The sequence below is a fragment of the Neoarius graeffei genome, chromosome 18, assembly GCF_027579695.1.
Source record: "Neoarius graeffei isolate fNeoGra1 chromosome 18, fNeoGra1.pri, whole genome shotgun sequence".
Lineage (NCBI taxonomy): Eukaryota > Metazoa > Chordata > Actinopteri > Siluriformes > Ariidae > Neoarius > Neoarius graeffei.
Window position 1 is genome coordinate 24,806,552 of NC_083586.1, and position 72,089 is coordinate 24,878,640.

General features: G+C 43.4%; 1 protein-coding gene across 2 annotated transcripts; it reads right to left on the reverse strand.

Moving 5' to 3' along the window:
- Positions 1-10,966: 10,966 nt before the first annotated feature.
- LOC132866039 (zinc finger protein 883-like) lies at positions 10,967-56,186 on the reverse strand. 2 transcript variants are annotated; one of them, XM_060898597.1, is made up of 6 exons: positions 56,077-56,186; positions 44,256-44,427; positions 30,698-30,969; positions 18,893-18,960; positions 18,546-18,724; positions 10,967-13,656 (listed from the first exon to the last, which is right to left on the reverse strand). In XM_060898597.1, exons 2-6 carry the CDS (start codon positions 44,413-44,415, stop codon positions 11,717-11,719), a joined length of 2,619 nt encoding a protein of 872 aa, XP_060754580.1. In that variant the 5' UTR covers positions 44,416-44,427; positions 56,077-56,186; the 3' UTR covers positions 10,967-11,716. The 2 variants fall into 2 exon arrangements, with proteins under 2 accessions (XP_060754580.1, XP_060754581.1); XM_060898598.1 differs by lacking the exons at positions 30,698-30,969; positions 44,256-44,427; positions 56,077-56,186 and adding an exon at positions 24,804-24,933.
- Positions 56,187-72,089: the final 15,903 nt, after the last annotated feature.

A 72,089-nucleotide genomic window follows, 5' to 3' on the forward strand; every position in this document is an offset into this window, starting at 1 on the left:
ATCAAAATGACAACATGAAAGGTCACTTGCATCATTGTTCTTCGTGCTATAAATAAAGCACTATTTAGAATCCATTTGGCCCATTTTAGAAATACATGAATGATCATTATCATTGATAATTAGAATTATTTCCATTTATTGATCAAAATGACAACATGAAATGTCTGCCTTTATCATCCACTTGCATTAATGTTCTTCGTGCTATAAATAAAGCACGGTTCAGAATCAATTTGGCCCACTTTAGAAGGATATTTTGGAAGATTCCTTTATGTTGGTTACATTTGACAGCAACAAGCAGGCTGTCATTTTTCCAGTTTGTTGTCGTAAATCGGCTACGCAATTGGTTTAGCGCGGTCACGTGGTGTCTTGTGACATCAAAATCGCATTCCGCTCTGAGGAAAATAGTTCTTCAGAAAATGTCTCGATTTAAAAAACGAGCGCGATTCTGTGATGCGGAAATTTTGCTACAAGTGTAACATAACTTGGCCCTTTTTATCAGCTAAAGAGCATGTGGTTCAGAGACGTCGGCGCGACCTAAAACGAAAACGGGGTTCACCTTATGGTCTATAAATCCATTATAACAAAATGGAAAGAATATGGCACCACTACAAACCTGACATAGAAGGCCACCCACCAAAACTCAAACTGGGCAAGGAGGGCATTAGTCAGAGATACAACAAAAACACCAAAGATAACTGTGGCAGCGGGGGCGTGGTCAAGCGCTGGTCTGTGACAGGAGGGCGGAGTCAGGGAAGGTAAGTGGCAGAATCACTACACCTGAGAGCAATTAACCTGTGTTTGTGTGTCTTCCCAGTGACCGCGCCCTATTTAAGGAGGGAGAGCGAGAGCAGAGGGGATGATCCCCGAACAAGACGCCTGTCGTGTGTGTGTCTATCTGTTTAAGATAAATATAGTTCACTGAAAAGTGTGGCAATAAAAGCCCTATTCCAAAACCTGATCTCTGTCCTGCCGTCCTCTGTGCTCCACCCACACATACGAACTGCTACAGTGGTGCTGAAACCCGGGAAGTGGAGCACCAGCCGAGCAGCCCCATGGAGTCCTCCCCGTTCGCCGACCTGGTCCATGCCCTCGCCACGGCCCAGCAAAGCCAGCACCAGGCGCTCGTCACCCTCCGGAAGGAGCAAGAGCGACGCTTCGAGGCCCTGGTGCTGGCCCAACAAGAAGATCGAGAGGCGTTCCGGCACCTCCTCGCGTCGGCGGGGGCCACCAGTGCTCCTACCGTGGGCCCGTCTCCCCTCACCGTCACCAAGATGGGCCCGCAGGACGACCCCAAGGCGTTCATCATGCTCTTCGAGCAAGTCGCCGAAGCCTCGGGGTGGCCGATGGAGCAGCGCGCGGCGTGCCTCCTCCCCCTGCTAACGGGAGAGGCACAGCTGGCCGCGCTACAGCTCCCCGCCGACTGCCAGCTGGCCTATGCGGACCTCCGCCGGGCCGTCCTCCAGCGCGTGGGGCACACCCCAGAGCAGCAGCGCCAGTGCTTCCGCACGTTGCGCTTGGAGGAAGTCGGCCGGCCGTTCGCGTTTGGCCAGCAGCTCCGGGACGCCTGCTGGCAGTGGTTGAGGGCCGACAACTGCGACGCCGAGGGAATCATCGATCAGGTGGTGCTGGAACAATTCGTCGCTCGCTTACCAGCCGGAACCGCGGAGTGGGTCCAGTGCCACCGCCCGGCGTTGCTAGATCAGGCAGTGGAGCTGGCGGAGGACCATTTGGCGGCTGTCCCGGTGGCAGGACAGCAGATGGCATCTTCTCTCTCTCTCCCCCTCCTCCTGTGTCCTGTCCTCGCCCCATTCCCCCACCGCGGAGGCGGGGGCTGGCACCACCCCAGCCGGCCCGCCGCACCCGCGGTGCCCTCCCGTTTCTCCCTTCTGTGTCTGTCTCTCCCCCACCTCAGGTGAGTGAGCCCCAGATCACCGGTGCAGAGGGAAAGCCCGGGCCGGTTTGCTGGCGCTGCGGGGAGCCAGGCCACCTTCAACAGCAGTGCACGGCGATGGAAGTGGGCGCGGTGGTTCGGATCCCCGACGCGCCAGAGGCCGCCCTCGATCGGGCCAGAGCGTATCACATACCGGTGAGTATCCAAGGGGATACATATCAGGCGTTGGTGGATTCTGGTTGTAACCAGACCTCAGTTCACCAAAGCCTGGTGCAAAACGAGGCACTGGGGGGAGCACAGGGGGTGAAGGTGTTGTGTGTGCACGGGGATGTTCACAGGTACCCTTTGGTGTCGGTCCACATTGTTTTCAGAGGGGAAAAATTTATAGTGAAGGCGGCGGTTAGTCCTTGCCTTAGCCACTCTTTAATTTTGGGGACTGATTGGCCGGGATTTCGGGGTTTAATGACACGCCTAGTAAAGAGTGGGTCCTGCCTTTTGACAGGGGGAGGTCCCGGTGTCGCTTTGGCGGGAGCAGCTGTCACAGAGCCGTCTACGTCATCTCCGCATCAGAGGGAGGAGTCGCTGGCTCCTCCTCTCTCTATTGGGGAATCCCTCGCGGATTTCCCATTAGAACAATCGCGAGACGAGACTCTGCGACATGCGTTTGACCAAGTGAGAGTAATTGATGGTCAAACGCTCCAGCTGAACCCCACCCTGTCCTTCCCCTACTTCGCAATTATGAAGGATAGGTTACACCGAGTGACGCAGGACACTCAAACTAAAGAGCGAGTCACGCAGCTTTTGATTCCGAAGAGCCGCCGGGAATTGGCATTCCAGGCGGCTCACTTTAATCCCATGGCTGGACACTTAGGGCAGGATAAGACACTAGCCCGAATAATGGCCCGATTCTATTGGCCGGGGATTCACGGCGATGTTCGTAGGTGGTGTACGGCATGCCGCGAATGCCAGTTAGTGAATCCAGCGGCCATTCCAAAAGCGCCTTTGCGCCCTCTTCCATTGATTGAGACCCTGTTTGAGAGAATTGGGATGGATCTCGTCGGGCCATTAGATCGGTCAGCACGGGGGTACCGCTTTATATTAGTTCTGGTGGACTATGCAACGCGATACCCGGAAGCAGTGCCTCTGCGCAATATCTCAGCACGCAGTATTGCGGAGGCACTCTTCCGCGTCATCTCCCGAGTCGGACTCCCGAAAGAGATTCTGACTGATCAAGGCACTACGTTTATATGTCACGAATACTGCGCGAACTGTATGGGTTATTGGGGATTAAGCCGATCGGCACCAGTGTGTATCACCCACAAACGGATGGTTTAGTAGAACGGTTCAACCGCACTCTCAAAAATATCATTAAAAAATTCGTAAGCGAGGACGCACGTAATTGGGATAAGTGGCTCGAGCCCTTGTTGTTCTCAGTGTGAGAGGTTCCCCAAGCCTCTACGGGGTTCTCCCCGTTCAAGTTATTATATGGGCGCAAGCCGCGCGGCATCCTAGATGTGCTGCGGGAAAATTGGGAGGAGGGACCTTCACAAAGCAAGAACGAAATTCAATACGTTATGGACCTGTGCGCAAAACTCCACACGCTCACCCACCTAACCCAGGAGAATTTGCGGCAGGCCCAGGAACGGCAAGCCCGCCTGTACAACAAGGGTACGTGCCTTAGGGAGTTCACACGGAGATAAAGTACTCGTACTGTTGCCCATTTCGAGCTCCAAATTGATCGCCAAGTGGCAAGGACCCTTTGAGGTCACACGGCGAGTCGGGGACGTCGACTATGAGGTGAGGCGAATGGACAGGGGTGGGGCACTACAGATTTACCACCTCGATCTGCTGAAACTCTGGAATGAGGAGGTCCCCGTGGCATTGGTGTCGGTGGTTCCGGAGAAGGCGGAGCTGGGGCTGGAGGTTCAAAAAGGGGCATTGGCATCCCGTACCTCTCCGGTCCCCTGTGGAGACCACCTCTCCCCGACCCAACTCACGGAGGTCGCCCAGTTGCAGACCGAGTTTTTGGATGTGTTCTCGCCCCTGCCCGGTCGCATGAACCTCATAGAGCACCACATAGAGACGCCCCCGGGGGTGGTAGTGCGTAGCCGCCCTTACAAGCTACCCGAACACAAAAAAAAAGGTGGTTCGGGAAGAACTTGAGACCATGCTCGAAATGGGCATCGTCGAGGAGTCCCACAGTGACTGGAGCAGCCCGGTGGTCTTGGTACCCAAGGCCGACGGGTCGGTCCGGTTCTGTGTGGACTATAGAAAAGTCAACGCGGTGTCTAAATTTGACGCATACCCAATGCCTCGTATTGATGAGTTGCTCGATCGAGTCGGCACGGCTCGCTTTTATTCGACACTGGATTTGACGAAGGGATACTGGCAGATCCCCTTGACTCCACTATCCCGAGAAAAAACGCCCTTTTCCACACCATTTGGTTTACACCAATTCGTCACACTTCCGTTTGGGGCACCCGTGACGTTTCAGCGGCTGATGGATAGAGTCCTCCGCCCCCACGCCACTTATGCGGCCGCGTATCTAGATGATATAATCATCTATAGTAATGACTGGCCGAGGCACCTTGAACATCTGAGGGCCGTCCTTAGGTCGCTGAGGCAAGCGGGGCTCACAGCCAACCCAAAGAAGTGTGCAATTGGGCGGGTGGAAGTACGGTATCTGGGCTTCCACTTGGGCAACAGGCAGGTGCGTTCCCAAATTAATAAGACGGCAGCGATTGCGGCCTGCCCGAGGCCCAAGACCAAAAAGGAGGTGAGACAGTTCCTGGGGCTGGCTGGCTATTACCGTAGGTTTATACCTAATTATTCAGACGTCACCAGCCCGCTGACTGATCTCACTAAAAAGGGGGGCCCAGATCCGGTCCAGTGGACGGAGCAATGCCAGCGGGCTTTTTCAGAGGTAAAGGCTGCACTGTGTGGGGGGCCACTTTTACACTCCCCTGACTTTTCTCTCCCCTTTGTGTTGCAGACCGATGCGTCGGACAGAGGGCTGGGGGCAGTTTTGTCCCAGGAAGTGGAGGGGGAGGACTGCCCCGTCCTCTACATCAGTAGGAAGCTGTCAGTGCGTGAGGGGCGCTACAGCACCATTGAAAAGGAGTGCCTGGCGATCAAGTGGGCGGTCCTCGCCCTCCGTTACTACCTGCTGGGGCACCCCTTCACCCACTGTTCGGACCATGCGCCCCTCCAGTGGCTCCACCGCATGAAAGATGCCAACGCGCGGATCACCCGTTGGTATCTGGCACTCCAACCCTTTAATTTCAAGGTGGTCCACAGGCCGGGGGCGCAGATGGTCGTGGCGGACTTCCTCTCCCGTCGGGGGGGGGGGGGGGGGAGTCGGCTGCAGGCCGGACAGCTGCCCGGCCTGAGTCGGGCGGTGGGGGTATGTGGCAGCGGGGGCGTGGTCAAGCGCCGGTCTGTGACAGGAGGGCGGAGTCAGGGAAGGTAAGTGGCAGAATCACTACACCTGAGAGCAATTAACCTGTGTTTGTGTGTCTTCCCAGTGACCGCGCCCTATTTAAGGAGGGAGAGCGAGAGCAGAGGGGATGATCCCCGAACAAGACGCCTGTCGTGTGTGTCTCTGTTTAAGATAAATATTTTTCACTGAAAAGTGTGGCAATAAAAGCCCTATTCCAAAACCTGATCTCTGTCCTGCCGTCCTCTGTGCTCCACCCACCCATACGAACTGCTACAATAACACTGAAGGAGTTGCAAAGGGCCACAGTGGGGATGGGAGTATCTGTCCATAGGACCACTTGAAGCCATATACTCCACAGAGTGGGGCTTTATGGAACAGTAGCCAGAAAAAAGCCATTGCTTAAAGAAAGGGGGAAAAACCCCACATTTTGTAGTTTGCCCAACAGCATATGACAGACTCCCCAAACACATGGAAGAAGATTCTCTGGTCAATTAAAACTAAAATTGATCTTTTTGGCCATCATGGGAAATGCCATGTGTGGCACAAGCCCAACACCCTGAGAACACCATTCCTACAGTGAAGCATGGTGGAGGCAGCATCATGCTGTGGGGATATTTTTCATCTGCAGGGACAGGAAAGCTGGTCAGGACTGAAGGAAAGATGGATGGCACTAAATACAGGGCAATTCTGGAGGAAAACATGTTTGAGTCAGCCAGAGGTTTGAGACTGGGACGAAGGTTCACATTCCAGCAGGACAATGACCCTAAACATACTGCTAAAGCTACACTGGAATGGTTTAAAGGGAAACATTTAAATGTCTTGGAATGGCCTAATCAAAGCCCAGACCTCAATCCAATTGAGAATCTGCGGCATAACTTGAAGATTGCTGTACACCAATGCAACCCATCTAACTTGAAGGAGTTGGAGCAGTTTTGCCTTGAGGAATGGGCAAAAATCCCAGTGGCTAGATGTGCTAAGCTAATAGAGACATACCTCAAGAGACTTGCAGCTGTAATTGCAGCTAAAGGTGGCTCTACAAAGTATTGACTTTGGGGGTGAATACCTATGCACACTCCAGATTTGTTTTTTTCATCTTAATTATTGTTTGTGTCACAATAAAACAACAATTTTCACCTTTAAAGTGGTAGGCATGTTGTGTAAATCAAATGGTGCTCACCCCCCAAAAATCCATTTTAATTCCAGCTTGTAATGTAACAAAACAGGACAAACACAAAGGGGATAAATATTTTTGCAAGACACCGTAGATAGCTATAGACAGAGTTATTTAGATGCCTTGTTTTGTTATGTCCCCCAAAGTCCAACCCTACATCCTCATCGTGGGGGGCAGTAATGGGTAATGCCAGCTAACAGGGCTTTGGCAATGTGCATGGGGCTAGCAACCCCACCACAGAACATTACTGCTTTGGAAACCAACAGAAAAGTCAACCAAGGCAAGGGAGCTGGTCCTCAATATCATACTGGATATACAGTATTACTGCCAAAAGCATAACAGGATCACTCTCCCAAGTCCAAAACAATCCTGCTACATTGGAGCATGGAATGTACAATGTACGAAACAGAGAAAGTTGCACAGGTGGAGAGAGAGAGGCCAAGATATAACACTGACATTCTTGGAATCAGCAAATGCAGAATAACATACACTGCAAGGGAGTGGCACTAATGTTGATTAAGACAGCAAAAAATAATATGCTGGAATGGAAGCCCATAAATGAAAGAATCATTATCATTCTATTTAATTCAAACTACATCAAGATAGCAGTGATAGTCTGCTACACATCAACAAATGAAGCAGAGGATGAGGATAAGGATATTTTTGCCAACAGTTACAGAAAGAAATTGACCATACCCCATTGCATGATAAACTGATCATCATAGGTGATCTTAATACTAAATTTGGAGAAAGTAATGAAGGAAGGGTAAAAACTATGGGCATGGTGGCTCTTGATGCACTGACACCAGTCTCAGTCCACTCCTTGTGAAATTCTCCCAGGTTCTTGAATCAACTTTTCTTGACAATCCTCTCAAGGCTGTGGTCATCCCTCTTGCTTGTGTACCTTTTCCAGCCGGCCTTTTCAGCAATGACCTTCTGTGAATTACTCTCTGTGTGGAGGGTATTGATGTCTTCTGGACACTGTCAAGTCAGCACTCTTTCCCACAATTGTGGTTGTGTGTACTGAACTAGACTGAGAGATACACAGTATTTATACTGTTTTACTCAAACATGAATTGAAATATTCTAATATTTTCAGACACTGGATTTCTGATTTTCATGAGCTATAAGCCATAATCAGCAAACAAAAACAAGGCTTGAAATATTTCACTTTATGTGTAATGAATATATGAATGTTTACCTTTTTTGAATTGTATTATAAAAAAAAAACCTTTCATCTCTAGCCGCTTTATCCTTCTACAGGGTCGCAGGCAAGCTGGAGCCTATCCCAGCTGACTATGGGCGAAAGGCAGGGTACACCCTGGACAGGTCGCCAGGTCATCACAGGGCTGACACATAGACACAGACAACCATTCACACTCACGGTCAATTTAGAGTCACCAGTTAATCTAACCTGCATGTCTTTGGACTGTGGGGGAAACCGGAGCACCCGGAGGAAACCCACGCGGACACGGGGAGAACATGCAAACTCCGCACAGAAAGGCCCTCGCCGGCCCCGGGGCTCGAACCCAGGACCTTCTTGCTGTGAGGCGACAGCGCTAACCACTACACCACCGTGCCGCCCCAAAAACTTTCATGATAGTCCAATATTTTGAAATGCATTAGTATATGGTCAGGCATGCAAACACAACCATGGTCAAAAAAGAGTGAGGTAGTGCGGCGACGCAGACCCCCCACCACCACCACCACCACACCACACACACACACAAAATATCAGTCAGACTTCATTACGGTCCATCCCGACACAAACGAATTTCGCTTCGCTCTCATTGACTTTGAAAGGAGGCGAAATTCGCCAATGTTTTTGCTTAATTTAGACAGCCTAAGTGACTAATGTTGTGGCTACCATAGGGCTGCACGATTATGGAAAAAATGATAATCACGATTATCTTGATTAAAATTGTAATCATGATTATTAATCACAATTATTCTTGATGTTAGGGAAATCACTTAAATTTTATTTCACTATATTCAAACAAACAATATGAACAGCTTTCAGTGCAGAATGAAATTTAAAAGAGAAATTCTGATTTCCAAATGACAAATAAATGAAATTTATCCAAGAAATTACCAAAGGATGAAGGAACTGAAAACTCAATTGCAACAATTACATAGCATTATACTGAGGCCTACAAGTTTTTAGCTAGAAAGACCAGCCTACCAACATGCTCTGGCTTTAAACATGAGCGAAGGCAGGTCACAGCATTGCCTCCAGTGCTAAATAGTCTGTTGTTCCGACATATGCCGCTTTTCCACTACCAACGCGGCTGAGTTGGGCTGAGTTGAGCTGAGTGGGGCTGTTGGAGTTGTATTTCGACTACAACCACACTGAACCATGCTGGCTGGAAGTGGGTGGACACATTGGGTGGAGTTAGCGAAAGTGGGTGGACGTCACGTGATGTCGTTAGGCGGCGCAAACAGTGACATCAGTGACCTTTTAAGCGGTAGTCTCACGACCCAGATAGTAAACAATAAACATGGAGGACATGGAGTCATTAGTGTTGCTGGTCTTGGTGCTGTGGCTTGTTGTCACCGACAATGCCAACAGATACTGGCAAGAGCGTATAGATGAGGCGAGGCGCATAAGGCTTCAGAAATTCTCGTAATTCTTCTTCTTCCGGGTTTACGGTGTTTACAGATCCTAGCGTGCTCGCGGGGCGTGTGGGCATGTGAGGACACTCCTCACCAATCAGTGCACAGGGGAGTGTCTCCTCATGCCCTAGCCCCACTTGGCTCGGTTTGGCTCGCTTCAGCCCTACTCCAAAACCGTGCGAGTTTTGGAAGCTGAGCAGGGCGGAAGCGAGCTGAGTCGTGCTGCTCTAAGGTAGTCGAAACGCGAGCCATGTTGGGCTGAAGTGAGCTGAAAAAGGCTAGTGGAAAAGGGCCAATAGTTAGCTTTTCTCTCTCACCTCAATCTGTTACCTACTCTCACGCCATTAGGGGGCGAACCGACGCATGTAAGGTTTCATTACTGTGACTTGGCTTGCTTGCTTATTTAGGCGGAGTAATGAAACCTTACATGCATCGGTTCGCCCCCTAATGGTTTGGCGGAGTACTGGTCAAAAAGTGCTTGATCAGATATGCAGCAGAGCTCGCATTTTAAATGGAAATAAATCGCGATTTTCATTTAATTTAATCGTGGCAGCCAAAATCGCGATTTTCGATTAAATTCGATTAATTGTGCAGCCCTAGGCTACCATGGATGGATGTATGCACCACAAACTCATATAACACACACATGAGTTACACATTACCATTTGATCACTCAATGTTCTAAAATAGCAGCTAGTCGGGTGTTAACGGTTAGCATTTAACTAAGCCAGACAGCCACAAGCTTTAATAAGACCAATTCTTGCACGTATAGAACGGTATTACGGCACTTAAATATTATCTAGGAACAAAAAACAAAAGTCATTAACCCATGTAGACACTACGTTGAGAACATATACAGTCATCATGCAACTCCTCAAATAACATTACGTTTTTCAGGCGTTTTTTACCCCAAGGATAGGTCATGGCTAATATGGTTATATATATATGCACAATTATTTTAACACTTATGCTTTGATTGTAGACGAGTAAATGACTTCCACTTCAACGCTGATCGTTTACTCCCAGTCACCGAGGCTCCAAAGAAATACACACTAGTAGATGAAATTCAGCAAGTTGATAAATGAACACACCGATCTGAGGAAAAGCCCGGGAGTCACGTTCCTTAGCAACCAGATTGCCCAGCCATCGGTTCCATCCCACTGACAGTGTAGCAGCTCGCAGTTTGTAACGGAACGCTGTTGAATATTATAATAGCAGCCAACAGCTACACTGTCAATCTTACTATCTCTGCTAGCAATGGTTCCATATATCCACCAGGGGGAACCAAACGTTGTATGGTCTGCACAGTACTCGGGTCTATCATTACTACCAGAGTGGATTACCAGAGAGCAACCCCCCCCCCCCCCAAAAAAACCCTCTTTGGATCTGCATGAATTACACAAGTCGCCCAAAATGCCGGGGAAAAAGCAGAATGCGCCGAAAAGCACGCCGTTTGCACGCCTGATGGTTCAAGAGGCTCTCCTTCTACGCTAATTGGAATCCTATTAATTTTGTTTGATGTCATTTTCTAATTTTATGTTTTAAGGTGTGTGAGCATTATACTAGGGTGTTTGTGTTCCCCCCCGAATTACTTTCTTTTAAAATGGAGCTACATTATCAAAAAGTATAGCAGAAAGTTGACTCGAAGCATTCAGTTAGTTAATCAAGTTCTGCGGGGTCCGATAGTGATCCAATCAAAGTTGATAACTCTGGGCGACTATTGATCAAACTTTGTGCAGCAGTTGATGTGAATGGACTTTTGAGGTGATGGCATGGCAAAGTGCATATATTATTGCTAAGACATTACAAATGAGAGAAGATAATGATCTGAGGGAGCTTCAGACTGTGGAAGTGTGATTATATTTTCTGTATTTATTATGAACACCAGTATTAGATTGAGAGAGTGTGACCACCGTTATGAGTGGGTCCTATGACATTCTGACTAACCCCTACTGAATCTAGAATGGACATGAATGCTGTTCTCAGATGGTCTTCCAGGTTATCAAAACAAATATTAAAATCTCCAGCAATTAATTCTTTGTCTAAAGAAACATCCAGGTTTGAGATGAAATGCGCAAATTCACAAAGGAACTTAGAAAACAGACCCCGGGTCTGGAAATAATAATGAGACTGGGTAGACTTATTGTGTTTGGCTACATATGTTAGTATAAAGAATTTCAAACGTATTGAATTTTGTTCAGGTTTTTGTATGATACCTAGATTATCATTATAAATAACTATAATGCCTTCTGCTCTACCAGTTACACAAGGCTCATGCATATAGCTTCATTTAAATGCTATATAATCATTTGGTTTGATCCACATTTCCATTAAACACAGTCCATTAAACAACTGATCAGTAAAAATTCCAATGACAATTAGTTGCATGCTGCAGTACTACAATGATAGTGTTGCAGTTAAATCATTACTTGTATGGTGGTAATTAAGGACTACTTAACGACTACTTAAGATCGAAAGAAAACAGTAATAGTCTTATTTTAAACAACACTAAGATTACACATTTTAAAAGGGTCATACAACTTGAACAATAAATTTCAAAGTACAGATCATTTTCAGCAAAAACTAACAGTAACAACTATATTTAATTTGACAATTTTAAATCATGCAAAGTCTCTGAGTTAGTGCACTTGTGGGTCTTAAATGTAACCAAATAAGTAAACGTCTTGCCACACTGTGAGCAGTGAAATGGCTTCTCTCCGGCGTGAATGCGCTGGTGTGTTTGGAGATTACTCTGATAAATAAAACTCTTTCCACACTGTGAGCAGTGATACGGCCTCTCTCCTGTGTGAATGCGCTGGTGTGTTAGGAGATTACTCTGATAAGTAAAACTCTTTCCACACTGTAAGCAGTGATATGGCTTCTCTCCTGTGTGAATGCGCTGGTGTTTTAGGAGATCACTCTGACGAGTAAAACTCTTTCCACACTGTGAGCAGTGATACGGCTTCTCTCCTGTGTGAATGCGCTGGTGTTGTTGGAGATCACTCTGACGAGTAAAACTCTTTCCACACTGTGAGCAGTGATGCGGCTTCTCTCCTGTGTGAATACGCTGGTGTTGTTGGAGATTACTCTGCTGAGTAAAACTCTTTCCACACTGTGAGCACAGATATGGCTTCTCTCCTGTGTGAATGCGCTGGTGTGTTTGGAGATCACTCTGACGAGTAAAACTCTTCCCACACTGGGAGCAGTGAAACGGCTTCTCTCCTGTGTGAATACGCTGATGTCTTTGGAGATGACTCTGAAGAGTAAAATTCTTTCCACACTGTGAGCAGTGATACGGCTTCTCTCCTGTGTGAATACGCTGGTGTTGTTGGAGATAACTCTGATGAGTAAAACTCTTCCCACATTGTGAGCAGTGAAACGGCTTCTCTCCTGTGTAAATGCGCTGATGTCTTTGGAGATTATTCTGACAAGTAAATCTCTTTCCACACTGTGAGCAGTGATACGGCTTCTCTCCTGTGTGAATACGCTGGTGTTGTTGGAGATTACTCTGATGAGTAAAACGCTTTCCACACTGTGAGCAGTGAAATGGTTTCTCTCCTGTGTGACTGCGCTGATGTCGCTGGAGATCACTCTGACGCGCAAATCTCTTTCCACACTGTAAGCAGTGATACGGCTTCTCTCCTGTGTGAATGTGCTGGTGTGTTTGGAGGTCACTCTGACGAGTAAAACTCTTTCCACACTGTGAGCACTGAAACGGCTTCTCTCCTGTGTGAATGCGCTGGTGTTGCTGGAGAGTACTCTGATGAGTAAAACTTTTCCCACACTGTAAGCAGTGATACGGCTTCTCTCCTGTGTGAATGAGCTGGTGTTTTTGAAGATGACTCTGACGAGTAAAACTCTTCCCACACTGTGAGCAGTGATGCGGCTTCTCTCCTGTGTGAATGCGCTCGTGTTTTTGGAGGTAACTCTGAAGAGTAAAACTCTTCCCACACTGTGAGCAGTGATACGGCTTCTCTCCTGTGTGAATGCGCTGATGTTGTTGGAGAGTACTCTGTTGAGTAAAATTCTTTCCACACTGTGAGCAGTGATACGGCTTCTCTCCTGTGTGAATGCGCTGGTGTCGTTGGAGATCACTCTGACGAGTAAAACTCTTCCCACACTGTGAGCAGCGATACGGCTTCTCTCCTGTGTGAATGCGCTGGTGTTGTTGGAGATCACTTTGACGACTAAAACTCTTCCCACACTGTGAGCAGTAATGTGGCTTTCCTCCTGTGTGACTGTACTGGTTTGTCTTGAGTGCATTCTGATGACCAAAACTCTTCCCACAGTCTGAGCAGTGGTGAATTCCCTTCTGTACATCATTGTGAGAAGAATCACAGCTGAAAGTATCAGCTGATGTTGGCTGACAACTGGAGCATTTGGAGGGGATTTGAAATTCATATTTACTCTCTCTTGATTCCCGAAGTCTCACATATTCTTCATCGTGGCATCTCTGGATGTGTTTGTCTAGGTAAATTTGAGATGCATAGGAATGAGGACATGTGGAGGAGGAAAAAACTTGCAGCAGAGCGTTCTTTACTTCTGGAGAGGTGAAAGGACAAACGTACCAGAAATTGAACATGACATGCAAGAAGATCATAAAATCTAACATTAGCCCAATGTAAGGGAGCATTTTTACTGAACCTCAAACAAAAAAATTTGAGGAATAAGATATAGCAGCCACTAGCTAGTTAGGAATAATGGTCAATTCAATCAGGTGCTGGAACAGCAGCTCTGCACAGCTCTGACCATAGCCCTGTGGGTCTGAGCGACCAAAGCGGAGCTGTTGGTTTCTGTTTGATATAATGACAAGTCTAGGTAAATGGAAAGCCTAGCCTTATTTATACCTTGTCCAGGATTGAGAAGGAGACTCAGCCCTAGCATTCAATGTTCTGAAAGATACAATGGGCCTTATTTATCAAGCAGGATATGAATAGCTTTATCTAGTAGCATTTACACAAGAAAATCTGTATCTTTACATATGAATTAGGTTGTCACATTTTAAAATGCTTAATAATTTCAATTACACATACATTTAATGAAATCAAATTTTGTGGGATTTTGTGAAACCCAGTTGATTCATATTAATGTAATTGGTGAAAGAAAGCCAACATCCATAAACCAGAACGTCAAGGTTGTAGTAGCTCATCTGACCTGCTATCAAAACAACCATGACTATCAAAACATCAAACAGAACTGAAATGTGACAATGTGAGAGAGGACAAACCTCCTCAACAAATTTGTTTACAACAGGAACGTCAAGAAAAATAACTAAATTTTGTTCCCCAAGGGAAGATCTACCCAAAACATCAATAAGAACTGAATTCGCATGATAAATGAGAGAGGAGATACAATTCTAGTCAGAAGAAAATTTGTTAAAGTTGACCTAATTACTAATTTGTTTGCAAAAAATTGACAATACAATGACCAAGTTTTGTGCAGAAGGGCTAGTTCTTTCAGATAAAACAATCAGAACTGAAATCCATTGAGAACTGAGGAAGGAGACACGATTTAACTGAAAAACAAAAGGTGTAAACAAATTGTTTACAAAAAAAAATGACCAAGTCTTGTTCCCTGAGGGAAGATCTAACCAAAACATCGATCAGGACTAAAATCGGGTGAGAACTGCGAGAGGAGATACAATTCTAATGAGAAGTCCCAAAATTCATGAAGTTGACCTAATTAGCAGTTCATTAGCAAAAATTTGACAATACAATGACCAAGTATTGTGCAGTATGACTAGTTCTTTCAAGCGAAACAATTAGAACTGAAATCCATTGAGAACAGAGGGAGGAGATACGATTTAACTGAAAATAAAGTTGTAAACAAATTGCTTCCAACAGGAAAATCAACAAACAAATGACCAAGTTTTGTTCCTCATGTGAAGATCTACCCAAAAACATTGATCAGAACTGAAAGAGGAGATAAAATTCTAGTGAGAGGCCTGGAAAATTCGTTAATTTGGCCTAATTACTAACTCGTTAGCAAAAAATTTAACAAAACAATGACCAAGTTTTCTGCGGCATGAGGAGTTCTTTCAAACAAAACAACTGGAACAGAAATCTGTGGAGAACTGATGGAGGAGATACAATTTAACTGAATTGTGGACAACGGACGGATGCCATGGCAATAGGTCATGGCCAGATGAGCTCATCTCATCACCTCTAGCCGCTTTATCCTGTTCTACAGGGTCGCAGGCAAGCTGGAGCCTTTCCCAGCTGACTACGGGCGAAAGGCGGGGTACACCCTGGACAAGTCGCCAGGTCATCACAGGGCTGACACATAGACACAGACAACCATTCACACTCACATTCACACCTACAGTCAATTTAGAGTCACCAGTTAACCTAACCTGCATGTCTTTGGACTGTGGGGGAAACCGGAGCACCCGGAGGAAACCCACGCGGACACGGGGAGAACATGCAAACTCCGCACAGAAAGGCCCTCGCCGGCTCCGGGGCTCGAACCTGGACCTTCTTGCTGTGAGGTGACAGATACGTCCATCTTATCCACAAGTGTTTCTTGACCTCATCCACAAATGATTTCAAGAAGATACAGTGTATTTATTGATTATAAACCATAATTTTTTTGCTTCGTTTTTCACCTGCTGTTACATTTCTTTTACAAACAACAAATTTGATTAAAGGCAGGACACCATGTTCTTCATAGTCTTCATCAGGAAATGGCTCAAAACGCAAATATAATCCACAGTATAGATCGCTATCACTGACATCATCACTACCGGAAGTAATAGTGCTCTTCGCCATATTGGAAGACCAACAAACTCATGGTTAGGGGGAAATAATGGCAGTGGTAAGTGAATCCACGAGAATAAAGTGGAGTGGCAAACGACTTAAACAAATCTGAGGTGTTTTATTTACGATTTATTGACCCAACAGTAGACTTGAAATAAACCTGTGTGCGACTTGGGGAAAAACAGTGGCTAGTCTGTGCATGGTCTGTGGACATGGTAGATTATTTCAAAACCCTGAAGCCTGCTGAAAGGAAGAGATATGTAGAGAAACTGACTCCAACTGATGGTTTTGACCCTTACAGTGATGCTGGGGCAAGATGTTGACATCCTGCCAGCTGTAACCGATCCAGACATAGTAAATTATCTGGTATTCTCACCAAGTGCCTACACCATGGACAGTCTAAAAGCCTACAAAAGCCTGGATGCTGATAATCAGTTTGTGTGTGGTTGGGTTTGTCATGTGTTTGTCAGGATTAAGAATGAAAATCATGTTGTGAAATGCAAGGTAATTTTCTGTATTATTCAGATTAATATCAGTAAAAAGTAAAATAAATTTCCCATGGGAACTAGATTAAATTATTTTTATGCTCATCAGCAGCAGCATGAGAATACTCAACAAAAAATAACCTCCAATAAAAATAACCACTTCACGTTCATAATACAACCTCCAGTATTCAATGAACACCAGAGGCCCTGTGAAGTGTTTGTGTGCATCTCTCACGCTGGTCTTCCAATATGGCAGTGCAAACATAAATCAAGTGACCTCTGATGTCACGCGGTAGCGGTCCATTTCAGAATAACCAGCGCTGAGTTTATTTAGGATGTTGAATGGAAGATATACATGTTATTTACCATCTGGGAGGTCCGTATCGTGAAAAACCGTGACTGAGATCTTGAAAGTATTGACCGAGGCCCTCTGGGCCGAGGTCAGTATTCAAGGCCGAGGTCACGGTATTTCGCCATACGAACAGACCTTAAGCTGGTAAATAATCTCATCTCATTATCTCTAGCCGCTTTATCCTGTTCTACAGGGTCGCAGGCAAGCTGGAGCCTATCCCAGCTGACTACGGGCGAAAGGCGGGGTACACCCTGGACAAGTCGCCAGGTCATCACAGGGCTGACACATAGACACAGACAACCATTCACACTCACATCCACACCTACAGTCAATTTAGAGTCACCAGTTAACCTAACCTGCATGTCTTTGGACTGTGGGGGAAACCGGAGCACCCGGAGGAAACCCACGAGGACACGGGGAGAACATGCAAACTCCACACAGAAAGGCCTTCGCCGGCCACGGGGCTCAAACCCGGACCTTCTTGCTGTGAGGTGACAGATACGTCCATCTTATCCACAAGTGTTTCTTGACCTCATCCACAAATGATTTCAAGAAGATACAGTGTATTTATTGATTATAAACCTGAAAGGGAAAACTGAGCCGAGGCGAGCCGCGCCGCCATTTTGAATCTTCATTCACGGCTGTAATGCAAATTGCTTCCTCCTCGGTATACAAGTGCACTTCTATGGCAGGAAAAAAAAACTACATTTTGCAGCCTATGTAGTCCCCTATTTATACAAAATTGAGTCATTCAGGATTCAGACAGGCGGCACGGTGGTGTAGTGGTTAGCGCTGTCGCCTCACAGCAAGAAGGTCCTGGATTCGAGCCCCGGGGCCGGCGAGGGCCTTTCTGTGTGGAGTTTGCATGTTCTCCCCGTGTCCACGTGGGTTTCCTCCGGGTGCTCCGGTTTCCCCCACAGTCCAAAGACATGCAGGTTAGGTTAACTGGTGACTCTAAATTGACCGTAGGTGTGAATGAGAGTGTGAATGGTTGTCTGTGTCTATGTGTCAGCCCTGTGATGACCTGGCGACTTGTCCAGGGTGTACCCCGCCTTTCGCCCGTAGTCAGCTGGGATAGGCTCCAGCTTGCCTGCGACCCTGTAGAACAGGATAAAGCGGCTAGAGATAATGAGATGAGATGAGGATTCAGACATGTTTCTGCTCGGCGTTAGCAAGTTACAGGTTTTTAGCTTTCTCCAGAAATGTTTTCTTTTATTTTGTCTTCCTCAGGGTAGTAAAACTCGCTTTTGCTGTGAACACTGTCGTTATCGCTATCCATGCTGTAAAATTTATGCTATTCTCCTGAGAAATGCGAAAATAAACGTTGACAAAAATTGCTACGATGTTGTTTGTTGTTGTGAACGAGTGAGTCGCCAGAGGTCCATAACCGGGGTCTGTATCGTAGGATACGGACCCGCTCGCCAGCCAATCAGAGCGCAGGATTTGATGGAAACCGGACCGCGAAAAAAATAGAAGTTTGGTTATTTTCCTTCTGTCATCAGTATTAGTTTTACTTGTGAGAAATGTAGATTAATTAGCACTCTTCTGGAGAAGAGCCAGACTTTACAGATCTAGCAATAGCAAGAGATTCAGTGGGCTGACTTCACATGTCTCAAAGGAAGCTGACAGACTTCACCCTCTCTGGTTGGTCATTGTCATATGATAAAGACCTAACCTGGTTGGTGTAGCTGCCCAAAATGAGTTCTCTGGGGGAGTGCTGTGGTTATTGTAGACTCCATTGTACAACAACTTTCATCTCAGAAACACTGGTAAGCTAAGAAATGTGTCACTGGATGATGCAGAAAATAACCTTTATAATCTCTTAGACTATAGTAACACCTTGCTGTCTGGTTGCTCCTGTAGGTGCAGGACTGAGTTCTTTGGTGTACTCCTCTTCATACCACACCAAGAGCTCCTGTCCTGGGTTAATGGGTCGACAGCAACGATACAGAATTTCCCCTCGATACTGAAATGCCACAAGATTCTGTTCTTCATCATTCCGGGCACAATTCACGTACCTAAAAGAGTGAGGCAACATTCCAGAAAAGGTAAAAATCAGATCAGAGTTACAGACTTGGAGAAAGCATAGTGGAGATATCAGTGACAGCAAGAAGAAAGTTCTTCCAACAAATGAGGAGTTGTAAAATCAATCACTAAAAAGACCCAACAACTGGTGTATTCCTCACCTCATCCAATTCACATGCATCTCTCTTTTGGCATCGATGTATTCTTCACACTGCATGCTCCTGTATATCTGTAGAAAAATTACACATTTACATTTTCTTCACTAAATCAATCTATAGCTTTAAATGAGATACAGAAATGAGAACGATGGCTTATACCAATATTATATTAAGCCTCATGAAGGCTGAATTAAAGGTTTTTGACTGTATCATTAGATTCACAAAACAGCCGACAAGCTCCAAGATGAATTTAGTAACTATAGGAAAATGCAGGCAAGGCTTTTCATCAGAATTTAGGCAAAGGAAAGGTTTCTCATCAAAGGCTTTATGTTTTTGACATGGCAAAGTTGTGCTGTGAATCAGACATCTCTAATAAACATCTGTCCCTTGTGTTTTGGTGTCTAAACAGACAGCTACAAAAATGCACAACTTGAAAGTCAGTTCTGTCATTAAATGGGTTTTATTTACAGTGGTGCTTGAAAGTTTGCGAACCCTTTAGAATTTTCTATATTTCTGCATAAATGACCTAAAACATCATCAGATTTTCATACAAGTCCTAAAAGTAGGTAAAGAGAACCCAGTTAAATAAATGAGACAAAAATATTATACCTGGTCATTTATTTATTGAGGAAAAATGATCCAATATTACATATCTGTGAGTGGCAAAAGGATGTGAACCTTTGCTTTCAGTATCTGGTGTGACCCCCTTGTGCAGCAATAACTGCAACTAAACGTTTGCGGTAACTGTTGATCAGTCCTGCACACCGGCTTGGAGGAATTTTAGCCCATTCCTCCATACAGAACAGCTTCAACTCTGGGATGTTGGTGGGTTTCCTCACATGAACTGCTCGCTTCAGGTCCTTCCACAACATTTTGACTGGATTAAAGGTCAGGACCTTGACTTGGCCATTCTAAAATGTTAACTTTATTCTTCTTTAACCATTCTTTGGTAGAACGACTTGTGTGCTTATGGTCATTGTCTTGCTGCATGACCCACCTTCTCTTGAGATTCAGTTCATAGACAGATGTCCTGACATTTTCCTTTAGAATTCGCTGGTATAATTCAGAATTCATTGTTCCATCAATGATGGCAAGCCGTCCTGGCCCAGATGCAGCAAAACAGGCCCAAACCATGATACTACCACCACCATATTTCACAGATGGGATAAGGTTCTTATGCTGGAATGCAGCGTTTTCCTTTCTCCAAACATAACGTTTCTAACGGTTATTGAAACCAAAAAGTTCTATTTTGGTCTCATTCGTCCGCAAAACATTTTTCCAATAGCCTTCTGGCTTGCCCACATGATCTTTAGCAAACTGTAGACGAGCAGCAATGTTCTTTTTGGAGAGCAGTGGCTTTTTCCTTGCAACCCTGCCATGCACACCATCGTTGTTCAATGTTCTCCTGATGGTGGACTCATGAACATTAGCCAATGTGAGAGAGGCCTTCAGTTGCTTAAAAGTTACCCTGGGGTCCTTTGTGACCTCACTGACTATTACACGCCTTGCTCTTGGAGTGATCTTTGTTGGTCAACCATTTCTGGGGAGGATAACAATGGTCTTGAATTTCCTCCGTTTGTACACAATCTGTCTGACTGTGGATTGGTGGAGTCCAAACTCTTTAGAGATGGTTTTGTAACCTTTTCCAGTCTGATGAGCATCAACAACACTTTTTCTGAGGTCCTCAGAAATGTCCTTTGTTCGTGCCATGATACACTTCCACAAACGTGTTGTGAAGATAAGACTTTGACAGATCCCGGTTCTTTAAATAAAACAGGGTCCCCACTCACACCTGATTGTCATCCCATTGATTGCAAACACCTGACTCTAATTTCACCTTCGAATTAACTGCTAATCCTAGAGGTTCACATACTTTTGCCACTCACAGATATGTAATATTGGATGATTTTCCTCAATAAATAAATGACCAAGTATAATATTTTTGTCTCATTTGTTTACTGGGTTCTCTTTATCTACTTTTAGGACTTGTGTGAAAATCTGATGTTGTTTTAGGGCATATTTATCTCTCGTCTCGTCTTCTTCCGCTTATCCAGGACCGGGTCGCGGAGGCAGCAGTCTAAGCATGGAAGCCCAAACTTCCCTTTCCCCAGACACCTCGGCCAGCTCCTCGGGAAGAACACCGAGGCGTTCCCAGGCCAGCCGAGAGACATAGTCCCTCCAGCGTGTCCTGGGTCTTCCCCGGGGCCTCCTCCCGGGGGGACATGCCTGGAACACCTCCCCAGGGAGGCGTCCAGGAGGCATCCGAAAAAGATGCCCGAGCCACCTCAGCTGGTTCCTCTCGATGTGGAGGAGCAGCGGCTCTACTCCGAGCTCCTCCCGAGTGACTGTGCTTCTCACCCTATCTCTAAGGGAGCGCCCAGCCACCCTGCGAAGGAAACTCATTTCAGCCGCTTGTATCCGCGATCTTGTTCTTTCTGTCATTACCCAAAGCTCATGACCATAGGTGAGAGTCGGAACGTAGATCGACCGGTAAATTGAGAGCTTCGCCTTTTGGCTCAGCTCCTTCTTCACCACGACGGACCGGTAAAGCGACCGCATCACTGCGGAGGCTGCACCGATCCGCCTGTCGATCTCACGCTCCATCCTTCCCTCACTCGTGAACAAGATCCCGAGATACTTAAACTCCTCCACTTGAGGCAGGACTTCTCCACCAACCTGGAGAGGGCAAGCCACCCTTTTCCGGTCGAGAACCATGGCCTCGGACTTGGAGGTGCTGATTCTCATCCCAGCCGCTTCACACTCGACTGCAAACCGCCCCAGTGCATGCTGAAGGTCCTGGTTTGAAGAAGCCAACAGGACAACATCATCCGCAAAAAGCAGAGATGAAATCCTGTGGTTCCCAAACAGGATTCCTTCCGGCCCCTGGCTGCGCCTAGAAATTCTGTCCATAAAAATTATGAACAGAACCGGTGACAAAGGGCAGCCCTGACGGAGTCCAACATGCACTGGGAACAGGTCTGACTTACTGCCGGCAATGCGAACCAGACTCCTGCTCCGTTCGTACAGGGACCGGACAGCCCTTAGCAAAGAGCCCCGAACCCCATACTCCCGAAGCACCCCCCACAGAATACCACGGGGGACACGGTCGAATGCCTTCTCCAGATCCACAAAGCACATGTGGACTGGTTGGGCAAACTCCCATGAACCCTCGAGCACCCTATGAAGGGTATAGAGCTGGTCCAGTGTTCCGCGACCAGGACGAAAACCGCATTGTTCCTCCTGGATCCGAGGTTCGACTATCGGTCGAATTCTCCTCTCCAGTACCCTGGAGTAAACTTTCCCTGGGAGGCTGAGAAGTGTGATTCCCCTATAATTGGAGCACACTCTCCGGTCCCCTTTCTTAAAAAGAGGGACCACCACCCCAGTCTGCCACTCCAGAGGCACTGTCCCCGACCGCCACGCGATGTTGCAGAGGCGTGTCAACCAAGACAGCCCCACAACATCCAGAGACTTGAGATACTCAGGGCGGATCTCATCCACCCCCGGTGCCTTGCCACCGAGGAGCTTGCAAACCACCTCAGTGACTTCGGCTTGGGTAATGGACGAGTCCACCTCTGAGTCATCAGCCTCAGTCTCCTCAGTGGAAGACATGACGGTGGGATTGAGGAGATCCTCAAAGTATTCCTTCCACCGCCCGACAATGTCCCCAGTCGAGGTCAACAGCTCCCCACCCGCACTGTAAACAGTGTTGGCAGAGTACTGCTTCCCCCTCCTGAGGCGCCGGACGGTTTGCCAGAATTTCTTCGAGGCCGACCGATAGTCCTTCTCCATGGCCTCCCCGAACTCCTCCCAGTTCCGAGTTTTTGCCTCCGCAACTGCCCGAGCTGCAGCACGCCTGGCCTGCCGATACCCGTCGGCTGCCTCAGGAGTCCCGGAGGTCAACATGGCCCGATAGGACTCCTTCTTCAGCTTGACGGCATCCCTTACTTCCGGTGTCCACCACCGGGTTCGGGGATTGCCGCCACGACAGGCACCGGAGACCTTGCGGCCACAGCTCCGAACAGCTGCGTCCACAATGGAGGTAGAGAACATGGTCCACTCAGACTCAATGTCCCCCGCCTCCCTCGGAAGCTGGGAAAAGCTCTCCCGGAGGTGGGAGTTAAAGACCTCCCCAACAGAGTGCTCGGCCAGACGTTCCCAGCAGACCCTCACCATACGTTTGGGCCTGCCAGGTCTGTCCAGCTTCCTCCTCCGCCAGCGGATCCAACTCACCACCAGGTGGTGATCAGTTGACAACTCAGCCCCTCTCTTCACCCGAGTGTCCAAGACATAGGGTCGGAGATCAGATGACACGACTACAAAGTCGATCATCGACCTCCGACCTAAGGTGTCCTGGTGCCACGTGCACTTATGGACACCCCTATGCTCGAACATGGTGTTCGTTATGGACAAACTGTGACTAGCACAGAAGTCCAATAACAAAACACCACTCGGGTTCAGATCGGGGAGGCCGTTCCTCCCAACCACGCCCCTCCAGGTGTCACTGTCATCGCCCACGTGAGCATTGAAGTCCCCCAGTAGCACAATGGAGTCCCCAGTCTGAGCACCCCTCAGTACCTCTCCCAGGGACTCCAAGAAGGCCGGATACTCTATACTGCTATTTGGCCCGTAGGCACAAACAACAGCAAGAGCCCTCTCCCCAATCCGAAGGCGCAGAGAGGCGACCCTCTCGTTCACTGGGGTAAACTCCAACACATGGCGGCTGAGCTGGGGAGCTATAAGGAAGCCCACACCAGCCCGCCGCCGCTCACCATGGGCGACTCCAGAGAAGTGGAAAGTCCAGCCCCTCTCGAGGAGCTGGGTTCCAGAGCCCAAGCTGTGCGTGGAGGTGAGCCCGACTATCTCTAGCCGGTACCTCTCAACCTCCCGCACAAGCTCAGGCTCCTTCCCCCCAGCGAAGTGACATTCCATGTCCCAACAGCCAGCCGCTGTGTCCGGGGGTCAGGTCGTCGAGGCCCCTGCCTTCGACTGCCACCCAATCCACACTGCACCAAACCCCTACTGCTACCTCTGTGGGTGGTGAACCCACAGGAGGTCGGGCCCACGTCGCCTCTTCGGGCTGAGCCCGGCCGGGCCCCATGGGCAAAGGCCCGACCACCAAGCGCTCGCATACGAGCCCCAACCCCGGGCCTGGCTCCAGGGTGGGGCCCCGGCTGCGTCCTACCGGGCGACGTCACGGTCCTGGATTTTTTCTCCATAGGGGTTTTTTGGTGAACTGCTCTTGGTCTGGCCTGTCACCTAGGACCTGTCTGCCTTGGGAAACCCTAACAGGGGCATAATGCCCCCGACAACATAGCTCCTAGGATCATTCAAGCACACAAACCCCTCCACCACAATAAGGTGGCAGTTCTAGGAGGGGGGGGCATATTTATGCAGAAATATAAAAAATTCTGAAGATTTCACAAACTTTCAAGCACCACTGTAAAATATTTTGGATTTGTACAAGTAATATTTATTTGCCATAAGCGTTTGGGAGTAATGTTGGTTTAGTTCAGTATAGCAGTGTTCATTTTGAATTTAAAGAATTTTAAATTTAGTCTTAGTCTTTTACAGAAAATTGTAGCTTCATTTAATTTTATTGTTTCATTTTCCTCAAGATTTAATCAGTGGAACTCAATTTTAATTTTAGTCTAATTCTAGTACATGTTTTAGTCATAATTTTCTCAGACAGTTGCATGGTGCTTGCTGTAAAATGTGCCCTGTAGTTTTAAGAGGAGCTATTGCAGGAGGGGTATTGCCGGATGATCCCCCCCCAGTATGTGGCTAGTTTTGTCGCTATGCAGAAGTTACGTGGAGTTAGCCATGACTGTAATGATGACGACTGCCATTTTCATATGAAGATGTTACTTTGTTCAGACCAACACTGTGTGTGTGTGTGCACTGACTCATATACCTGTTAGAATCCAGGAGCATTACAAAAGCCATGCGAGCAGGTAAGTGAGCGAGCCTAGCGAACTGGATTCACCCCCGCTTCCCAACTACAGTCAGGAACGTGAAAAAGAGGGAAGTCAACATACTGGAATGGATTTTGCTTGAGGATATTTCTCCAGGGCAGCAGGGTGGTGTAGTGGTTAGCGCTGTCGCCTCACAGCAAGAAGGTCCAGGTTTGAGCCCCGTGGCCGGCGAGGGCCTTTCTGTGTGGAGTTTGCATGTTCTCCCTGTGGGTTTCCTCCGGGTGCTCTGATTTCCCCCACAGTCCAAAGACATGCAGCTTAGGTTAACTGGTGACTAAATTGACCGTAGGTGTGAATGTGAATGGTTGTCTGTGTCTATGTGTCAGCCCTGTGATGACCTGGCGACTTGTCCAGGGTGTACCCCACCTTTCGCCCGTAGTCAGCTGGGATAGGCTCCAGCTTGCCTGCGACCCTGTAGAACAGGATAAAGCGGCTAGAGGTAATGAGATGAGATTTCTCCTGGCTGTAAAAATTCCCTTCAGAAGTAAGCTAGGATATCTGCCTGTCCAGAACCAGCTATTTTGGCTCATCTTTATTCGCCAGGGCATAATGAACAGAGATTTTGTTTTGCTGTCTGTCTTTTTACGAGCCCTCTCTGTGGGCCTGTCATTTTGGATTCATGTGACAGCATGCTGCGTGCGTGTTCTCACTGGTCAATCACAACCAAGTTAGCTAGTGTGCATTAACATCCTACACTAATGCAAATGCAGTGTGCAGCAGTGAAACAAAATTCATGGACAAGAAAAGGTAAAAATTAAAGGAGGGGCCAAAAAATTCAGAAAAAAATAAGGCATTAGAGGCATAGGCTTCCAAATGTAAAAAATAAATAAATTGATAAAATATCAACATACTTTCCTCCAGGTGCTCTGGTTTCCCCCACAGTTCAAAGACATGCAGGTTAGGTAAAATATCCAGTCACTGGGGTTGCACAAGCCAGTGCATACTTTGTGCTGGTCCCAAGCTCGGCTAGATTGGCAAGGGTTGCATCAGGAAGGGTATCCAGTATAAAACCTATGCCAAATTAAATATGCGCAACAGATCTGCTGTGGTGACCCCTAATGGGAGCAGCCGAAAGAAGTACTTGTAGTTTGGGCACCAGCATCCTGAACTGGCCTGCAATGTTGTTTTCGAGGAGCAGAATGAAGAGCTTAATATGGACATTAAGCTATAGACTAGGCTGTATGTTCATTTAAAACTGCTGTAACTTGCCCAACCTTAACAGACTGTCATATGTACCAGAGGTTTTCAAGCTTGTTAGGGCTGAAGCACATCAACGATCAAACTAGAATGTCAAGGCACACCAAATTAAAGTTGGTTATCAATTATGAAGAATGTCTCACACATTATGATAAGCTATAAGGTCATTAGCAAGATTTGACCCATATTGCACTACAGCAGACTGTCAAATAATTATGAAACTGATAAGTAAATCAGACAGGCAACTGCATAATTTATTAAAACCGCGAGGCAACACTCATTACAGTGTTTCTCCATTAGTTACCTAGACTGTGGCGACCAAAGCAGTTTGAGAACACAACACCATTTGATTTGAGACTGATCACATTAACTTTACAGTGTCCACTACAGTCATCCACTAGTCCAAGCACAATATTATGGTTATCAATTGAAGACAGCAAACCAATGACATCAATGCAGAAGTTAGCATTGATAATAAACATTCATCAAACTTTAGCTTAGTTAGGGAACGTTAACATCAGCGTGTCCGAACCTCGTCTCCTCACTTTAAAATAGCGCGCTGTTGAATTTGTAGTTTTAGCTTGTTTCTGAGTCAGAAAAACTGCTAACACATCCCGTAGCATATACTCATTCAAAATACAAGTGCATTTGTGGCAGCGAGGCCGTGGTCAAGCGTCAGCTGTGAACGGCGAGGAGTTACGTTGAATCAGCAGGTAACATCACAAAGTTACACCTGTGTCTAATTACTGGCGGTGTATTAATGTGTGTCTTTCAGATGGCCAGTAACGAGAGACAGAGCTGTGTTCCCCAACATGTGTGTTTATAACTTAGTAGTCACTGAAAAGTGAAAAAATAGAAGTGCTCCTGGAATTGTAGCACCCGTTTCCAGTTCCTCATTGTCCAGAAGTAGAGTTGTTACAGCATACTCTTACCAAAGTTCAAAATAGTTCTATTTTTGGCTAAAATGTAATTATTCTGTATGTTCTCTATTCAATATTTTACATTTTCAATAAATAAATAAAACAAACAAAAAACGGAACACAAGTAACCACCACTTTTTTGATGCTCCAGGTTTTTTTTTTTTACGGTTTATGAACTGTTAAACTTTTTACCATGCTTTGTGGGCGTGACCTTTTTACTGTGGCATCACCATTCATACCTATACAACTCGTCTGTTTATGTTTAAATTACTAATGCACAAAATTGTTTTGAGCAAGTTCTTCATAGATCAAAACTCTTCATTTTGCTGGTAAAGTGCACCAGTTTGATACATTTAACTTTAAAATATACAAATTTTTCTTACAGAGGAGCATGCCCCCAAACCATAGCTTCACAAAATCCTATGGGAAACACTGTGTTATTACCTCGCCCGATATGGAGTAAGCAGGGCGAGGTATTGTTTTCGGTCGGGTTTCTTTATTTGTTTTTGTTAATGATATTACAGGAAACGGCTGGATCATCTCATCTCATTATCTCTAGCTGCTTTATCCTGTTCTACAGGGTCGCAGGCAAGCTGGAGCCTTTCCCAGCTGACTACGGGCGAAAGGCGGGGTACACCCTGGACAAGTCGCCAGGTCATCACAGGGCTGACACATGGACACAGACAACCATTCACACTCACATTCACACCTACAGTCAATTTAGAGTCACCAGTTAACCTAAGCTGCATGTCTTTGGACTGTGGGGGAAACCGGAGCACCTGGAGGAAACCCACGCAGACACGGGGAGAACATGCAAACTCCGCACAGAAAGGCCCTCGTCGGCCACGGGGCTCGAACCCGGACCTTCTTGCTGTGAGGCGACAGCGCTAACCACTACACCACCGTGCCGCCACGGTTGGATCAATCTTCATGAAACTTTCAGGATAGATGGGCATTGGTCTCAAATAGAACTTCCAACATTTTGAGGGTCATCCGGTCAAGGTCACCAAAAAGGTCAAAATCGTTTTTGTTGCGGCTACTGCCTCATATAGAGGCGCTAGCCACTACGTCATCGTGCTGTAAGAATGTAAGAGTGTAACAGTCGCGCACTGCGCATGCGCATACACGTGTTCTGATTACAATGGCTGGTGAGTGTATACAATTCGGTTCACCATTCGAAATAAATGGACTAAAGAAATCGCTTTCAGACATGTTTATGCTTATTACAGAGGGAAAGTGCATTCCACTGAGCTCTAGCGCCAGGCCATTTCTGGGAAATAAGAGTTTCAGTCATGGCAACAGCGTGTATATGTCAGCCTTGGTTTGGAGGTTTCAGTTTCGAAAACTGTAAGAGGTAAGAGTAGAATAACAAAGTACAGACACTTGGTATATTTTACTTCTGTGATTTTTAAATTGCTCATTTTTGGATTACGCTTCATTTTTGTGGCTACATTTATGCTACATTTACTGTATGGACATGGGATCAGAAAATGTTATTTATAAGCAGCAGCCACGTACCCTATGGGTACCTTTTTTTTTTCATGATTTCTTCCTTCATATTCATCATAAATGCTACTGGACGAGGTTTGTTTTGCCTGGCAACGTTTGTTCTGTTTTTTTTTTTTTTTAAACTGTCAATAGAACATCTCCCTGTTCTTTTGCAGGTTAGGGTAGCTCTGGAAGAAATCTCTCTCAACTCAAAATGATTATGTGACGTATTCTAGCAAGCATGTGGATGGGTAGCGAACCAATGTGGCGAGTGTGTATGGAAGGAGGAGTTGCGAGACGGAGATCTCAGCTTCTCATGTAATATCCTGTGGTCTGTACGTCACATGGATCTACAAGAAGCTGTTTTAGTTTACTACAAGATGCATGCCTATCAGAAATACTAGCCAGAGGTGATCAGTTACTGCAGGAGTCTTGGTCATGGTGGCTCATTGCTCTTTAGCCCCGAATGCTTGCCAGGCTTAAACATTAACAGCTCCATGAGCCTTTGCACTCACAATGTGGAACTGGCAACAAGTAGAGTGACCACCTTTTCTGGTTGCGACAACAAGAATCCTTCACCCCAGATCTAAATGTATTTTCAAAATCAAACTGAGAATGGGATTAAAGGTCATTTAGGTTTAAAAAATTTAAACATTCTAAATAAGTGACTACCTACAAACTTTTTTAATTAAAAAGCAGAGTGTCATTGGTATTAAAGAAATACTATTTCATGAACCTGTATAAAAATGAATGGGGCCACTCAAAATTCCACAGCACACGTCACTTTGCCTCACAGCATGCTGGGTATATACTGTACAAATCTAATCAACCCTCACCGAACCAATGTTCAAATTATATTTTGTTTGCATTTGTGAAACAAACTGTATGTCATATCAACTGCATTTTGGTTCATCTAATTATCTATTCTAAAGTGTATTAATGGAATGAAACATCACTTACTGTTACAGATGGGAGCCCAGAAATTAAATAAATGCAATTTTTTTTTTTTTAATATAGGTATTGTATTTAAAACTGTACGGATGTGCCAGAAGCCAAACCTTACATGCAGAGCATTCTCAGTCAAAAGGGATGAAAGATTTTAAAGGTTTTTTTTGTTAAAGATTGTGTATATTTTTAGTCTTTTGTATTTGTAATTATTTGTATCTGTACATGTATGACCACACCAGCTCTGTTGATCAACTTACCATGTTTAAATAAAAGTGTCCGTGTCTTTGCGATGATTGCTAGGATGCTACAAGTTTTAGTATCAGGTGTAAACAAACCACAGCCGCTCGATTCTCAATCCTTCCTGCTCTTCTCTTCCAGCAGGCATCACAGATCCATATAATTTACTCAAACATATTTATTCTGCTTACTGCTCTCTCTCTCTGTGTACGTGCATGTGGGTTAAATGCAAAGAAGGAATATGACAAAAATAAAGGCTTGTTATTCTTTTACCCACAAACTTATTTATTCCACTTGAAAAGTGTACGGCAAACCAGCTACCAGATTTGGGACACTAAGACATCCTGAACTATTTAGAATTTTGCTTCAAAACTGAAAAAAATTTGCGGCCCATTAGATGGTGCTTCGTGGCCCAGGCCCAGTGGTTGAGAAACACTGCTCTCATGTCATGCTTATGTGTTTATCCTCAACATTTTGAAAAGAAACAAGTTGTAAGTCTGAATAAGTTGTGTGTGTAAGTGAGAGAGAGAGAGAGAGAGAGAGAGAGAGAGAGAAAGAAGAAGCTACCATGTTGTCGTGGCTGCAGCAGACTCAAGGAAACCTTTCTAGTTTTTCTCAGCTGCACTGGGGAAAACAGACTATTATTGAATGTTGATGGAAACTATGATGAATAATATCTTGTGTAAGACAGGAAGCTGACTAGAAGTAGTTATGGGAGGACCTATGTTAGTGACTACCCGGGCTTGTGATTTTATGTGATTTTTCATGAATAATTATATTAAAATTATACAATAAATAAATTTGCTTGAGCATTATTCAGGTGTTACTGGTACTTCTATTATTAACAGGTGAATTCCTTCCACACTGTCTAAAAGAACTGATGTAGGATCACAATGTGATCAAACTTGTGATTTACACCACTACTCCACATATTATTGGAAAGAAGAAACTGATATTAATTAATTGGAGCTGCCTTCATCTAGTAGTCACATTTTGTTACTTAAAAACATACAATCTTTATATTACGTTTATGACAAACTCACAACCCAGGAGTATCCACCGTTCCTGGCTTCCTCCTGGTTTACCGGCTCTCCCTGATAGGGTCCGAAGTGTGCACCTACTGGAACAGTCTCTCCCTTATTAAACACTCCCAGGCCTGCGTCAGGAATACTGGACTTCTGGATTTCTAGCCCAGGTGGAAGAGTTCTTCTGGCTCGGTCAGAGACTCCCATGGGAACAGGAGTGTCTGGGATGAAGAGGGGCAGTCCATGAACCTCACATTTGTCGAGGAAGAAGGATTTGCAAACTTCACAGTCTGGGAGTAGAGAAAACACAACAGGAAGAAATGAGGCCCAAATGTGTGTGTAATGTGTGTGTATATCTAAGACCATATACAGTACATTAGTACTGTATAAAAATTATCCTAAGAAAGCTTGCCAGAAAGGTTCACTGAGCATCTGGTTGCGACTAGAGGTGTCCATCAGGACTGAGATCTCACAGGACACAACAAGGTACAAGAGTATGATTTTTTTTTTACTTCCTTGGGGGAGTAAATGGTCAGATATGAAGCTTGCAGGGCAAAATAAAACAATGTTCATTAACATGACAATGTGGCACTGGGTGATGTATCTATAGCATTCTTAGGACCTGCCTGGTCAGGGTCATGGCTGTTTTAAATTCGGCTACTTGTTTGCTTATCTTTTGGGAAACAGAATTTCCCAAATTTGTTAGGAAATCATATGCACAAACAAAAATAACTGTGCACACAGAATAAAAATAAACAAGTAAATAGTCCCACACACATTTCTATTTGAGCTTGCTGACAATTCTGGCATTTTTCCCCAATGCCATGCATCTAGAATTCATATTTAATTAAAAAAATAATAATTTATACCCAGTGGCAATTTAAGCATAACCAATTTGCTTCAAAAACAACCAGTGGGCCCAGAGGAAACCTATGCAGACAGGGGGAAAACTTGCAAAACTTCATATTGACAGCAACCAGAGCTTAAAATCGAATCCAGGACCCTGGAGCTGTGCCACTGTGATGCCCTTAAATCTGTATACAGATATTTGGACTCCTGTCCCTCACACCCATGTGTGCTTATTGAATATCCCATTCCAGGGGCATACTCTCTGTCCCCTATTAATCACAGCTGATTGGAGTCTTCTGCAAGCTCATGCATGTGGGGAAGAGAGCACATAGCACTTTCCTCAGAGTGCGTTTTGCTATCCTGCAACATAGCATTTGAAAAAGAGGAGGTTGAGGACTTCAAGTCTTGGAGGAAGCACGTGTTAGCCTTCCCTCAAATAGTTAGAGAGACCTGACTGGTGGGTGGATACTAGCAGGTGACCACATTGGGAAGAAAATGGATGGAAGGAAAAAACAAACAAACAAACAAACAAACAAACAAACAAACAAACAAACAAACAAACAAACAAACAAACAAACAAACCTATAATCATCTTATGTGGTGAAGACGTTGAACATGTTTATTTAACATTTATGGACAGAGACCCAGGTTTCGTAGTCACACAACAACCTGCATATTTTTTTTTCTCAGAACAAACCACAGGAGTGGCTGGAGAGAATGACAGACATTATGTAACATATGCAGTGTTTCCCCTACAATTATTTTATTTATTTACTTATGGGGGGGGTGAAAGTCCCCCCTCCCACATTTTAAGGTCCAGAAACAAACAAACAAACAAACAAAACAAACAAACAAACAAAACAGGCATGCAGGCACTAAGACCACGCGGAAAGAGCACCTGCTCAAAAACAGGAGATTGCAGGCACTAGGACCATGCAGAACCATCCTCCACTCAAGCTGCCAGTTTATGTCTGCTTCGCTCTCCTCTCGTGTGCTCAAAAATAATTTAAACGATTCATTTCAAACAATAGTTAGCAATGTCAGAACCCCCCAAGTGGCAAAAGATGGAGGACATACAACACTTTTTTTTCAAAAAAGAGTGATGTTTTCAGACACACACTATATTAACCCTCTGGGGTCGAGCGCTTCGCCAGTGAAGTTCGGCAGGTTTAGAATGAGCAGGTCATGTATTTAGATAAATATCTCAGAGTTTTTAAATCATACAAGCATGATAAACATACTGTATTGACAGGAACTGTAAAATTTACACTTTCCTATGGGCCCACTACCAAATATTATATATTTTAAATTGCCTAAATTAGATGAAAAATAATATTTGTCACCTTATGGCCCTTTTCCACTACCCTTTTTCAGCTCACTTCAGCTCGCTTCAGCTCACTTCAGCCCGACACGGCTCGCGTTTCGACTACCAAAAACCAGCACGACTCAGCTCGTTTCAGCCCTGCTTAGCCCCTAAAACTCGCACCGTTTTGGAGTGGGGCTGAAGCGAGCCAAGCCGTGCCGAGTGAGGTTGGGGGCGTGAGCAGACACTCCCCTGTGCACTGATTGGTGAGGAGGTGTGTCCTCACATGCCCACACACGCCCCGCGAGCGCGCTGGGATCTGTAAACACCGCAAACCCGGAAGAATAATAATTACGAATTACGAGAATTTCTGAAGCCTTATGCGCCTCGCCTCATCTATACGCTCTTGCCAGTATCTGTTGGCGTTGTCGGTGACAACAAGCCACAGCACCAAGACCAGCAACACTAACGACTCCATGTCCTCCATGTTTATTGTTTACTATTCGGGTCGTGAGACTACTGCTTAAAAGATCACTGAATCAGTGACATACAGAGCATCATGGACAAGTTCGCGGAGCGCAAGGCTCGTCGTATGCCCTTCAAATAATGCGCGCAGTAGGCTATTGATGTTTTATTATGAGCCATGTACAGTATGTCGCCTAATGTTTTTTTGTTTCTGAGTTACATGTTCGTTTGAAGGACTTAATGTACAAAATAACATAGTTGCACCCCGTAGTGTTGAAATTGGTAAACACAGTGCATTCAGTGAGGTTTGCACTGCCCTCCTTTTATTTCTGACTCTTCCTGTCACCGTTGCAACCTCTGAGCGCTCATTCGTATGCCCTTCAAATAATGTGCGCAGTATAGGCTATTGATGTTTTATTATGAGCCATGTACAGTATCCTAATGTTTTTTGTTTCTGAGTTACATGTTCGTTTGAAGGACTTGATGTACTAAATAACATAGTTGCACCCGGTAGTGTTGAAATTGGTAAACACCGCAGTTGCGGACATTTTGTAGCCTAAAATGATGTTATGATAAGCTTTAATAAAGGGCCCGGTCATTTGCCCCGCCCCCGGCCCGGCTCTGACTTGTTCCGCCACTGTCACTGATGTCACTGTTTGCGCTGCTTAACGACATCACGTGACGTCCACCCACTTTCGCTAACTCCACCCAATGTGTCCACCCACTTCCAGCCAGCACGGTTCAGCGCGGTTGTAGTCGAAATGCAACTCCAACAGCCCCACTCAGCTCGACTCAGCTCGACTCGGCACGGCTCAGCCGCGTTTGTAGTGGAAAAGCGGCATTACTCAGCCACACCGGAGTCGGAGCGCTGAGCACCCACTTATGCATTCATAAAAGACTATTCACATTACAATGGCATGATAATCACTTTCACTCTTTTGGTTTCAATTGGTTTCTCTTGTGCAATGGGAGCGCCCACCGTGAACAGGATAAAATCTGTCAGCCAAAGTTTATGCTGTTTGGAGGTAACACTTGTTGATAGATGGCACGTGGATTTTATGCGCTACGGATGATTCAGGACAGTGATTCAGTTTCAGGACAGTGATTAAATTCATGATTCAGGACAGCGATTCAATTCAATCTTGAGAACTGTGACACTGATGATGAGCTGCATTTTTTTTTTTTTTAAATATTTTGACTCAATCCAGCCGAAGATCAACTCGAGCAAGTGCAAATATTTCTGTTATTTATTATGAGCAGATCGGTTGATATGCGTGCGCTGCTGTGCATACACAGGAAAAATGACTGAGCAATTTTTCCAGAGTTAAAAGTATTTTACTCAAAAATAGTTAATTTTGCTATACTTTCAATTTAGAGAGTAAAATTTGGAGTTGGAGCAAAATTACAGAGTAATCGTCTAACAGAGTTAGTTGTGGCTCTGAACTGATTAAAATAGTACAATAGTTAATTTCAAAACACAGTGAATAGAGTCAGATGCCAAAATAAAATCAAATACCAGATAAATTAAGCTGTTGTAAAAAGCAGTTTTAAAACTGTGTTGGAATGTATGAAAAAACATTGCCTTACCTAAATTGTGACTTGACCTGATGGGATTAAGAGTTGGCAGTGCGAGGGGTTTTCACTCTTCTCACTGAAGGGAAATTTTTTATACTTCACATTGAATACCCCTCCCACTGCCAACCCTTTATCCCAAAACAATAGGACATAAATTTTTTTGATGGCCAGTTAATTGTCCAAATCAATGGAGCAGATTTAAGTTTTTGTGCTTGATACATTCCTAAGGTGGGGTTTACATTAGACCGTATCAGCGGATCATCAGATTAACGTTTTTAAAACGATTAGTGTGCACACAGCAACACCAATACACGATTCGCGTGCACACAGCAACACCAATACACGGATACACTCGGCTCCGCAGGCATCCTGCGCTCCAAATCACTCCGCCCTGAACAGCGAGTGCCCTCTGGAGGGTGCGTACTCCGGCCCTGCGCAGCTCACAGAGCGCGCGAGTGAAGTGCACAAGCAGTGATTCGGGACTGAGCCGCTGTGTGTGTGATCCCAGCGCACATCACTTACCACTTGCAAGTGGAAGGATGGCAAGCCTAAAGACAATCATAACTACACAATGGGCAGTATTTGCATCAGTATTTGCAGTATTTTCATACTTTTATACTCTTTAATGAAAGGTGATACAAGGCGGAAGTCTGCGCCGTTTTTCAGCAGGCGTGTCACATGACCAACGCCAGCGAATCAGGAAGGTGGATGTCACAGTGACGTTGTCCAATGACGACGCCAGCTAGAGCTCAGCACAGCGTATCCGCGTATTCTCAATGTTTACACAGCACCGGACCAGACACGATCTGGATTGAATACGTGGACCCTGGCGGATTCCCGTTTCCAGGCGTTTTAATGTAAACGGACAGTGCATCCGCGAAGAAAACGAGACAGATACGGTCTAATGTAAACTTGGCCCAAGACTGAACAGAATCACCTCAAGTGATCAAAACAGTTCGTCACAATGGGTAAGGCCATATTTTTTCACACATTCCAACACCGTTCTAAAACTGCTTTTTACAGCATCTTCATTTATCTGTTATTTTTTTTAAAAAGTACAACCATGACATACATACTACATAGACATTATTGTAGCTGAACTTGTGCTGAATACAAAAAAAGCCATAGGACATTGAAAATACTGCTTAGATTTGTTGAAATTGAGAACAAAATCAGAGCATGCCAAAATCATTAGCATGGCAGAAAATACCCTCAGACCCCAGAGGGTTAAGTTAGCTAACATTATGTTACAAATATTCATAGTGAGATCATGCTGGAATATATCATCACTTTGTCAACATCTTCAAGTTAGCTAGCCATAGAAAATGACTTTTTTGACGTTTTTCAAACGAGCACAGTCAGTCTATTACTGACTAAATCAAACTATAGTTAGGCAGTGGAGAGGTGAGTGAAAGCAAATTACAGAAAGAAGCTATAAGACTTTCTAACCAGAATTATAAATCAATTAGAACTATAAATGGTTCATTTGCCATTTTAATTCCTAAATCGCTACAGTATAACACTTTTATTTATGAAAAGTATTTTTATTTGGAAATAATGTGTGTCTGTAACTCAGCAGGGACAGCACCCAGGTGATAGGCAGGGAGCAGGAACAGCATGCAGAAAGTGGAGAGGTGAGCAAATTACAAATTCCAGAATCAAACAATAAGGTATGAGTGGATGTGATACAGATGGGTGACAAATTAAAGCCAAAATGAAACGTCTTAGTAGTGAGGCCACCATGAGTCTCCAGAATATCTTTAGTGCTCCTTACCAAGTCTGTGGAACTGTATTGGAGGGATGAACTTTCCTCCAAGATATTCCCTCATGGGTCAATCCATGTGAAATCACCAGAGGCCTCGCCACTGACCATCTCAGATTTGCTTCATACTTTCTGGAAATATTGTCAGTGTGCCCAATAAATAGTCTACAAAATTTTAGGCTTGTACCTTCATTAGTTTCTGAGATATATGGGCTTAAAAAAGGGACGTGGCCCCAATTTCACTGTTAAAACGCGTGCTACAGAAAACAGACCTAACTTCCCCAAGTCATTACTTTTAAACTATTCATGCAAGATACATGAAATTTTCAAGGATTGTTCTTCAATGCCAGACGCCTTTAAAATACTATAATAGAAAGTTCACAGTTCAATATTTGCCAAGTTATGGCTTGCTGAAAATGTCTTCTATCATGCTTTGGAGCAACTTTGACCCCCCATATCTCCACATTAAAGCACACCAGATCTTTCAAATTTTCTTATTTATTACTCATGTTATAGTACTCTTTAGGCAACTAGATACGAGTTCAAAAGAAACCAAACTTTCTGATTTATTAGGCTTTAAAAATTAAAAACAACATTTTGTGCCTATAATTCAAATGCATATTGCAAATGTATGACAAGGTCTACCTTAAAAACAAGTATACCACTGGAAAGAGCTTGTTCTGATTAGCAAATGCACAAAATATGAAGTTGGTACCCTAAACCAAACTATAAATATTAAGGTATCAAGTACGGCATGTTTTACGATAGACGGAAATGCTGTTTTAAGGCATATTACAATACAATTACAAACCTACAGTGTAGGAAAAATAACAACCTTAAAAATACTTTATTTGAAGAGCTAAAACAGTGTATTGACTTGCTTTCCCACATCAGATGGAAGTTTATACTGCCTGCCAGTTGATGTAAGTGGGGCATCAATGATTTTCATGACATGCACCAGAGGGACCCAACAGTTATCCTCTCTCCTGGGCCAGCTGTAAGTCTGAGAGGGACCATGAGGATGCATAAATGTTACTTGTACATCTTGTTCCTCCTCTGATAATGCACGAATGTTGCCTATCCACCACGGTCTGTCATACAAACATACAACATATTTACCAGGAACTGTATGTGCCAGAGAAACTGCTGATTTAACAGGGGTTTTATGCATTACTTGTGGCCAATTCCCACTCATATCCACAATGAAGCTAGGACCACCTGACACCCTGCTGACCTGCAGCTGGTTGGACATTATTGGAATGAATGAGTGGTTGTCTCTTGTTCCAGGAATAGTAGCTGACCTTGAAAATCTCGTCTCCAATGCTTTTCCACTCTCCATAACTTCCCCTGTACCAACCCAGATGAAATGGATGTTCTTGATATGCTTTTCTGCCCATAAAAACAGACCAGATGGGGTTAGTATGTGATCACTCGTGACTGCCTGTAAGCTAGCTCAAGCTGCTGACCGCTTTACAGTGCCTCCAATACCATCACAGGGTGATTTATCATGAGAAGTGGCAAAGAAATGCCATTCTGGCAAAAGTCCAAAATCGTCTGCATGCTTTATTAGATTTGTGAAATTTTTATAGGTTTTGTATTGGGCTGCTGATCCGTCACTGAAGTAAATGACCTTTTTCAGCTGGGGATGTATCTGGCTGGCAAATGGAAGCTCAAATGTGCTTCTAAGGGATAGCGATAAAAATCCTCATGAATGTTGTGGTTTTTCAGTTTTTATGCATCTCTGGATCCAAGTAGATTATATGCCTTAAAACAGCATTTCCGTCTATCGTAAAACATGCAGTACTTGATACCTTAATATTTATAGTTTGGTTTAGGGTACCAACTTCATATTTTGTGCATTTGCTAAGCAAAACAAGCTCTTTCCAGTGGTATAATTGTTTTTATGGTAGACCTTGTCATACATTTGTAATATGCATTTGAATTATAGGCGCAAAATGTTTTTTTTTAAAGCCTAATAAATCAGAAAGTTTGATTTCTTTTGAACACATACCTAGTTACCTAAAGAGTACTATAACACGAGTAATAAATAAGAAAATTTGAAAGATCTGGTGTGCTTTAATGTGGATATATGGGGGGGGGGGGGGGGGGGGGGTCAATGTTGCTCCAAAGCACGATAGAAGACATTTTTTAAATGATTTTCAGCAAGCCATAACTTGGCAAATATTGAACTGTGAACTTTCTGTTTTAGTATTTAAAGGCATCTGGCACTGAAGAACAATCCTTGACATTTTCACGTATTTTGCATGAACAGTTTAAAAGTAATGACTTCTAGAAGTTAGGTCCGTTTTCTGTAGCACGCGTTTTAACAGTGAAATTGGGGCCACGTCCCTTTTTTAAAGCCCATATATCTCAGAAACTAATGAAGGTACAAGCCTAAATTTTTGTACACTATTTATTGGGCATACTGACAATATTTCCAGAAAGTATGAAGCAAATCTGAGATGGTCAGTGGCGAACACTTTTCTAAATCTGGTGATTTGGGGCGGAATTACCCTCATTTATATATAACCTTTATTTAAATTAGGTAATTTAATTGCAGGCATGCCACTGGGGATATGTAAAAAAAAAGTGAACATCAGGCCAGGGGGTGTGGGAGCAGGCTATGCCCCCAGTGGGGTGCAGGGGCAACGCCCCGCTGGGGGGTCTGGGGGCTGAAGGCCTCCAGAAGCCAAGACCTTTTCACAGAACTCATATTTTAAAATTCGAGAAACTTTTAGAATAAAATGCATGCAAACTTTCAAATTACAAGAACATAATTTTTCACACTTTCAAGAAATCTCATGACCACTGAGGGGTATTTCATCTGACTGGCTCCACTGCTCTGACTAGTGGAAGGCTACTAAAAGTTATTAAAAATGGTAACGTTTGATAAATTTATTTTCAGTAAATATTGCTGAAACAGGATAGCATGTTTGAAAATTAGTTAATACAAAAACACAATGTACATTATTTCATAGCTCATAACTTTATTATATTGCTGAAAAATTACACATCATAAGTTGGCAGCATGCCTTTTCTTTTTCTTGGGTGGTTCACTGTCTTTAAGAAATGACTGCCTGTCTGATTCAGTCCATGAATCAGCTTGTAAGTTGCACTACTTCTTGCCATGTGAAGTGCATCCAAGGCTTTTTTATCTTTAGCTACTTCTTTACACAAGGCTACAAGATCTTCTACATCACTCATGGCCAGAGTTTTCTCTGCAGCAAAAGCTAAGATTAAAGCCTGAAAAAAAAAAGTTTTAAAAGAAGTTAAAATCATAGTACATATCTGCTAATATCAACATGTACAATATTTAAATTCGAGAAGCATTAAACCACAACATTAACAGTTTCATGCAAAAGCATACAGGCCTATAGTCTATTAGACTCACTAACTGTTCTATTGTGTATTACGAAGACTCACATGTACACGAAATTATATTTGATTAGTTAAACTTAGGCTGCAGTAGATCTAAATAGTTAAGTTTTATCTGTATAAAATTACTTTAGTGAGGTATTTTCATGATTTTGCAATTGTAAGCAACTCAAAACTAGATCTAAAATGTCAAATCAGTAGCATTTCATTCTAAATTTGAAACTTCTCTATAATTAGGATATATTACAGTATATTCTTTGCATTGTTTGACAGTTAAGAGGAAAGTGCCAAAAACTTCAACAAAAAGTGGTTTCTTACCTCAATATGCGCTTTCCTGTCCACAAATGGTGTCAGACGCTTAGACTGTGTAGCTGCAGGCTTTTCCAAGACCTGTAAATAAACAGGGCTAATGCCATATGTCAAATCCTGTTTTTGTGCATCTTCCCGGCGACGAGTGAAAAAATTACTCGGCAGTTGATGATTTGACCGCTTTTCATACAGTTTCCATGCGTGTCCTTTTGTTTTGATATGGTCAACCAGGGCAAAGCAACTACGATCAGCACAGTTAGTCTCTGCATCACACAAGATGCACCTGCAAAGACTGACCAGCAACGTCAACTTTCCGGTAATATTCGCCCACAGTGGTGTCCGTTTCTTTATCGTTATAAACGACTTTTAACGATTTTGAACACCATTCCCAATTCCATTTCACTCTGCACCCACTATCAACTTCCCTTGCTTAGTTTTCTTCTTTTCGATCAATAATTTTTGCCATTGTTCAAAATATTCGCTTTCTAACTTCGAAATCCGGTTACCATGTTGTAAACAAGCAAGAACGAGCTACAATATATTCGCGTCGCTGATTGGCTACATTACTAACGCTTGACACATTTTCTTCCAAACACGAACCTCGTTACACACGCATAATCGGAGTCAAGGTCAGTCCGTAAAACACGGAATGGGACACAGAATCGGATGCAAAATAGCAAATATTACATTTGCACATTTACCGCAAGTCAACACCTCTCCCGATTTTTGAGTATTTTGGCATTTCACAAAATTTTCAAAATTTATTCAAATCCGGGAATTTTCACGGCTCTGTAACCAAATAGCATGCCTGTAATTGAGATCAAGATTTCTTTTGCAAGAGACCAGAGCACAGCAGACAGACCTCAGGTCGGAGAATCTGAAAAACTTAAGCCCTTTTGAGGACTTGTGCCTGTACTCTGTCCCCTCCACCTTTGAAATCAAAATTCCGCCCCTGCCTGAATAGAACATGACCAGGCTTGTAGTACTCGAGTCCAGGACTTGGACTCGAGTCCGACTCGCACCCTAATTTTAAGGACTCGTGACTTGACTTGGACTTGAGCACTGATGACTCAGACTTGAACTCGTGCATTAACCGTATTCGGACTTGTAAATTGGAGACGAGGACTCTGATTTTTTCTTTATTTTTTGTAACATGCCATAATAATTTGGCATAAGATATTTATATCTACATTAATTTTTTATACTAATTTTGTGCAAGAGAATGCACATTCATCTGTTCATGTGTCATATTCAGGAACAAACTAACATTAATGGAGCTAAAATGCCTGGAGAGAAGCCCCTAGGATTGTCTGCTTTGCTTATACAGACTTCTTGTGCAGTGAAAAAAAAATGCACTGCTATATGTTCCATATGTAGAAGAACTATCGAGGAGACGATGGGGACAACCTCGAACTTCAATTGTCATTTGACAAGCCCACACCCAGAGAAAAGTCAGTGACACGCTATGTTCATTGCTCTGTTGATAGAGGGGCTTGTTTGCTGAGCGATGAACTAGCTAGTGTTAACCCTCTCTCATGTTATTTGCCCTGTTGATCGCAGGGCTTGCTGAGCGATGAACAATCTTTTTATCTTTAGCCTATTAACTAAAATGGGGCAGTCAAGCAGTAATGTTAGTCCAACACAGTAGCAGAGACGATTTCACATAAAGGCAGCAACAGCCACCGTCAAATGGTGCAGTTGGAGTCTTGTTCTCGGACTCGACTCAAAATTTTCTTTTATGACTTGGACTTGAACACTGGGGACTCGAGACTGGACTCGGACTCGAGGTTTAGTGACTTAACTACAACACTAAAAACAACCAGCTCTCCTGCTGAAACTGCATCCTCTCAGCACATTCTAATTTTTGTTCTAAAATAAATGTGAAGACTTAAATATGACTCCTTTAACTGTTTGTTTAGGTGCAAATCTCTGTAATAGGAGCCGCGGGGAGGAGTCCTGTAGGTGACCCATCCTCATCCAGCACTCCCCCCCCCCCCAGGCAGTAAACTCAGGGAAACACTGAAATGTCAATAAAAAAAACAAATAAAACATGCAATGTGTCATTCATTAATACATTAAAAACGGTAATAATAGGCAAATCACTGTGGTATGAGGGGAATAATACACTTTGGGCCATGCTGTTATATGAAAATAAATAACCCGGCATAGATTTTTATATAACAGTATAACCCATCGTGTGATATTCCATACTTTTCTGTTCAGGTTAACATAATCTGTTGAAATGACATGTGTTTTAACAGAGATGTCCACAAGCGCCGGTGACTAGCCATTTTCTTCGCCTACATGGTCTGCACCAGCCACTTGATCCCAGAAAAAAAATAAAAACTTGCCTTTCAATGTTCAAGTGATTTATATCGTCTCTGCTGCCCATAATATGCTGCAAATCCAATTATTCCACCACAAAACTGTCTTTGATTCGAGTCTAGCATGACCGTAAGTAATGCCATATTTGTTGATTGATTCACGCACTCTGATTGGCTGAGCCAGACCATGTGACCACGCTGTAGCAGTTTTCCTCAATTTATTAGATTAGAAGGTATGAATGATAAGTAAACTTAAAATGATTAGAAGATTCATCAATCTACGAATTGTTATTTTCATATCCAGAAGCTACCCAGAATGCCCAAGTTCTCATATACCCCTTTTCCACCAAATCAGTTCCAGGGCTGGTTCGGGGCCAGTGCTGGTGCTGGTTCATAACTCGTTCAACTTGCGAGCCAGCTGAGAACCAGTTTGCTTTTCCATAGCTCGCGGTGCTAAGGGAAGCCACGTCATTACTTCGCTGTATACGTCATTACGTCGCTGTATGCGTCAGTTACGTCGCTACGTTTGCATAAACCTTGGCGCGAATATCGAAGCAAAGACAACACGGAAGAAGCAGCAGCAACAACAATAATAATAATGGATGACTTCGCGTTTGTACAGCTGCTGCTTCTTGTCGCTTAAAAATGGCTATCTTTCGCGGTCTTGTTATTGTTGTTGGTCTTAACAATTCCGCCCCCTGCTGACGTAAGCGGTTCTTTCCTCTGGCCCAGCAGAGAGTTGGTGCTAGCCTGAAACCGGTTTTTCTGGCCCCAGAGCCAGTTCTTTGTCAGTGGAAACAGAAAATCAGGTTCCAAACTAAGCACTGGCCCCGAACCAGCCCTGGAACTGTTTTGGTGGAAAAGGGGCAATAGAGATGTATGGTCCTTTAACCAAGCCTTCATACTTATAAAGTGGAAAGATTTATGCTGAAATTAAAACTACACAATACCACACCAGAAGCACATCAAGTACTTTACACATGCACCAAATAAGCTCACCATGTAGTTATGTTACAGAGCCAGGCAGCATACTACAGAGAGTAGCTGAGAAAGCCAAGTACACATACATCTGGAGGGAAGTTTCATACATACTTTGCAAGTATTTTACAGGGAAATGGTTAGCAATTTATTTGCTGAGAATGCACCAGAAGCCACTAGAAGGCATGTAAATTTCAAAATTTTCTGGGGGGGGGTAAGGCCATGCCCCCAGACCCCTCAGCATTAGTGCATCTTTGGCACACAGCGACGGCTTTGCCACCACAAATTCCAGAGCCACCTAATACCTTTTTTTTTTAAGCCAGCTACTTCCGATTTTCAGGAGAACCCTGTATTTTAAGGAAATTAAAAAAAATAAAAATAAAAATAAATAAATATATATATATATATATATATATATATATATATATATATATATATATATATATATATATATAAAATTTAGTGTCTCTCACTCCTTGCTACTATATTACACTCTCTATAGACAAAGTTCACACTTTATCCAAGACTGAGGCTACATTCCAAATGCACTGTATTGTACTTTTAGTGCACTAGTTAGTGTGTAGGGTAGAATAAACAGCGAGTTATACTGAGCATCAGAGTGGCCTGATATCTTACAGAGGTAGTCATTATTGTCAGGAGCTTCCACTTTAACAGAGAGACCTTCAGGTGGGTTGTCGAGGTCGTCTCCATCGTTGTAGATTTTCAGCTCCAGCGTCTCCTCTTTCTTCACACGAACTTCTGATATCCCTCCATCTTTGGATGTCTCCGTTTTCATGTCCTCACACAGCTAAAAATCAAACAACAAATCTGTTAGAGCAGGACAGTATCCATCCCACTCGGAAAGTTGCTGCTCTCATTTCTTGCAGCATAGCTCATAGTCTCAGAACAGGCCTAGTTAATCTGTGACAATCCAGAGCCAAGACAAAGGAGCAGACAAACAGGCTAAACCGACTACCTGCTTGCTGCACAGAGTCGTCACTCAGGTTCCATTATATTGAGACTGTGTCTGTTCCCTGAGCTATATAAAAAAGTAGACTCTGCGTTTGTTCTAGTAATCCAGTTACTATAAAACTAGACTGTACTGACTGTACAGCCACTGCCAGAACCTTTGCTCTAAAGGTAGGACTATTAAATATGAGATCTCCTCTTACGTCTAAAGTGCTACTTGTTAATGAACTTATTACTAATCAGGAGTTTAATGTACTGTGTTTAACAGAAACATGGATTAAACCAAAGGAGTCTGTAGTATTAAATGAAGTTAGTCTTCCTGGATACAGTAATATACACCAGCCTTGTCTAACTGGCAGAGGAGGCGGCATCACAGTTATTTATAATAATTATCTAGGCATAACACAAAAACCTGGACATGAATTCAATACATTTGAATTTCTTCATACTAACACAACATATATATGTTAATTACTGTTAAAGATTGTATTCAGTACACATCTGCACCGTACCGAAAGTCCTGTACCAAAATGGTCTGGTACAAATACGTGTACCATTACACCTCTACAAGATGGTAAACTAGAGCGCAGCAGGAGATACAAGAAGCTGTTGCCTCCAATCAGCCACCCCTGGCTAGGTATTTATCATCCCCCTGGACACAATACCCTCTAGGCCTATAGAAGGTGCACACACATACTAACTGAGGGTTAATACTGGCTCCAACACGCATCACTGCTCAGAGGATGGAAAGAGTTTTTCTCATCAGAGTAATCTCTAAATACACCACCAGAGATGTCTATAAGTGCTGACGACCGGCGGTTTTCTCTGCCTACATAGACAGTCTGTGCCAGCCACTCAATCCCAGAAAAAAATAAAGACTTGCCTTTCAATGTTCAAGCGATTTATATTGTCTCCACTGCCCATAATTTGCTGCAAATTTAATTATTCCACCAAGAAATTGTCTTTGATTTGGATTCTGGCATGACCGGAAGAGATGACATATTTGTTGATTGGTTGAGCCAGACCACGTGACCATGCTGTAGCATATGCAGGGTTCCTGCTGGCGCTCATCACACTCGCAATTGATGAATATGATCCATCAGTGATGAAGAGAAAACTACTAGAAGTAGTCACAGTGACTAATCTATTTGTCATAATTATCATGTCATCTTTTCCAGAAATCCCTCCGTTTGCTGAAATCCAACCCCAGTGAAGAGACGGCGGGAAGCCCGAGTGTGAACAATGAGCATGTGCTTGTGACCAATAAAAATCGACTACACATAATGACCAAATGAGCGCCAAACTTTTGACCAATCACAGTGTGTCTTAATTGGCCTGGTGTGGTGGTGTATTTATCTCTCTGTGAACCAAACAATGGCACAGTGTAGGCTGACAAAGTTTTTTGGACGAGCTTCTTCAAACACTGAAGATGATTTAAGGGCTGAAACAGCCATGGGGGGGGAGACACTCAGAGTCCCGACCGTCCCTGAGCACATCAGACAGTGTCAGTAATACAGGGGTCGGGCGCGGGGGGAGAGATAGAAGTGAAAACGCTGTCAGCCGGCAAGTGACTGAAATGAGCTACGTTTCAGGCGGCGTGGCGTGTTGAGTTCCCGTGGCAAACACTGTGGCGTCGTTAGGCTCCATCACGTGGGGCTAGAATCCATGGGTATTTTCACCCTCAAAAAAAGTAAAAGATTAATAGAAAACAGCTGACTTGGATGTCAGTTGGGATTTTAAATGTTGTAATATAATAACGTAGCTTAGAATTAGTCTTTGTGGTCCTAAAGGCGAGATGTGTCAATGAAAAAGTCTCTCATCTCATCTCATTACCTCTAGCCGCTTTATCCTGTTCTACAGGGTCGCAGGCAAGCTGGAGCCTATCCCAGCTGACTACGGGCGAAAGGCGGGGTACACCCTGGACAAGTCGCCAGGTCATCACAGGGCTGACACACAGACAACCATTCACACTCACATTCACACCTACGGTCAATTTAGAGAGTCACCAGTTAACCCAACCTGCATGTCTTTGGACTGTGGGGGAAACCGGAGCACCTGGAGGAAACCACGTGGACACGGGGAGAACATGCAAACTCCACACAGAAAGGCCCTCGTCGGCCACGGGGCTCGAACCCGGACCTTCTTGCTGTGAGGCAACAGCGCTAACCACTACACCACCGTGCCGCCCTGAATTTCTTTCTGAATTTGCAAATTTCACCTCAAACCTGGTTGTTTCTTTAGACAAAGCATTAATTGTTGGAGACTTTAATATTCACTTTGATAAGCTGGAAGACTCTCTGAGAGCAGTGTGTGTGTCCATTCTAGATTCAGTAGGGGTTAATCAGAACATCATAGGACCCACCATTATAAGTGGGTCCTGTGATGTTCTGATTAACCCCGACTGAATCTACAAGGTGCATATATGCACCTTGCCACACTACTGTGTCAAACGTACATTCACACCAACTACTGCAAAAAGTTTTATCCGTAGTCTCCCAGAGTTATCAAACTTTGATTGGATCACCGTCAGACCCCACAGAAATTGATCAGCCAACTGAATGCTGAGAGTTAATGTCCGCTATACAGGGATGTGATTTTGGGCTGGTGAAATTATCTGAAAATTTTAGCCGGAAGGCGGCCCACAGCTGGTCCAGGGCAGCGCCCTGGTGGAGGGACAAGGGGGGCGAAGCCCCCCCGAAGCTCCTGGGTTCTGGGGTTTTCTGACTTAAAAATTGTACTAAAATGGCAAGCAAACACACAAGAAAAAACTTGTCATGATTAACAAATTCAAGCCAATTTAATGGTCAACATGCAACTCTGAGCCCCTATAGCAAATTCAATGATTCTTAACTGACAAAAAGCCAAAACATGAAACCTAAAAATGTCATTCTAAATTAAATCTGCATTAGAATAAATAGAAAACTGTATAAGGAAAAACAAAATTTATACTTTCAATTACTGTAGAAGTTGAACATACCTAAATGTGCCTTTTCAAACAAACATGATGCAACATAAGAATTCATCCATAAGTCTTCAGGAACTCTCAAAGAAAAAAGATGCTAGCATCCATGTCCAGTTCCAGCATATCAGTCACTTTTTTTCTGCAGTTTCTACTCCAGCAATGTCAACTTCATATACATAACTCTATAGTGTTCACTCACCAAAGGATAATCATAACTCCACAGTGTTCACTCACTTAAGGATATTCAGAACCCCAGTGTTCACTCACTTAAGGATATTCAAAACTACTGTGTTCACTCACTTAGGTTTCGTTTCTATCCCGGGCTCCAGCCCAACTTTGCACGCTCGTAGCTCGGGCAGGGGAGGTCCCAACATCCCCAAACTTGACAGCCAGAGTCCTCTGCCCTCCCCCCAAAGAACCAGCGTGGGCTGGGCGCGCTAGCCCTGCGCCTCGGGACATAATTCGCCCCGAGGCGAGCCGCGGTGCTCCGCTTAGGTTTCGTTTCTATCCCGGGCTCCAGCCCGACTTTGCACGCTTGTAGCTCGGGCAGGGGAGGTCCCAGCATCCCCAAACTTGACAGCCAGAGACCTCTGCCCTCCCCCCAAAGAACGAAATCGCTGAACAAATGTCTCACAGTCTTATGTCCAATGTCTGTAGCAACCTCTTTCTCCAACCATTCCCAGCGGAACTTGTTTTTCATTATTCTGTCGATTTCTTTAACTCGATTTGCATCTTTACGCTTGATCACGGATGCTGCCATCTTTCAACTCTTTGTTTGAAGCGAGCTTACGTACAGCTATCTAACAAGCGCGTTCATTGGTTGTTACAGAGCAATGGGCCAATCACGTACCTCGTTTCATCTCAATGATGGAATTACTAAAAGTCGGAACAAATAGGATACGAATGCGGATTTTTGAGCGAAAAATCGGAAATTTTTTTTTTTCAAATTGAGGTGAAAAAAGCGGAATTCCGCGAATTCGCGGAAAAATCACATCCCTGGCTATACTTTAGATAATGTAGCTCCACTTAAAAGAAAATAATTCAAGAGAAAAGAACTAGCACTGTGGTATAATGTGGTATAATGAATGCCTGTGGAGGGGAATCCTGCAAAGCCTGTGTTTGTGATTGTTAGGATATTCAGCGAACAGAAGCGTAAAATCTTTGACAGGTGTGTTGAAATTCAAGAGTGGGAAAACTTTGCACAGTTGTACTCAAGATGTCGTGTTACCCTGCGATGTGCCAACTTGGACAACAACTCTGTGGAGGTGGGTTTGATTTATATATTTCATTGATTGATGTGAGGGGCAAACAAAAAAATCATTCGAAGTATTTAGCCATCAGGAGTAGCCTAAAAATGAAGACTGTTGTTTCAGACTTTTATTTTCAATGATCCTTAATGCATATGGGTGGAAATAAGATAAGCTATTAAAAGAGCCATATGAAATGTGTAACAATAATGCATTGCCTTTGTTTTGTTTCTCTATTATGAAAGCCCTCTATTTCCACTGCTAATTTTACCATCAGAGCATTTTTTTTATTTTATTTCGCTCGCTTGCTTCATATTTTTCCTGAAAAAATCAGAGAACCAACTAATTAAATTGGTGTGGCCATAGAAGATAACAAAAATAATCCTAGATTCTTATGTAATACTTTCGCAAAATGAACTAGGAATAAGACCACCACAGACACACGCACACCTTCAATATGTAGTAGCAACAACTTCATGAACTTTTTTCAATAGTAAAATTGAAAATAATCAGGCAAAAATATCAAGCTATTAATTTAATTTAAATTAATTTGATAAGTAGCCCTGTCAAGAACAATATAACTACATCAGAGAAATGATTCATGTTTTAGTCCCCTTAGAGAGTCTAAACTAATTTCACTTATTTCCTCATCAAAATCCTCAGCTTGTGTGCTAGATCCCTTACCTATATGATTCTTCAAACAGATAACACCAAAAGCAGTCGAACATCTTCTAAAAATGATCAATTATTCTTTTAGCAGTGGCTATGTACCTAAATCTTTAAAACTAGCAGTTGTCAGACCCTTGATTAAAAAACCTGACCTCAACCCCTGTCAGCTATCCAACTACAGACCAATATCAAACCTCCCCTTTATCTCAGAGATATAAAAAAAAAAAACCTGTCGCACAGCAGTTATGCTCATATTTACATAGGAAAAACATCCATGAAATGTATCAGTCAGGATTTAGACCTCATCATAGCACAGAGACAGGGCTTAATTTGAGCCGGAACATGACGGAACAAGTTTGGCATTCCACAAGGTTCTGTCTGAGGCCCACTGCTTTTTTCTTCATGCATGTTACCTCTGGGTAATATTATTTGGAAGCTAATACCATGCTTACAATGTTATGCTGATGACACACAGTTGTACGTTTCTGCAAAGCCAGATGAGCGACACTAGCTTAATGAAATTGAGGAGTGTGTAAAGGACATTAGACACTGGATGCTTATTAACTTCCTGTACTTAACTCTGACAAGACAGAAGTACTTGTATTTTGACCACATGGAGCTAGAAGTAGGTTTTCTGATTACACAGTAACTCTGGATGGCCTTTCTGTTTCTTCACAAGCAGCAGTAAAAGACCTCAGGGTGATCATTGACTCCAGGCTTCTGTTTGAAACTCATATTGATAACATTTACAAGGATAGCTTTCTTCCATCTCAGAAATATTGCTAAGATAAGAAATATAAGGTCACCACATGACGCAGAAAAACTAGTTCACGCTTTTGTTACCTCTAGGTTGGATTATTGTAACGTCTTACTGTCTGGATGTTCCAATAAGTGCATAAACACGCTCCAGTTAGTTCAAAACGCAACAGCAAGAGTCCTTACTAGAACTAGAAGATATGATCACATCACCCCTATCTTATCCATACTGCATTGGCTCCCAATCAAATTTTGCACTGATTATAAAATACTACTATTGACCTTTAAAGCACTGAATGATCTCGCGCCACAGTACCTGAATGAACTTCTGGTCTTTTATGACCCACCATGCCTACTTAGATCAAAAGATGCAGGCTATCTGTTGGTATCTCATATAGTGAAGACTACATCAGGGGGCAGAGCCTTTTCTTACAAAGCCCCACAGTTATGGAACAGTCTCCCTAGTAGTGTTCAGGACTCAGACAGATTATCAGTGTTTAATGCTGAAAACATATCTTTTTAGTCAAGCCTTTTATTAATCGCTTTTTATGATGTAAAGGAGTAGATCTGGAGGGTCCTCAGGTATAGAGTGTTTTGGTAAACTGGGATGTATGGATACGGTCACCTCCCCACTCTCACACGTTCACTCGGGTTTGTTGACAGTGGAATGGCTGCTGATTTATATCCCAGGGCTCCCTCATGTCTGTGTTTCCTTCTGGCACTCCCTTTGAGTTTGCTGTTATAGTTAGTCTTGCCAGAGTCCCTGCTTACACTCGGAATGCTGCATTTCTCTCTCTCTCTAGTTACAGGCCACTCCTGAGATACCAGTGATGCTGACCTCTCCTGCTCTTTGGACCCGTCTGGTCCATCCTGATGCCCTATGACTGGTTGAAGTTCTCATCACTTCGCACCTGCAAGAATGGCCCCATATGTACAGCCCCTGATCTATCCTGATACCGTACTTCTAACTGAGGTTCTCATCACTTCTCTCCTGTGGAGGATGGCCCCATATGGACAGTCTAAATATGCACTTTAGGACTGCAGTTGTAATTAACAGTTTTCCACTCAAATCTCCATCAATGAACAGTTGATATCAACAAAATAGACTTCATGGTAAAACTCTAATGAATTGCCTGGTTATACAATTGCATTTTTGACCATATATAAAGGATCCTATGTCCACAGAACAATTAAATCAAAGCAGCAGCCTTAAGCATTCTTCATAAGTCAAAAGAAAAAAAAAAGTGTCCTTGCACTAGATTCTCTTTGCAAACGTCCTGCTATGATCACAAGAAACCAATATCCAAGACAATAACTCATAGAAGTGAGTATAATCATGCAATCTGTTATCACCCAAATAAGGATGGGAACCCATCCTTTTGAGGTTTCATATTCATGCAGAGACTCAGACTGTTGGCGTGCCCATGTCTAAGATGCACCATTTCGAATAATGAATGCATTGTCGAGAGGGGCAAGGGCCAATATGGACGCGAGCATTTTATACCCTATTTAGAACGTTTCGTGGCGTATTACAGACCCTCCAGGATTTCGCGATGTTGCGATTTGCAACTTCAACGCAAATTCAACCAATCCCCGCGAATTCAGGGCGGTGTTGCAATTATATCCAATCACCGCAACTTTCCCGCAAATTTGACCAATCGTTGGCGTCGTCTTGAGGTGACGTCGACAAACTACCTTCCGCCTTACTTCCAGTGTTGCCAGATTGGGCGGTTTCCCGCCTAGTTGGGGGGTTTCAAGTGCATTTTGGCGGGTTTTGAACATATTTTGGGCTGGAAAACGTTAGCAGTATCTGGCAACACTGCTTACTTCCGTGTTTCCGTTCAAGAGAAGCAGCCTGTGCGAGTCAGTGTTTATGTAGGCTTAAATTCTGTTACTGAAAGTGTGTTATATTTACAGTGAAGGACTGTGTGCACTTTACATTATTTTTTTACTTAATACAAGAAATTAATGGATGCCAACATTTTTGCCAAAATGGTATTTTATTTTCCATTGTTTAGGCAGCTTCAGCATCATACTGTGAGATTCTGTTCAAATTGTTTTTTTTCTTCTATGAAGCCTGAGCCATTTATTTTATTAGTTTATAATTATTGTTTAATTTAGTCTTCAGGAGAGACTGCCTGCACACAGTACTAGTATTAATAGTGTTTTTTTCTTACATGAAAGCTGAGGCATTTATATTATATTTTAAGGTAACTTCATGTTGTGCTGTGAGGTTCTCTGCACTTTAACTTTTGAACCAACAGGTGCATTTGGATAAGTAAAGCCTATTTTTCTGCATTTTTGTAGTCCTGGTAATCTTTTATATTGGTAACGTTGTTTATAGGACCATTTCTCAGTGTCTTTGTTTTTTAATCAATAGTTTTTCAGTAATAACTTAATATTTAACATATCACTCAATTTTAATCACAAAAAGAGAAAATCGTAACAATTTCTCGCAACTTTCACTTCCTCCCACAATGTAATCGCAACAAAAACCTAAAAAACACTGCAACTTTCATCACAATTTTTTGGAAACCCCCGCAACATCAGACATTTTAGCCCGCAACAATCACAAAAAAGGCCCGCGGAATCCTGGAGGGACTGCTATTACTTGACTTCATGGTCTCAATATCGAAAATCTTGCACAAATATGCAACTTCCAACATAATTATCTGGATATTCAACAGATTTCAGCATCGGATGAATTTGTTTTGACCGCCGCCATATTGTATACATCGGACCCGTTCGCGTATTTACGCCGCCCCGTTTGTAGCGTCCCAAGCGAGTAAAACCTGATCCAAGTCTTTCGCTAGGTGGTGTCTTACAGTCTATGTACGAATATTCGAAAGAGACAAGAAAACATGGATAAGAAAAAAAAGAAAAATACATCTATTTTGTCATTCTTCGGCAGAGAGTACATTCACCTGAAAAAAACTGATACCCCTGATACCCAAGGTAATTAGTCATACTAGATTTACAACAACTACTGCAACATCAACCACTACTACTACCACTGGCGACTACTACTACTACTATAGACCTACACCAAACTGAAAACAAGTTAATAAAATAAATTATAATTTACAAGGAGATAATATAGATGTGATATATAGTGGCCTGTGATTGAATTCCAAAATATTGCCACTGATTAAACAATATCTCAATATATTTGGTTGAAGCATTGATTTTTGTCATCTACATTGCTTCATATGGCTTCTAATACTAAAAAAAAAAAACTGAATTGAGAAGAAAAAAAACAGCCCCTGGGCTGCCCCAGCTGTTCATTGGGCTCGCTTCGCTCACTAGGTTCGCTTCAACTGAAGGATAATCACTGGGCCCCCCATTGTAGAAATGGGCCCCTGTTTTTTCCCAGGAGGGGCCCTGTGGGCCCCTTGACCTGCAAAACAATCTGAGTCTCTGTTCATGTAGTCTCAGGGAGTTTTTCCTTGCCACTGTCGCCTCAAGCTTGCTCATTAGGGATACATTTATTAATTAATATGTTTAAAATCTGTATTTTTCTGTAAAGCTGGTTTGCGACAATGTCTGCTGTTAAAAGCATTATACAAATCAAGTCAATTTATTGGACAAAAAACTGCACTGAAAACACAACCTCCTTGGCAGAGGTAATAACAATGCTTTCCACTTTCCTACTCCACATAAACTAAGCTAAAGCATGATCAGTTATGACACGATTAGGATGACCATCAGTGAACAACCTACACGTCTTGGAGGTGTAACTTATTTTGTAAACAGAAGACAGCGTGGTGGATGAAAATCAGCAGCAAGCAGACCAATATCCTGGAAGATGCATCAAAGCGGTGAAGATACAATTCACTTCTGGCCACAACTTTAAGAATAAAACCAGAGCAAAAACAGGATGCAGAGATTTGAGAGTTGGGCCTTTAGCCTGGAGTTGAAGTAACAGGTTTCGTTGCTGCCAGAGCCAATTGTTAGACAGAGTTCTTTCTCTCCAGGGATCAGAGGCTTATGGTGATGATACACGGGGCAACTTTTTGGGCAATGTTGCCGAGCAAAGTTGCTGGCAACGGGCAACTAGGTGAGACACAGGGCAACTTTTCAGGGCAACAACAGTTAGCAACGGCAGTTTACAGTTAGCTAAAAAAAAAAAATCGATGTCTTAATTTTTGCTGTGACCATTTAATCAAGCTGTCTGTTGTTTTTTAGAGCTTTGGTGAGGTAAATTCCTCCATATAGAATATTAAAATAACAACTTACCGGCGTAAAAACAGATGAGGAGTCTCTCCATCTCTTCACTCGACACTGAGCGGCCGCCATATTTGTTTGAAATTTCTGATCCGAACCTCACCGGAGGTCACATGACTCGATACTCGCGTTCTGATTGGCTTATCTCAAAAAGTTGCCAGAGATTATCAAAACCATTCAGAAAGAAGCAATGTTGCCCAGTCTCAATAGAAAAGAGTCAAAACGCAATTGCCCAGCAACATTGCTCGGCAACATTGCCCAAAAAGTTGCCCCGTGTATCATCACCATTAGGGTAGTATCTCACTGGGCTGCGACAACTTGCGAACGCCATTCGCGAGAGAGTTTCAAAAGTGTCTTGAAACATTCGTGGGGCTTCTCAATTTCCTCGCATGAGTCGCAAAGTGTCGCTCCTTCGTCGCTGAAATTTTGAACATGTTAAAAAAAATTCACGCGACAAAATTTCTCTCAAAACAGCCGCAAACGCGTCGCAAAGCCGTCGCGAACCCTTCTCGAGTCTGTTTCCGTGAGGCTTCCTCTACTTCCCTGCCTGCCGAGGGAAAGCCGGGCTGCGACAGCCTGCGACTAGTTGGAGACACAACAATTGCGGTAAAATATGCAAATATCAATTCAGCGTGATTCCAAGTGAAAATTGTCGCCAATTCGCATATTTTATCACAATTGTTGTGTCTCCAACTAGTCGCAGCCCAGTGAGATACTGGCTTTAGAGCTCAAAACCATAGGATTCTTCCAGTAACAAGATCTCCCGGTTCGGAAAACCATACCTAAAATAGTCTGCTATGATTTCATCTATTTTCAATTTGTAAAGCTTTCTGGTTAACATACTGCAGAGGGGGTGACGCTATCTGATTGGCTAAAAAAAAAAAAAATACGAGAAACAAGTCTGCAAGAAATCAAGTCGGGATTTCGAGAAATATAGCCGCGATTGAGAAGTTGAAATTCCGAGAAATTAAGTTGGAATTGAGCGCAATAAAGTCGGAATTGCGAGGAAGTCGCAATTTAGCAAAATTCTTAATGCAATAGAAATGAACTTGAAGTGAAGAATATTTAAATACTTTCAATATAGTATAAATAAACAAGTTAGCCCAACTACAAATCTCTCCTTAGTGGATAGTGCACTACATCGTGTGTACATTAAAAAAAAATTGATTCATTAATTATTAAAATGACACTGTATAAGAATAGCATAATAATAAATGCATAACGCTATAAAATGCAAGAATTTATTTCCATTGTGGTCCAAGAGGAGTTACATGATCAACATGGGAACAAAAGTTAGAGTATACAATAGCAAGTAGGGTTGAAAATTATATAGTCTAGTTATTAAAAAAAAATGTAAGTAAATGATTAATGAAGGCTGAAGACTCCTGAGAGCAATAACTATTGAATAAAAATCCTTTAACCTAAGACTTAAACTGGGGTTTGTACCTGAGGTTCTGTATATGACTAGTAAGGCTATTCCATAACAAGATGCTGATGTAACAAAAAGATTTACCATGGCATGTTTCATTTGGCAAATAAAATTGCATTATTCCATACTGAATGTAGTTCACTTAAACAGTGAAGTGGAGATGCATTTGGGATTCCACCACACAGCTTCAGTTTAACTTACCTCAGGGTTTTAAATCCTCAGAGCCAGACACAATAACGTGCTTTTATTTTTAGAAATCGAGGGGCTAAAGCTGTTCAGGCGAGCAGCGGCTTTTTCTTCTCCAATGTTTTCTGTCGGTTGGAGAAGCAGCTATTGGACGCGTTACCGCCACCACCTGAATTGGAGTAGAGTTTCAGGGTGAAGGACGCCTATCTCAACCTAACCCTATCCCTCACACACTTCCATCCATCCATCCATTATCTGTAGATGCTTATCCTGTCCTACAGGGTCTCAGGCAAGCTGGAGCCTATCCCAGCTGACTATGGGTGAGAGGCAGGGTACACCCTGGACAAGTCGCCAGATCATCGCAGGGCTGACACATAGACACACAACCATTCACACTCACATTCACACCTACGGTCTAACCTGCATGTCTTTGGACTGTGGGGGAAACCAGAGGAAACCCATGCAGACACGGGGAGAGCATGCAAACTCCACACAGAAAGGCCCTCGTTGGCCGCTGGGCTCGAACCCAGGACCTTCTTGCTGTGAGGCGACAGTGATAACCACTACACCACCGTGCCGCCCACACTTCTACTAATAACAATTAAAATGTCATTTTAAAAAGTGTAATGTTACATGCTTTTACACATTTGGTTGTTCTGAACACTTCTGTGCTGGTTTTTGCTGCTAGAGGCTAAAATTATTTGGGGCTGGTTTGCTTCCAGTGGAACTGGTGCATAGCACAAAGTGGGCAGATTAATAAAGAAGGCTCTTCTGAGAGGGGCGGCACAGTGGTGTAGTGGTTATCACTGTCGCCTCAGAGCAAGAAGGTCCTGGGTTCGAGCCCAGCGGCTGGCGAGGGCCTTTCTGTGTGGAGTTTGCATGTTCTCCCCGTGTCTGTGTGGGTTTCCTCCAGGTGCTCCGTTTTCCCTCACAGTCCAAAGACATGTAGATTAGGTTAATTGGTGACTCTAAATTGACCATACGTGTGAATGTGAGTGTGAATGGTTGTTTGTCTATGTGGCGACTTGTCCAGGGTGTATCCCACCTCTCACCCATAGTCAGCTGGGATAGGCTCCAGCTTGCCTGCGACCCTGTAGAACAGGATAAGTGGCTACAGATAATGGATGGATGGGTTCTTCTGAGGCACATGAAGCCAGCTGACTGCATCTATTTCAACTGCTGCTTATGCAGCATAACACACCTGCTATCTACCCACTTCTAAATGTACAAGCTCACAGACATTTGACTAGGGTCACTTGTGATTGACACCCCTCCCTTCCTGATTTTTGGCAACATCAAGATTTGAACTCACAATCTCCAGAAGAAAGGGTGAATGCTTTTCTGTTACACCAATTAGGAGCCCCTGTCCAATTAGACTTCTGTCAAACTCTTGTTGAGGTCTACAAAAAGTGTTTGTCCAAGGCAATATTTAATCAATTATTAGGTATGCTGTATGCATATTTATTACTCTGTAGGTATAATTTTAGGGCAGCATGGTGATTGGTGCTGTTACCTCACACCAAGAAGGTTCTGGGTTCGAGCCCAGTGGCCAACAGGGGGGCTTTTCTGTGTGGAGTTTGCATCTGCTCCCTGTGTCTGCGTTGGTTTCCTCTGGGTGCGCTGGTTTCCCCCACAGTCCAAAACATGCAATTAGGTGAATTGACAACTCTAAAGTGCCCATACTGTAGGTGTGAAAAAAGGAACTAACCACCCAACTGCTGCAATTCTGCCTAAGCCAACCAACCAAACATGGTTTACCTTAAGCCTGGATCAGGTTCATCAGTTGGTTTCAGGAAACTCAAAATAAATTAAAACTTGTGCAACAAATTATTGTTGTTTTTTTCTCTGTTAAATATGTATGTTGTACCATCATTATTCCACACAAAAAATACTTAAAAGGCCAATATTGCCATCACATTCATGTCCATGAAAAGTGTACAACCCCTGGCAAAAATGATGGAATCACCAGACTTAGAGGATGTTCACCCAGCTTTTTTATTTTGTTGCAAATAAATCATAGGCATGACACAAAACCAATTTTTAACAGCTGAACTTTCTGGCTTCATGGAACATAAACACATTAAATTAAATTATCTTAATTAATGGCATTTCCCCCCAATAAAGTAGGAAAAATTATGGAATCACTCAATGTCGAGGAAAAAAATTACAAAGTCTCCAACTTCCAGCACCTCACACACTTAAGCTCACTGCATACTAATTGCACACACCTGCCTCTTATTTTGCTGCACACCTGAAATTATTTAAGGACTCCCCACTCACACTTATGGCAAAGCAATTACTCAGTACAGTTTTATCTGACCTTACCAAGCTGTTTATCTGCTACTGTTGTTTATGCTTATTGGCTCCTGTTTTTGTTTCCTGGTTATCTGATTCCTGTCTTGCCTGTGTTATTTTGTTTGCAAATTGATTGACCAAATGCCTGATTATTGACCTTGATTTGGAATGGATTTTCTTGCCTGTCTGAACTCCAAACAATATTACTGAACCATAACTGCTTCTGTGTCTGTCTATTATATTGTGACCAGTTGATTTGCCTTACCAATGGAAGCAGCAGATTCAGATCCTCTCCGGAATGTGATCTCTGCACAGGAACAATACCTCAGAGTGCAAGAGCAGCGTCTGCAGGAGATGAGTGCTCAGATCCAACAGCTTGCAGCAGCCCTAACCCAGATCTTGACCCAGCAGACTGCTTTTCCATCTCCTCCAACACATGGCCACAGAACTGGACAGGTTTGTGGGTGATCCTTTCAAGTTCTGAGGATTCATCCTTAATGCTCCCCATTCTTTGCTGAGCAGTAGGCAGTGTCTGTGTGATAGTGGCTCCAGAAAACCACCATCAAAGCAGCGCACCACTCCTTGCCCAACTGCTCCCACAGTGCGGAAGAAACAGCAGCGCTTCAGCACCATTTTTTTGGACAGCTAGAAGCAGTGTGGCCAGGGGGTGGGGCCTGTTGATCACATATGCCTGGAATGGCATAATTGGTGCCTTAATTCGCCCTCTTCAAGCAGCCAGGGAAGTATAATCCAGCCACTGAGGTGCAGAAGCCAGTGCATTCTTAGTGCTGGTCCCAAGCCCAGATAAATGGGGAGGGTTGCATCAGGAAGGGCATTCAGTGTAAAACTCATGCCAAATCAACTATGCAGATGATGATGAGGACTTTCATACCAGATCATTCAAGGCCTGGACTGCCACTGGAATTGTTTCCCAGCAGGGTACCAGTGGAAACTATGCTGCTGGTAGGAAAAGGAGGGAAAAAAGAGGTGGAAGGCTAATTTGGAAGAAATGTGGGAATAGAAAAGGCAGGCAAGTGAAATTGAAGGTTGCAACTTTAACTGTTGGCACTATGACTGGTGGGCGGCACGGTGGTGTAGTGGTTAGCGCTGTCGCCTCACAGCAAGAAGGTCCAGGTTTGAGCCCCATGGCCGGTGAGGGCCTTTCTGTGTGGAGTTTGCATGTTCTCCACGTGTCTGCGTGGGTTTCCTCCGGGTGCTCCGGTTTCCCCCACAGTCCAAAGACATGCAGGTTAGGTTAACTGGCGACTCTAAATTGACCGTAGGTGTGAATGTGAGTGCGAATGGTTGTCTGTCTCTATGTGTCAGCCCTGTGATGACCTGGCGACTTGTCCAGGGTGTACCCTGCCTTTCGCCCGTGGTCAGCTGGGATAGGTTCCAGCTTGCCTGTGACCCTGTAAAACAGGATAAAGCGGCTAGAGATAATGAGATGAGATGAGACTATGACTGGTAAAGGAAAAGAACTGGCTGATATGATGGAGAGGAGAAAGATTGACATCCTGTGTGTACAAGACACAAAATGGAAGGGAAGTAAGGCAAGGAACATCAGAGGTGGTTTCAAGCTTTTCTATTATGGTGTGGATGGGAGGAGAAATGGTGTAGGGGTGATCCTGAATGAAGAGTACATTAAGAGTGTGTTGGAGGTAAAGAGAATGAGTGACAGAGTGATGAGTGTGAAGCTGGAAATCGAAGGGGTGATGATGAACATTGTCAGCGCATATGCCCCTCAAGTGGGGTGCAAGATGAAGGAGAAAGAAGAATTCTGGAGTGAGTTGGATGAAGTGGTTGAAACTATTTCAAAAAATGAAAGAGTGGTGATTGGAGCAGACCTAAATGGGCATGTTGGAGAAAGGAATGGGGTGATGAGAAGGTGATGGGTAGGTACGGAGTGAAGCAGAGAAATTTGGAATGGCAGTTGGTGGTGACTTTCACAAAGAGGATGGAAATGGCTCTGGTGAACACATACTTTAAGAAGAAAGAAGAGCATAGAATACCATATAAGAGTGGAGGAAGGTGTTCTCAGGTGGACTATATTTAATGTCAGAGATGCAATCTGAAGGAGATTGGAGACTGCAAAGTGATAGCAGGGAAGAATGTAGATAAGCAGCATCAGATGATGTTTGGGAGGATGACCTTGGAGGTAAAAAAGAGGAAGAAAGAGGAAGCTAAACCAAAAATCAGATGGTGGAAATTGAAGGAGGAAGATTGTAAGTCAGAATTTAGGGATATGGTGAGACAGACATTAGGTGAAGAGGTCTTAGATGATTGGACAACTATGGCAGAAGTGGTGATGGAAACAACTAGGAAGGTGCTGGGAGTGACATCAGGACAAAGAAAGGAAGACCAGGAGACTTGGTGGTGGAATGAGGAAGTCCAGGAGAGTATAAGGAGGAAGAAGTTGGCACAGCAAAACTGGGGAAAAAAGAGAGATCAAGAGAGCAGAAAAGAATACAAGGAGATGCAAGGGAAAGCAAAGAGAGCAGTGGCAAAAGCAAAGGAAAAGGTATATGATGAACTATATGAAAGGTTAGAAATTAAGGATAGAGGAAATGACCTATACTGATTAGCAAGACAACAAGATCAAGCTGGGAAGGATGTGCAGCAGGTTAGGCTGATGAAGGATACAGATGGAAATGTGCTGACAAGTGAAGTGTGTTGAAAAGGTGGATGGAGTACTTTGAGAAGCTGATGAATGAAGAAAATGTAGGAGAGAGAAGGCTGGCTGAGGGGGAAATAGTGAATCAGGAAGTACAGCAGATTAGCAAGGAGGAAGTAAGGAGATCTATGAGGAGAAGGAAAAGTGGTAAGGCAGTTGGCCCAGACGATATACCACTGGAGGCATGGAGATGCTTTGGAGAGATGGTAATTGACTTTTTGACTAGATTTTTTAACAAGATCTTGGAAAGTGAGAGAATGCCTGAGGAGTGAAGTATACTAGTACCAATATTCAAGAACAAGGGCAATGTCCCATGCTGCAGGAACTATTGAGGCATAAAGTTGACCAGCTACAGCATAAAGTTATTAGAAAGAGTAGTGGAAGCTAGGCTAAGAGGAGAGGTGGAGATATGTGAGCAGCAATATGGTTTCATGCCAGAAAAGAGTACTACAGATACAATATTTGCTTTGGGAATGTTGATAGAGAAATGCAGAGAAGGCCAGAAGGAGCTGCATATGACAGGGTGCAGAGAGAGGAGTTGTGGCACTGCATAAGGAAATTAGGAGTGGCGGAGAAGTATGTGAAATTGGTGCAAGATATGTATGAGGACAGTGTGACAGCAGTGAGATGTGCAGTGGGAATGGCAGAGGGATTTAAGATGGATGTTGGATTGCACCAGGGCTCGACTCTAAGCCATTTCTTGTTTGTAGTGGTAATGGACAGGTTGACAGATGACATCAGGCAAGCGGCCTCATGGACAATGATGTTTGCAGATGATATTGTGATCTGTAGTGATAACAGGGAGAAAGAGGAAGAAAACTTAGAGACATGGAGGTTGCTTATGCTTATGGCTGTCCATTGAAAATTCAATGATGACGAGGTCCTCCTCTTTGTTATCTTCTTTGCCTTCCCAGGTCTTGCTGTTGTTGCTGTTGGGGTTGTCACCATCTCTCATGCACCCACTCATGAGAGAGAAGCCCGATCCTGGACTGGCAGATCCTGGGTCAACGACGACAGATGAAGGGACCAGGCTCAGGAGCAGAGGGAAGGAATTGCTGAAGGTATTGCTGGGCCCGTTTCTCCTCCCTCAGCCTGGTCAGCGGTGGACTCCCTGGGACACAGTCTGCCTCCAGTTCATGCGGTCCTCGGCGAGGATCTCAAAGTCAGCAGGAGGGATTTTGCAGGACTGCAGGTACCACTTCAAGAAGTCCTTCCAATGCTTCCTGGGTCCTCTACAGGAGTGGGTTCCTTCTGTGAGTTCTGCATAGAGGACCATCCGGGGCATTCGGTTGGGGGCCATTCAGATGATGGAGGACATGATGAAGGATCATGAACTCCATGCTTGTGGAGTTAGCCTTGCTGAGGATCTGCATATGGAGGATTCTGTCCTCCCAAGTCACTCCAAGGATGTGTTGGAGGCAATGCATATGGAAGGCTTTGAGGAACTTGGTTTGCTTCCTTTACAATGTCCAGGCTTCACATCCATAGAGAAGGGTCGAGATGCAGACTGCATGATAGACTGTGACCTTCGTGCAGATGCAAAGGTTATGGTTTGTGAAGACACACTTATGGAGGCAGCCGAATGCTGAAGAAGTGTGCCTGATACAGGAGATGATCTCTTCACTCAATGAGTCATTATCAGAGAGAATGCTACCAAGGTGCATGAAAGAGCTTGTGTTCTCCAGTACTGCATTGTTGATTGTGATGACCATTGGGGGCTCATGAGACATGGAGGTATGCACTAGAGAGAAGGGGAATGAAAGTCAGTAGGAGTAAGATGGAGTATATGTACATGAGGACAATGGAATGGTACAGCTGCAAGGAATAGAGGTGGTCGAAGCAGATGAGTTCAAATATCTGGGGCCAACTGTACAAAATCATGGTGAATGCGGAAGAGAAGTGAAGAAGAGTGCAAGCAGGTTGGAATGGATGGAGGAGAGCATCAGGAGTGATTCGTGACAGAAGACTGCCAGCAAGAGTGAAAGAGAAAGTGTACAAGACAGTAGTAAGACCAGCAATGTTGTATGGTTTGGATACAGTGGCACTAACAAAAAGACAGGAGGCTGAACCAAAGGTAACAGAGTTGAAGATGCTGAGATTCTCATTGCGAGTGACAGAGTTGGACAGGGTTAGAAACGAGAATATTAGAGGGACAGCACATGTAGGACAGCTTGGAAACAAAGTGAAAGAGGCGACATTGAGATGGTTTGGACACATACAGAGGAGAGATCCAAGGTGTATTGGGAAAATAATCCTGGAGATGGAGTTGCCAGGTAGAAGGAAAAGAGGAAGACCAAAGATGAGATGTATGGATGTGGTGAAGGAGGTCATGAGGATGGTTGGTGCTACAGAAAAAGATACAGAGTACAGGAGATAGAGGGACATCTGCTGTGGTGACCCCTAACAGCAATAGCTGAAAGAAGAAGAAAAAGCAGCCAGGGGAGTATTAAAAGGCACTGCAGCTCTCGGAGGTGAGTCGAATCATGAATGTGCTCTTTGGGTCCCTCTCTGGGCAAGAAACTTTGCCAATGTAGAGGATAATGAGTTCAGGCCCCCCCGCACATATCGCCAGCGATCGCCCCCTCCACCTCTGGGCAGCTGACAGACTCTGGCATTGTCAGCGCCCACCAGAGACCCCGCTCTAGGCCGGCTTGGGCTTCCCACCTGCTGCATGGACTGCACTGCACTTACAATACACTCCCCCTACACTGTAAAATATAATAAGTTGACTTTATGTAAAGTATGCAAACTCATTACCTCGGAAAAACTAAGTGAAGTAAAATTAAGCTAGTGAATTAAAATAACTTATTTTTTGTGAGTGTGCGGTACTTAAAGTCACATGTTTATTGTGAGTATGCAATACTTAAATCAAGTAGTAAAACTAACAAACTTTAAGTTTGTAAAGCATAACAACCATGATTTGTGATAACTTAATTTTGATACAAATCGAATCCAACATCAATCACTAACCAGACAGTAACAATTTTTCAGAGAATTGTACTATAAAAATTACAACACCTAATAATTTATTAATAAATGCATTGTGTAAATTATAATAATCCCCTAAAACCCTGCACTAAGAACACTCATTGAGTTGATTCATGGAGCTACACTGATTTTCAAATGGCAAAAAAGTCACTCAACCAACAGTGACTATTGGACAAATCTGCTGAACAAGAAACAAGTATAATATTGCTTGTATTTTAGCTGATGATTTCTATATTAATATAAAATATTTTCCAATTTAAAATATACAATTTAAGATATAAATTTGCTTGTACTATACTTTAAAATTGATAGAAATATATGTTTGGCATGCTTAAAACTGGTAAAGTCTGTTCTGATTGCTACTTGATGCTTGAAACTGGAACAGGCTATTCTGATTGCTACTTGTTTTGCTTAGTTAAATCTTTGAGATTTTTCTTTGCTTGCACATTCCGGTCTCTGCTGAATGGTTATGTTGACCAGTAATGTCTTTCTTCTTTTCATAAGACTGTCATCCTAATGGGTGATGTAATGGTACATAATGTCTCTCTTCTTTCATAAAGTAGTGTAATCTAAACCAGTGATGTAATGCTTCATCATCCATTTCCGTTACCCTGTCATAAAGCATAACAACCATGATTTGTGATAATTTTTATACAAATCGAATGTACTTAACTTCATCAATCACAACATCGTCATCCTTCAGTCACATAGCTACAACACACTCAACACACTCTTCCAAAGCCTCATGGACGTCGTCCTCCACACCCACCGAGACTTTACTGCTGCATATCGCAATGATTTTATCATCCATTTGTCCACCTTTGTGGATCACCTGCACCACCTTAAATCCATCCTGGGGGAGCTGAGGAAGGCTAGATTAGCCCCCAACCCCCAGAAGTGCCACCTGGGACTGACTGAGGCACAGTACCTGGGCTACTGCATCTGCCAAGGCCTGCTGAAGCCCCAGGCCAAGAAGACAGAGGCTGTACAGAATTACCCCCAATCCACCACCAAGCACCAGATATGTGCCTTTTTGGGGTTAGCTGGTTATTACCATAGATTCGTGCCCAACTTCTCTTCTCTAACTTCTCCCCTCTCAGATCTGACTAAGAAGGGGGAGCCGGACAAGATAAAGTGGACCAGGCAGACAGAGAAGGCAATCCAGGCCCTGAAGAAAGCCCTTATCACCATCCCTGCTCCCCAAAACCCAGACTTTGATCTCCCCTTCATCGTCCAGATGGACACCTTGGAGACAGGCCTGGGCGCTGTGCTGTCACATGTCGTAGAGGGTGAAGAGCACCCCATGTTGTACATCAGCCGCACGCTATTATCAGTCAAAAGTGTGGACACACTTACTCGTTCATAGTACTGAGTGTGTCCAAACTTTTCACAGGTACTGTATGTATGTACACTAAACTGTCCTGTGTATTAATATGAGATATTAGTGTGAGCACTGAGGAATAATCTATGTTATTGAACTATATCAGGATTGATTCATGTGTGATGTGAATTATGAGACCAATAAATACCGTTAAAGTGCTGATGACACGTTTTTGACATCTTTGGTGATGTTTTATAACATAAAAAGTAATTCCTGATGATCCATATATTAATTCACGAAGGCACCTATTTTACAAGTTATGATAAAAAACGCGGCTATTTGGGCAAATTTGACAGGGCTGCAGCACCCAGGAGACGAAGGAGGAGCTATATGACGTCAGCAAAAGAACCTTCCTCCTAACTTACCAGTTTGTTGTTGATGCGACAGGTGTTCAGTTTATCATTATTAGTATTTTTATATATATATATATATATATATATATATATATATATATATATATATATATATATATATATATATATATAATGTTATTATGCCTTCGCGTTGTGTTGCCGGCTTTTGCTCCAAAACCCACAAGGATGGGGTAAGTTTATTCAAGTTTCCCAGAGATCCCGAGCTGCATGCGAAGTGGGTGAAGCAAGTCAGGCGCACTCGTGACAAGTGGGAGCCCTCACCAACATCCGTCCTGTGCTCTGAACACTTCGATTTGGATTGTTTTGACACCCTTCCCAGCTTAAAAGAATCTCTTGGGTGTTCAGTTCAGCACAAACGTGTGTCACTACCATCAGCAGTGCCTACACAGTGTTGCCAGATTGGGAGGTTTCCCGCCCAGTTGGGTGGTTTCAAGTGCATTTTGGTGGGTTTTGAACATATTTTGGGCTGGAAAACGTCAGCAGTATCCCACCAAAATGCACTTGAAACCGCCCAACTGGGCGGGAAACCTCCCAATCTGGCAACACTGCCAGTATTCCGGAGGGGGTCTACTAGTAGCTACGCCGGATCCAAAGACAGTCCTCCTGTCAGAACATGTGTTGTGAAACGACATAAGATAAAGGTACGTAGAGCTATAGATTCTACATGATAATCATAAATGTAATCATAAAGTCGGCGTGATATCAGTCATGTATTTGCTTGTGAAAGCTTGCGGCTTTCATGTAACTGCCGCCTAGCAACGAGAGGCAAAGGGTAAAGAGGGTAGGCTATCATAGATTCTATTCGGAAGAGATCAACACAATTCTAGACTCCCAGAAGAGGAAGAGCTAGCACTAGAGAGTTCACCGGCGTTTTCATGCGCCATTTCCATTGAGTAGAACCAGAGTAGAACAGCCAGTGAACCGCAGCATGTTCTTCCGCTGACGTCACAACATGGCCGCGAGCTACGGACCCAGTTTTCTTGCGCTGTGCAATTAAAAGTTGGATATTCACGTAACAACAGCTTCTTTTCACGTAATTATAACATAAATCTAACATGTTTGCCATGTTGTATAGTTTATTTAAGAAATTGCATAGAGTCATGTTCGTGTCATCAGCCCTTTAAGACGTGACTGTGAGAATGAAGTGAAAATGGCAAATAACATGAGAAAATAATCCTGTTTCAACAACTGTGCTAAATAGAATGGAAGAAGAAATATATGAAAGAGAAAGATACACTGTATAAGAGAAAAGCTGAAATAATCTCCATAAAAATAATTATAGCAGTAAAAGAGCCACTCAGAAAATTATCAGAGGCTGAAATGAAAATGGAAAAAAAAACAATAAGAATGAAGGGGAGTGCTCTTAAGATATGTAAGGAATGTGGGTAAAGTTGAGAAAATAAGAGGAGGTAAAGAAAGGGAAAAACTCAGGAGATACTTTTCTTGAAGCAAATTTGATCAGATACAACGATTTAACACATAAACCAAATACATGCGATGTGTGTGGTAATATGGCGGCTAGATGGCTTCACTTATTTGTACAGCCGGGAACGGGCTATGAGCCATCCAGATGTTTTAAGTAGCAATCAGTGATACACACTTGTTTGTCCGGCGCCCTGGCGGGCGGAAGTATGCCAGAAGTAGAGATGTTCACATAAAATTTAAATAAATACAGTTCAAAAACAGGTTAAAATAATCAGATGGATACAGGGTGAAGTAAGATGAGAAAACAAGTTTGACCTATAAATTAATTAGGCAAAAGTATCTATTATTTAATATCACATTCTTTCTCATCTGAATAATTGGAAGAGGGGCGGCGCCCTAATGCCCCGTATTGACCCGCCCCCACTGTTCTTGGTGCCATTTTCAACTGGCTACATGGAGTAAGAAGAACACAGTAACGGAATTGATCTAGAATCTAAAAGTTTTAGTAATTTTGGTAAGTTTTGTTCATTTGTTTTATTATTATTGAGGTCACAGAATGGTACAAATGTACATCTAGTAATTTTTTAGGCAGGTAACATTAGAAAATGCTTGTTTAAGTGGTCTGCCTATTGCAGGGCCCACTTTACAAAATGTAATGCTAATGGTGTACAGCTTCATTTAGGTGCTCAGTATTAAATGGTATACTCGTGTGTTCATGGTCCTATTTATACTTATAGTAGGATGTTAGTGTGTATATAACAAATGTAGATCTATGTGTGATGCTGGTATTAAGTGTAGATTTAGACTGGTACTGTTAAACTCCTACAGATTTTAACACATGAAAGCAAGGCCCTGTACAGAATTTAATTTTTGCAGAATTAAATCAACTAAATCAGCTTGAACTGAAATGGCTTGAAATGGCTAATTATTATAGACTAAAACTAGGGAAAAGTCAAATCAAGTTTATTTTTATAGTGCTTTTAGCAATAGACATTGGCACAAAGCAGCTTTACAAAATTTTAGTGATTTTAAACATGAGCAAATTTTATCCCTAGTCTGTCCCTGGTCTATCCACAATGAGCAAGCCTATGGCGATGGTGGCAAGGAAAAACTCCCTTAGATGACATGAGGAAGAAACCTTGAGAGGAACCAGACTCAAAAGGGAACCCATCCTCATTTGGGTGATAACAGATAGCATGATTATAACATTTTAGCAATTTTAACGTGAAGTCTGTTTTGTTGAGGTTATAAACTATTCATTGATGGAAACTTAAGTGCAAAACTGTTCATGACAACTGCAGTCCTAAAGCTAGTAAGTCAACTGTAGTCCTCAGCTATAAAAGTATTACTGTAAGTGTCCAGAGCCATCTTCCAAGTGCGACTTTCGACTGTCCCTGTGGGGCCGTCCTCCACAGGAGTGATGTGATAAGACTCCAACCAGACATAAGGCATCAGGATGGATCAAGCAGGTCCGAGGAGCAGAAGAGGTCAGCATCTTGATCTCAGGATTGACATGAGGGACAGAGTCAGGGGGAGGGGAGAAAGAAAGAGAGAGAGAGAAAATGCAGGTTATTGGGTATGCCCAATGTCACCAGATGAGTAAAAACAGTATATATTTTGCGCTGAGTGCAAGTAAGGACTCCGGCAAAACTAACTATGACACTGTCAACAAACTCAAGTGAGCAAGTGAGTGGGGGCTGACAGCATCCATACATCCCAGTTTACCAAAACAATCTATGCCTGAGGACCCTCCAGATCTACTCCTTTATCTAATAAAATTAACAAAAGGCTTGACTAAACAGATATGTTTTCAGCCGAGACTTAAACGCTGAGACTGTGTCTGAGTCCGGAACACTACTTGGAAGGCTGTTCCATAACTATGAGGCTTTGTAAGAAAAGGCTCTGCCCCCTGACATAGCCTTCACTATACGAGATACCAGCAGGTAGCCTGCACCTTTTGATCTAAGTAGGCATAGCGGGTCATAAAGGACCAGAAGTTCACTCAGGTACTGTGACGCAAGACCATTCAGTGCTTTAAAGGTCGATAGTAGTATTTTATAATCAATATGAAATTTGATTGGGAGCCAATGCAGTGTGGATAAGACCGGGATGATGTGGTCATATTTTCTAGTTCTAGTAAGGACTCTTGCTGCTGCATTTTGAACTAACTGGAGCTTGTTTATGCACTTACTGGAACATCCAGACAGTAAAGCATTACAATAATCCAACCTAGAGGTAACAAAAGCATGAACTAGTTTTTCTGCGTCATGCAGTGACATTAAATTTCTTATCTTAGCAATAATTCTGAGATGAAAGAAAGCTATCTGGGTAATATTATCGATATGAGTTTCAAATGAAAGACTGGGGTCAACAATCACCCTGAGATCTTTTATGGCTGCATGTGAAGAAACAGAAAGGCCATCCAGAGTTACTGTGTAATCAGAAAACCTACTTCTAGCTGCATGTGGTCAAAATACAAGTACTTCTGTCTTGTCAGAGTTAAGCAGAAGGAAGTTAATAAACACCCAGTGTCTAATGTCCTTTACACATTCCTCAATTCTATTAAGCTAGTGTCTCTCATCTGGTTTTGCAGAAACATACAACTGTGTATCATCAGCAAAACAGTGGAAATTAATACCATGCTTATGAATAATATCACCCAGAGGTACAACCCTGATTCCAAAAAAGTTGGGACAAAGTACAAATTGTAAATAAAAACGGAATGCAATGATGTGGAAGTTTCAAAATTCCATATTTCATTCAGAATAGAACATAGATGACATATCAAATGTTTAAACTGAGAAAATGTATCATTTAAAGAGAAAAATTAGGTGATTTTAAATTTCATGACAACACCACATCTCAAAAAGTTGGGACAAGGCCAAGTTTACCACTGTGAGACATCCCCTTTTCTCTTTACAACAGTCTGTAAACGTCTGGGGACTGAGGAGACAAGTTGCTCAAGTTTAGGGATAGGAATGTTAACCCATTCTTGTCTAATGTAGGATTCCAGTTGCTCAGCTGTCTTAGGTCTTTTTTGTTGTATCTTCTGTTTTATGATGTGCCAACTGTTTTCTATGGGTGAAAGATCTGGACTGCAGCCTTGCCTGTTCAGTACCCGGACCCTTCTTCGATGCAGCTATAATGCTGTAATTGATGCAGTATGTGGTTTGGCATTGTCATGTTGGAAAATGCAAGGTCTTCCCTGAAAGAGACGTCGTCTGGATGGGAGCATATGTTGCTCTAGAACCTGGATATACCTTTCAGCATTGATGGTGTCTTTCCAGATGTGTAAGCTGCCCATGCCACACGCACTATTGCAACCCCATACCATCAGAGGCTTCTGAACTGAGCGCTGATAACAACTTGGGTCGTCCTTCTCCTCTTTAGTCCGAATGACACGGCATCCCTGATTTCCATAAAGAACTTCAAATTTTGATTTGTCTGACCACAGAACAGTTTTCCACTTTGCCACAGTCCATTTTAAATGAGCCTTGGCCCAGAGAAGACGTCTGCGCTTCTGGATCATGTTTAGATACAGCTTCTTCTTTGAACTACAGAGTTTTAGCTGGCAACGGCGGATAGCACTGTGAATTGTGTTCACAGATAATGTTCTCTGGAAATATTCCTGAGCCCATTTGTGATTTCCAATACAGAAGCATGCCTGTATGTGATGCAATGCCGTCTAAGGGCCCGAAGATCACGGGCACCCAGTATGGTTTTCCGGCCTTGACCCTTACGCACAGAGATTCTTCCAGATTCTCTGAATCTTTTGATGATATTATGCACTGTAGTTGATGATATGTTCAAACTCTTTGCAATTTTACACTGTCAAACTTCTTTCTGATATTGTACCACTATTTGTCTGCACAGAATTAGGGGGATTGGTGATCCTCTTCCCATCTTTACTTCTGAGAGCTGCTGCCACTCCAAGATGCTCTTTTTATACCCAGCCATGTTAATGACCTATTGCCAATTGACCTGATGAGTTTCAATTTGGTCCTCCAGCTGTTCCTTTTTTGTACCTTTAACTTTTCCAGCCTCTTATTGCCCCTGTCCCAACTTTGAGATGTGTTGCTGTCATGAAATTTCAAATGAGCCAATATATTTGGCATGAAATTTCAAAATGTCTCACTTTCGACATTTGATATGTTGTCAGTGTTCTATTGTGAATACAATATCAGTTTTTGAGATTTGTAAATTATTGCATTCCGTTTTTATTTACACTCTGTCCCAACTTGTTTGGAATCAAGGTTGTAACAAAGAAAAAAAGCAGTGGGCCTAAGACAGAACCTTGTGGAACACCAAACTTTACCTCAGTATGTCTAGGAAATCACCATTTACATCAAACATACTGATGACGATCAGTTAAATAAGAGCTGAGCCAGGAGAGGGCTGTTCCCTTAACTCCCACAACATTTTCTAGTCTATCCAGGAGAATGGAATGATCAATGGTATCAAATGCTGCACTAAGGTCAAGCAACACAGGCAGCAAGACACAGCCCTGATCAGATGCCAATAGTAGGTCGTTTACTGTTTTAACCAGTGCTGTCTGTGCTATGATGAGGTCTAAATCCTGACTGATACATTTCATGGATGTTATTCCTATGTAAATATGAGCATAACTGCTGTGTGACAGCTTTTTCTAGGATCTTGGAGATAAAGGGGAGGTTTGATATTGGCTGATAATTGAACAGCTGACAGGGATCAAGGTCAGGTTTTTTTAATCAGGGATTTGATAACTGCTAGTTTAAAGGATTTGGGTACATAGCTGATTCTAAGAGAAGAATTAATTATTTTTAGAAGTGGTTCAATTATTTCATGTTAGGGTTTTGCTGGGAATTGAACCTGGGTCGCTGATGTAGTAATCCAGCAAACCCCCGCTAGGCCA

Excerpts from the sequence above, each read along its gene's own strand:
- LOC132866039 (XM_060898597.1), bottom strand. The coding sequence starts at position 44,415 with ATGAAAACGGAGACATCCAAAGATGGAGGGATATCAGAAGTTCGTGTG. Across the intron at positions 18,725-18,892 it reads ATGCATGTGAATTGGATGAG|GTACGTGAATTGTGCCCGGA; the intron begins GTGAGGAATACA and ends TCACTCTTTTAG. Across the intron at positions 13,657-18,545 it reads AGGAGCAACCAGACAGCAAG|AAGTAAAGAACGCTCTGCTG; the intron begins GTGTTACTATAG and ends TCACCTCTCCAG.